The 72,089-nt window shown below is 36.6% G+C and overlaps 5 protein-coding genes across 8 annotated transcripts; 2 read left to right on the forward strand and 3 right to left on the reverse strand.

Moving 5' to 3' along the window:
* The first annotated feature begins 3,565 nt into the window (after positions 1–3,565).
* On the forward strand, positions 3,566–4,668 carry LOC108944547 (uncharacterized). Its single transcript, XM_018769690.3, has 2 exons — positions 3,566–3,798; positions 4,198–4,668. Exons 1-2 carry the CDS (start codon positions 3,687–3,689, stop codon positions 4,305–4,307), a joined length of 222 nt encoding a protein of 73 aa, XP_018625206.1. The 5' UTR covers positions 3,566–3,686; the 3' UTR covers positions 4,308–4,668.
* A 3,262-nt stretch (positions 4,669–7,930) lies between these two features.
* On the reverse strand, positions 7,931–12,738 carry LOC104092869 (uncharacterized). Its single transcript, XM_009598552.4, has 6 exons — positions 12,578–12,738; positions 12,374–12,482; positions 10,133–10,272; positions 9,684–10,046; positions 8,518–8,580; positions 7,931–8,256 (listed from the first exon to the last, which is right to left on the reverse strand). Exons 1-6 carry the CDS (start codon positions 12,647–12,649, stop codon positions 8,020–8,022), a joined length of 984 nt encoding a protein of 327 aa, XP_009596847.1. The 5' UTR covers positions 12,650–12,738; the 3' UTR covers positions 7,931–8,019.
* Positions 12,739–14,075: 1,337 nt separating this feature from the next.
* On the forward strand, positions 14,076–18,895 carry LOC104092868 (uncharacterized). 3 transcript variants are annotated; one of them, XM_009598550.4, is made up of 4 exons: positions 14,076–14,181; positions 14,856–15,431; positions 16,448–18,319; positions 18,588–18,895. In XM_009598550.4, the coding sequence occupies exons 2-4, from the start codon at positions 15,079–15,081 to the stop codon at positions 18,661–18,663; spliced, it is 2,301 nt and encodes a 766-aa protein (XP_009596845.1). In that variant the 5' UTR covers positions 14,076–14,181; positions 14,856–15,078; the 3' UTR covers positions 18,664–18,895. The 3 variants fall into 3 exon arrangements, with proteins under 3 accessions (XP_009596845.1, XP_018625204.1, XP_070058066.1); XM_018769688.3 differs by lacking the exon at positions 18,588–18,895 and having other exon boundaries at positions 16,448–18,323; XM_070201965.1 differs by lacking the exon at positions 14,076–14,181 and having other exon boundaries at positions 15,290–15,427.
* A 4,232-nt stretch (positions 18,896–23,127) lies between these two features.
* Positions 23,128–28,704, reverse strand: LOC104092870 (CBL-interacting serine/threonine-protein kinase 1-like). 2 transcript variants are annotated; one of them, XM_070201966.1, is made up of 12 exons: positions 28,359–28,704; positions 28,001–28,063; positions 25,763–25,834; positions 25,552–25,659; positions 25,304–25,384; positions 24,958–25,137; positions 24,623–24,847; positions 24,183–24,287; positions 23,980–24,096; positions 23,640–23,702; positions 23,463–23,537; positions 23,128–23,357 (listed from the first exon to the last, which is right to left on the reverse strand). In XM_070201966.1, the coding sequence occupies exons 1-12, from the start codon at positions 28,560–28,562 to the stop codon at positions 23,298–23,300; spliced, it is 1,353 nt and encodes a 450-aa protein (XP_070058067.1). In that variant the 5' UTR covers positions 28,563–28,704; the 3' UTR covers positions 23,128–23,297. The 2 variants fall into 2 exon arrangements, with proteins under 2 accessions (XP_070058067.1, XP_070058068.1); XM_070201967.1 differs by lacking the exons at positions 28,001–28,063; positions 28,359–28,704 and adding an exon at positions 26,474–26,521.
* Positions 28,705–42,840: 14,136 nt separating this feature from the next.
* LOC104115573 (uncharacterized) lies at positions 42,841–49,013 on the reverse strand. Its single transcript, XM_070175572.1, has 6 exons — positions 47,939–49,013; positions 46,567–47,488; positions 45,649–46,437; positions 43,914–45,238; positions 43,331–43,685; positions 42,841–43,183 (listed from the first exon to the last, which is right to left on the reverse strand). The coding sequence occupies exons 1-6, from the start codon at positions 49,011–49,013 to the stop codon at positions 42,841–42,843; spliced, it is 4,809 nt and encodes a 1,602-aa protein (XP_070031673.1).
* Between the last annotated feature and the right edge of the window lie 23,076 nt (positions 49,014–72,089).

Consider the following 72,089-nt stretch of genomic DNA (forward strand, 5'->3'; position numbering starts at 1 on the left):
CACAACAAAATATTTTTTGGCGTATCACATGTACGCGACCAATGACATATTCATGTAACCACACAATAATATTTATTCTCTTTATTTCACTCAAACCTCCCTTAGAGGTGAGTTATGTGGTATTCATCCAATCATGAATTGCATGTCTTTATTCATTACTTTTATCACATATTACAGCATTCACCTTTAGGAATGGGTCTGCATTCTCAACGCTTATCACAAGTCACATTCTCTTCAATGAATGTATCATAATCGGCGGCGTGCTTTATTATTTTGCATACCAATTTGATGGTAAACATTGCCTTCATATTTTGGCAATGTTTACCTCTTGGGTTAATCTATTCATAATGTCATTTGAATATAATTCTCAACAATAGACTTTCGTTTACTCAAATCAGCTAAGTAATTAGTGTCAAACAGATATATGAAAATACAAAATAATATTGAAAATTCACATGTGGTCTTTGTTGCAATAAGCTTACTTCAAGATGAAAGTGATATGACTAGAACATTAAAGAAAAATAATGTATCAAATATAATAATATAGTACTACTAGTTACCACGCACTTTTATGGAAACTAAGTATTATGCTTTCTAGAAAAATAAAGAGATATAGCAGAATCTTTAATTGAAAAACTCATTGACAATATTTTTAACATTAATGAAAAAGTCAATACTGGAATGACTCTACCATCTTGTTGCCTCCCACATCAGTTATAAAATAGGAGTAGTTATATATTTTAAGTCACAAGAAACTAAACCTTTTTTATTTTATTTTAATGGAGTGTACTAAGAATATCGTGTACAAATAATAAAAATTTGGGTTGCAGAGATACAAACTCACTCAATTTTTCAATATACGAGAATTAAAAGTTTTGATCGGCCAATGCCAATTCAAAATATTTTTTCATTTGGATCGTATATTTATTTATCAATAACGTATGCTAGTTGTGCTATTAAGATTACCCGAGAGAAACTTACCTCACATTATCTTTTCAAAAGTCAGAATGACGCATGATGGTCAAGCATATATTTTATAGGAAAACGTTCAGTTAAGGGAAACTTTACATAAGGTTCTTGCTTCTTTTTTTTTTTTTTTTTAACTAAGGAACTAAAGTTCCTCAAATGACTTTGCAAAAGCTCTAGTAGCTCCCCAATTTCTTGTACTTCTTTTGGTCTTTGGTTTAGTACGTAAATCTTGGCTGCATCATTATATACTTCTGATTCTTATAATAAGATCTATATAACCAGGATACGAGATAAAAAAGATCAGACCAAACTTACAACAAATATTAGAAACTCGTTCATTGAAATGGATATTGCTAATGCAACAAAATAAAATAAGTAAAACATGGAGTAGTAATTAGTTTACATTTAAGTATTTTTCTTTATAAAGTAAAACACTTAAGAATATGAATGGATTTGTAAGAAGAAAATACTTAGCATTGGAAACTTTCATAACAAATAAAGAACCTATGAGAAAAACGAATAAGAAAATGAATTAATTAAAAAGGATTAGAAAACGTATCTTAGCATTAGCATTATATGCCTTATCACAGTGTACTGGTCTCCTTAACCTTATTGTTACTTCAGTTATATTTGATACCATTCTTTGAAATTGCTAAATGAGAAAGAAAAGCATATCTCTTCAAGATGAATAATAGGCACGGCAGGAACATGCCTTTTATGATGTAGGACAATTTTGTAGATGTAAGTAACTCAATTGATTAGGGCATCGTGCTGATAACGTGTTATAAAATAAAAGTAACTTAGTAAAACATGAACAAGACATGTTGTTATGAAATAAAAGCAATTTAGTAAAACATGAACAAGAAATTGAGATAGAGAGAAGGAAGAGATTTTCTTCTTCAGTTGTGTGTATTTTCTTATCTATTACAAGGCCTTTATATAGGCATGAAAAGTGAAGAAAAATATGTCATTGAATATGTCATTAAGCATAGAAATATATCATTGAATATGTCATTAAGTATTTGAGAAGATTATAAAGAAAGAGTAGACATCCACCATAATTTGATTTTTGTTATAACAAAACCTACTTTATAAACTAGCGTCTTGTGCTAATAATAAGATAATGCAGTAATTAATTTTATCCTCTAATAAAAAGTATAAGAGTTGACATCAAACTCATACATTCTCCAAATAAACCCTTATAAATCATAGAAGTGTACTTTTTTAGGAACCTAAGTAAAAGGTCAGAGCCATCAACAATTTGCATAAAGCTAAGGGAAATCAACAAAGAACGTTGTGGAATGATAAATACTCATTTATCATTAATCAAAGGTCTCGACTCTCGAGCAAGGTCGAAGTTCGGGCAGGAACGAAACTAGCCCTTCAAATATCGGTTCAGCTAAACTCAATAACTTTTGTCCAAACCCTGTATTTGTCATAAAAAATTATTAAGTTCTGCATAAATTTTCAATTTAGAACTCAGTAACTCAGAAGATTTAAAATACTAAACCCATAAATTTTAAATCTTGGCTCCGCCTCTGATCTCGGGTTCAAGTCTTGATTATGGAGTCACCTTTATTAAAAAATACTTTATACCACGACGTGAGACTTTCCGTTACGAATCCGAATTTATTCGTAACGGTTCAATAATCAATACCAAGGGTACCACCAGCATGTGGTTTTCAAATGATTTCATAAGAGAATGTCAAGTCAAAATACAAAGTACACAAGTTGTACACACAAGGCGTTACTTCGCTATCATATCATTTTTTGGGCTCATAAATCATTTTTACGTCACATTCAAGAAGATAATATGTCTTCACGTGGAAGGGTTCCGTAGCCATGTGGTTGTGAAGGGCAGTCGGCAGCACAAAACTTGGAAGTGCAGAGATAAGAAAAATAATTAAAGAAGAGAGAGAAAAACCATTTACTCAACGAATGCGGTAAAATGATTGAGATCTCTTCCGTTTAATCAGATATCTCGAGATCGATCTATGTGAATAAGTAGAAAACTTTTTGACGGTAGGTTTTTTACTCTCATATCTGGTTTACATTGCGTGCATAAATTCAAATTAGTCGGATCAGTAAGTTTCGAATATCGACAAGCTAAAAAGAAATAAAGAAGAGACAGAGAAAGACCACGATTCAAAGAGTGTAGTGAAATGGTTGAGATCTCTTTAGTTTAATCAGATATCTCGGGATCGATCTATGTGAATAAGTAGAAAACTTCTTGACGGTAGGTGTTTTACTCTTATATAGGGCCTATATTGCATGCATAAATTCGAATTAGTCGAATTACTGAGTTTCGAATATCGAAAAACTAAAAAGAAATAAAGGAGAGAGAGAGAAAGACCACGATTCAAAGGGTGCGGTGAAATGGTTGAGATTTCTTCAGTTTAATTAGATATCTCGGAATCGATTTATGTGAATAGTAAAAAACTTCATGACGTTGGGTGCTTAACTCTCATATCGGGCTTATATTACATGCATAAATTCGAATTAGTCGGATCAGTGAAACAAACTAAAAAAAATAAAGAAGAGAGAGATGTGAGGATACATAAAAGCTTATCTATCGGATCTTGCCTGCCCTATTATGGCTCCCACACTATCCTTTTAAAATAGTGTAGTCTAGGTGAGATGTACATTCTATATAAACCCTTTTGTGTTCTTAGTAAATAGAGAGTTTGGACATATAACTCTTTTGTCAAAACAGAAAAATGACTTCGTGGGTCAAAACAATTACCACTCCTTTTAGAAAAGCTCGTACTTTTTTCAATAATCAACAATCACCAAGAGATTCACCAAGGGAAAAGAAGTCACAAGAAGAAGGTATGTACATACAATATTTGTGTATAATAATGCAATCTATATTGTGTTAATTCATAAGCGAGTCAAGAACGGATTCATACGTTCGACTAAACTCACTATTTTATGCTCGAAAAGAAATTTTAAAGTGTAAATATATGTATAATAGATCACATATGTTCTTACTCTAGATTTTGAATTCGCCTTAGTGTGTTGTATGATCTAGAGCGGATTAAGTAGGTTCTACTGAATCCACTATTTTTAGTTCGAATCCCTTATACATAGGCCAAAAAAGTTTAAAGAGAAAACATACAATCCATTACATTTAGTCTGAATTCGTCGATTTTAAATCTTGAATTCGCCTTTGTGTCGATTTCTTGGCCTTGTTGTTTGATTTGTGCACATATTCTTTTGTGTTTGTAGGTTCAGAGAACCATGTAGTAGATTTGCAGGGTGAAGTAATGGCTTGTGCATATGAAGATGTTCAGGTGATGTGGTCAATTTTAGACAAGTCCAAAGCAATCAGAACCTGAATCTTTGTTTTTTCAAGCTAAATCAAGAACATATTGTACATATTTTCTCATTATCTTGTTGATGTGGTGGCTAAACTGACGCCCAAAAAAACAAGATTTTGAAATTTTTGATGCTATTCTATAGTTTGTAGTCTAGTCCCCCCAATTCCACCGCCCCCCCACCCCCACCCCCCCACCCCGAAAAAAAACCAAAAATATATTGAAGGAAAAAAAAGAAGCACATAACAAGAACGAACAAGCTCTTCTGACCCCAATTTTTCTTTTTCTTTTTTGTTATTCCCTCCCCATGATCAATGAAAATCATGGATATATTCACTGTACTGGGTTTGTAATTATCTCGATGCAGTAACAATTAATTATTTATTCATTTCATCTAGTCTGATACGTGTCTGAAAAGAATTTACCACATCCGATAATGTTTTTTAAAAAAATCGTTGACAAGTATCATGCATAACGACATTAGATGTCCAAAAGATACCAACGTGATAAGTATTTCTTTCATTCTTTGCTCTCCAAAATAGAATTTTGTGGGACTCCAAAATACCAACGTGATAAGTATTAAGGTATGTCAAAATATATAAAAGTAAATATATAAAAAAAAATTATCTACTTGTATAGTGTATTTTTTTAATGAAGGAGTGTATCAGTTGACACCCCTCGTTATAAGGTGGCTCTGTTACTAGTCCTAATGCGGATACCAGACACCGAATGATGCTGCAACATTTGCGATGCCACTTGGGTAAATAGAATCCAATTAACCCTGTCCGAAAGAGAAATTGAAAACTTTGCTAAAGTATGAGTTACAAGGTTTCAAGTCCTAGTAATATATATTATATACAATGTTGAAAAGGGTCAGAAATGCCCATAACATATTAGAAATAGCTCAAAAATGCCCTCCTTTCACCTATGGGTTCAAATGTGCCCTTAATGTTATTTTTAGGCTTAAAAATGCCCCTCTCTTAACGAAAAGATGACATGGCATTGATGGACATTTTAACATTAAGGGCAAATTTGAACACATAGGTGGAAGGAAGGTATTTTTGAGCTATTTCTAATAGGTTAAGGGCATTTCTGACCCTTTTCTGTTTTAATTAAACATGTAGCATTTATTTAGTCTGGAAAAAAGTAAAATTTTTTTTACTAAAAACTGAAAAAATGAAAATATTTTTTTTTTCTATTTTTTACAAAAAAACTGCTTTAAAAAAAGCTGAAAAATATTTTCTAAAATAATATTTTTGTAAAAACTGAAAAGAAAAACTAAAAAATAATTTTCTAAAATAATGTTTTTGTAAAAGCTGAAAAAAATACGTCCTCTTCTTTCCTTGTTTGTCAATATGCTTTATGAGTTTATTTTTTTTATATATATTTTAGTTCTTCTAATGAGTCAGTATATCAAACCTGAAATATTTTCAGTTTTTAGTAAAACAAAATTCATTAGTCTCGAAAAATATAGCATTTATTTAGTTAAACGTATAGCATTTATTTAGGAATAGATTGACTTTCTGAGTTCTGGGAAAATGGCATTTTAATTAAACATGTAGCATTTATTTAGTCTGAAAAAAGTGATTTTGTTTACTAAAAACTGGAAAAAAAAATGAAAATATTTCAGTTTTGATGTACTAACTCATTAGAAGACCTAAAATATATAAAAAATGAACTCAGAAAGCATATGGACAAACAAGGAAGGAAGAAGAGGAAATGTTTTTTTTTTCAGTTTTTACAAAAATATTGTTTTAGAAAATATTTTTCAGCTTTTTAAAAGCAACTTTTATGTAAAAACTGGAAAAATAAATATTTTCATTTTTTTCAGTTTTTAGTTAAAAACAATTCATATTTTCCTGACTAAATAAATTCTACATGTTTAATTAAAACGGAAAAGGGTCAGAAATGCCCTTAACGTATTAGAAATGGCTCAAAAATGCCCTCCTTCCACCTATGTGTTCAAATTTGCCCTTAATGTTAAAATATCCATCAATGCTATATCATCTTTTTGTTAAGAGAGGGGCATTTTTAAGCCCAAAAATAATATTAAGGACAAATTTGGATACATAGGTGGAATGATGGCATTTTTGAGCCATTTCTAATATGCTAAGGGCATATTTCTAATATGTTAAGGGCATTTCTGACCCTTTTCCGTATTATCAAAGGAACTCATCGGCATCCAATGTCTTCACGTGTAGCATCTTATCTCCCATGAAACTTCCTTTTTTGGTTTTTTTATTTATCATTTGCACAATATTTTTTGAAGTATAAAAAGAATCAATATTCTGATCTTAAGAAAGAAGTTCCAAATGTCAAAGGCTTTACAAATCATAAATTTCAACTCCAATTCCTATATCTACTTCAATCATTAGTTTAACAACCAGAAAAAACTAAAGACACTAAAGAATAGAGGCAATCCACTTGAGAGGTTCAACTTTTAAGGCGATCAATTGAAGTTTTGAAATTACAGAGTCAGAATTTAATATTTGTTAAAATGTTAGTAGTAATTTTTTATATATGTATCTGTTTACCCAAAAAATCGAATAACGTTAAATTTAGATATGGTTCTAAGGGTATGCGAATCCCTTTGATACAAAATGACAATACAGGTATTTTTGCTATAAAATGGGAATGATGGACAGGAAGACTGAAATGAATTAGAAAAACAAGCACAATGAAATCTTAATGTATCTTGGAGAACTTGCCTCTATTGCAGTCTATCCCTTTTTATAGTAGAGGATAACTGCTTTATCTATAACAACATAATAAAATAATACATATAGTGGAGGACCCATGATGATTTGTCTCTTCCTTGATTCTCGCCAAGATTCTCTCCCTCGGTGCGGTTGTAACGGCTCTTGTCTGCGAGCTTGGCACTCGCTCGAGCTCGATGTTAGGTCGAACCCCCAGTCTTGGTTCTGCCTTGGGGCATTGATATTCGGGGCCCGTATCGATCGGTGTTGCCCCGTAGTTCGATTCGAACACGGGCTCGATAATGATATCGAGTTTTGCCGTTTATAGCGCGAAGCTCGACGTCCCTACTTCGGAATTCGTCTGAGCTTGTCATATGGATACCCTTCGATTGAAACGTCATTGTCTCGACCGGCCATTATGACTGAGAATCGGTTTTGACCGTACACAGTATCTTTGCTCTACGTCAAAAATATAGTTCAGTTCAACCTATATTTAGCTATAACTTCTAACACTTTACTTACCACATCCGTGAAAAGCTTGTTAGGATGAGCCTTTTACAGCAATTCAAGCAACAAAACTCTGATACAAGAGTGGCCATGACTCAAGAGAATTACAACCCCATCAAATTACAATACTCTCCTCTGCAAAACTATATCCTTTTCAGCATGGGATTTAACTACTTCTGTCTGGAGGGAAGGGCACTAGTCTCCCAAAAGAAGGTCCAGAATTCAACCAATTTGAACCCCGAAACAGGAAATCACACCAGATCCTAATGAAATCTTCACTCAATGCAGCAAATGACAATCACACAGATATGCTTATGGAATAATAACTACCATAAATCACACGATCCTAAGCACGGGCAAGACCTCCACCACGAACATAGCAAGACACATGCAAAGCGAGATAGTATGAGTGATTATCACTCTTGCCATGCATTCAAACAATGGCTACCAAGACAGCAAATGCTTTTTATGAATGTGTTAAAAAGGGCAGAATTCATTCTACATGCTTTCGTTTTTAAATTATCAACTAGTCATATGAATGGCACCTTACAATAGCTTATACTATGGTGCCTACCAAAACTACTTGCAGGGGAATCTGTTGGAAGTCTGAGATGTTCTTCATTATAGTTGATAGTCTCGAGACAAAGGCCATGAGGTGGAACTTGCAAGGCATACTTCGCAAGTTCCTTCCTATCACGAGATTCCAAAATCCTAACAACAATATCAGGTGGAACTGCTTGTCTTCCAACTTGAAGCAGCAAGGCAACCTGCCAATGATTTTGAAAGAAAACACTATGTGTTATCTTCAGCGGCATTGCCCAAAAGCCTTTTTATTCAATTGAGATTTAATCATGAAACCATGACAAGTAACTGGAGTTTTATAAGCATTTGCCTATCACTCAAAAATCCTATTTTACATAGATAAATCATTAAAAAAGCAGAGGAAGTTTTATGAAACTCTGTCGCCAAAGTTATATCGACTATCACTTAATTTCAATTACCAAGGTAAGAATAGGCAAGTAACATACCATGTTCCGAACTTGTCTATATAGGAAACCAGATCCTTCAACTTCAAGCCGTAAAAGAGGTCCCTAAAAGCAAAGCATGGCAAAATTCAACTTAAAACTTCATTGATGGATGTATGACCCAAACTTTGGTTTCCCTCAAATGTTTCCTTATTTATGTCTTTGCTTTCCTTTTATGCCTTTTCTCGGCTCTGTGTGAGAAGAGAATCAAAATTGAATTACAGAAAACTGAAATAATAAAATCAATTTTGTTGGGATAAATTTGTGAGTTTGGAGGGCGAATGGAGGTTGGCTGATTTTGATGTCAGAAGCAGTGCTGGACAGTAAGCTTTTCCCTTCATTTTCACTTTAATATTTTGTTTCTCTAGCCCTTTGGTAAACTATCAGTGAAATTTGCAAAGTGCAGCCTGAGACATTTTTGTTAATCAGCACAGGAGTTATAATGTTATATTGAAAACTGAAAATACTACAATTTGGTTCAGAAAATATGCACAGCAAAGAAACAAGTATGAATTGCAGTAAAGTGAATAAACAGTAAAGACGAAGACTGAGAAAGGTTGACCCTTCTCCTATCTTCTTTGATAAGTAGAAAAGAGTGTTTATTAGGCACCAAATATGTGCCAACTCTTTACACAACATAAAGTACAAAACTAAAGCAATGTATACAACCCGTAACTCCTGTAAGAAGTCAGCATTTATCAATGACTGTTAGGACTTTCACATTAGTGCCAACAAGATAAAGGAACAAAAATTCAAAACCTAAATGAGAGGTACTGAACTCTATCCCTTTAATGCCTTCTGTATCAAGAGCCAGTTTTCTATTCCTACTCATGATAACAATTGAATTAAATACTTAAATCTCCATAACTAGTCAAAATATACTAAATGAAATGGGATAGATGTGAGAATGTCATAAAGTTCCGTATTCCTTCAGTCTTGGAAATTGGTAGCATGAACTTAAAGAATAGATATATTCATTGAGCTTCTAAGCTCGAAGTAGTCCTCATGCACCTAATGACTGGAACTTAACATGAAAGCCACATGCATGTAACCTTGAGCAGTGAGCCAGCTCAAGTGTATTTTGTGTAGGCAAAGTGAAACCCACCCTCACTGCAAGCCATGTAAGCTAATTAATAATCTTATATTCACTAAAGGAATGAATATAGTACCTTTTCAACAACATCAAATCGAAAAATTGTCTTCACTGGATTTGGCACTCGGTCATTTCGTGATGTATTGGCAAAGGCAGAAAAGTCATGTTTCCCCAAAAAATGCCCTGCAGCCACTCTCATGACAGCAGCGTCGAGTTTATATGTGCTATGGTAAGCATAGTGCCTCGTAAATGGGTCCATGATAGTGGAATTATACACTTGGTAGCAATAAATCTTGCTTGTGACAGAGAAACGAGCATGAAATTCAGGCACCGCAGGGCTGATTTCTCTAACTCGGATATCAGAAGGAAGAAGACCATTTAAAGCTTGGTGAACGCCTTCTAGCGTTTCATAGTTGAAAGGCGTAATGAAGTGTCCCACCTGAAAGCCAAAGTTGGCTCTAAGTCTATTTTTTTTTTAAAATCATTTCCTTTGGTTAGTAGAATCCATTAGCAGGGAAAGCAGACCTGACCCAATGCATGAACGCCTGCATCTGTTCGACTTGCACCAACTGAGCAAAGATCTTTGCGGTTTAATTTTGTTATTGTAGTCAGAGCTTCTTCCAGAATGCACTGTATAGTAGGTGTTGACTGCTGATACTGCCATCCTACAGGATATTCATCATTCAGTATTGTGGACACATAACAACCGCATCACAACATACACTCCCCAAATAATAAAAGAGGAGTAAAAATATTTAGCAGGTAAGCTCAACATCTTATTATCTAGCAATCATTGTGGCTGATAAAGAACAAAAAAAAAGGACGATCTTAAAGAAATACAAACTCATATTACCTATGCACACACGCTAGAAAGAAATCCAGGAAAGGAGAATAAAAGATAAGGTGTTCCGATAACTAGTTTGTTCAAAATCTTACTACCACCGTCTGACTTGCCTTGTTCGCTTCATCAGGGTTGACTTGATTGATTTTCAGTCTAACATCGTACAATGATTTGTCAACTTTTCAAAAATATAGGTATATATTTAGATACAACATCAAAAACACTACTAATTCCCAAGTTCTAAACTTCAAATTGATTGAAAAGATAATTATAAAAGTCAAGACCAAAGAGTGTTAGACTCTTTGAATAGTAAAAGAGCAGCCCAGTGCACTAAGCTCCCACTATGTGCGGGGTTCGCAAAAGGACCAGACTACATTGGGTCTATTTGCGCAACCTTACCTTGCATTTCTGTAAGAAGTTATTTCCATAGCTTGAATGCGTGGCGACAACTCTTACCGTCGCGCCAAACTCTGCTTCAAAATGGGATGGACGGAGTACAATCAAAGCAACCCACCCCCCCCCCCCCCCAAAAAAAAAAAAACCTTCAAAGATTACATGAAAGAACAATGTCCAGAAAAGAGTCAAACGCAGAAGTGCACATGATTTTGCAACGAATGTGAAGCCGAAAATGACATCTTAGACCACCAAACTAACTCTAAGCCATTAGTAATTGCTACAAATATCTAACATAAGAAGGCAAGGATAATATATTGTGGTGACTTGTGATTACAGAGGCGGACCCAGGATTTGAGCGCAGCGGGGGTACCGCTATCTTTGACATAGATATGTCAGCTAATAACGACAAAATTTGGCGCACTAACTCCTTGAAAACTTAATGAATATGAGTCAGTGACCGAAAGGATGTTCAAAAATATAAAAAAACTTAGTCAAATAAGATCAAGATTAAAGGTCTATTAAGCAATCTAAGCAGAGTCTCAGTCACTGTCGTTGAATCGATAAATATTTGCTACTTTGCCGTAAGTGATCCTTGAAAGCAGAAGGGTTTTTGGAGAAATTTTTGGTGAATTACTTAATTTTATACATGTCAAGAAAGTGATAATGCTTATAAACTTAGATATAAGGATAAAGAAGGTGATTGGCTTTTTGTTAATGGAATATTTTATCTCCTTCTATGTACTAGTTCTAAATTATTGTTCATTTGCTCAGAAAAGATAAAGAAAAAAAAAAAAGTTGACCACTAAATACAGGATACTACACTGTGTTGAATTCAAAGAGAAAAATAAATAAAATGAAAAAACACTAAATACAAGAAATTACACTGTGTTGAATTCAAAGAGAAAATAAATAAAATGAAAAAAGAGAATTGGTGTTGGGTCTCGAACCCAGGTCTTATCATCAGGGAGGACATAATGTAACTTATTAAACCAACGGAGCAGTTTAGCTTTTCTGCTTGAGGGGGCACATCAAAATTATTTGAGGGGTCCTTGATGTATATACAAATATATATACACAGTTTTTGCCGAGACTAGCGGGTTCCGGTGACCCCTCTCATCTCCATGTAGGTCCGCCTCTGCTTGTTAATACAACAACAACAAACTCAGTATATTTTTCAAGGTGTAGTTTGGGGAGGATAGTGTGTACGCAAATCATACTTCTACCTAGCGAAGGTAAAGAGGTCGACCGTGGTGACTTGTGAATATACCAACAAAATTAGCTGTTTAGAGTAACAATGAGAGAAGTAACCACCTCAACGTTATAGCATACTCCCTCCAACCCAACTTACGTGACACTATTTCCTTTAGTCTTTTCCTAACAAATTTCTATATTTACAAACAATTTAAATTTAAACTTTTCATCTATCCGTAACGAGAATCTTTTATAGACAATAACAAGTTTCAAAATCCATTATTTCTTTCTTATATATTCACGTTACATAAATTAAAAACGAAGGAGAAAAACGAAACCTGAAAATCTGGTACCGTCGTAAGCAATAACAAAGCGCCATTTATAAGCTGGTAATGACAATTTCACCGCTTGACTCTTATTTGGATCTTCGTCCTTTCCACTCCAATTCTGTTGGTATATTACAATTAAGCATCAATTTCGAAACACAAAAAAAAAAAAAAAAAAAAACAGTAGAGTAAAGTGACAATAGAATAGCAACATACAGAGGTAGAATTGGAAGAAGAAAGCTCGAGATTGGGAATTGATGGAAGTGCCAAAGCTGCTGAAAAACACATTTTTCATTCACATATATCAATCTACGAATTGAATTTTGCCAGGTTCTAATCAGAGTTCAGCTGCTTTGACTGTTAAATCCCAAAATGTCATTTCATTTATCTCTAGACTAGACTCTTTGTTTAAAAATTTGGGAAAAAATGACAAAACTGGTGTCTTATGTTTAGTGTTGGTTTAAAATAGTCCCTTAAATATACTCTTGTGTAATTTTAGTACATTAAGTTTATTAAAAGTGAGATTGATCTATGTTAAATGATTAACAAGCTCTTGCTGTTGGATTTAACGGGAACTATAAAAAAAGATTTGACCAAAAATACTATCACTTCAAATCTTAGAAAATACATCAACAACTGCAAAAGACACTAGAAATAAACCAATTATAGTAGAAATTGCGCCTTAAAAATTGCTCAAGACACTAGAAATAGATTTTAAAAAATAGCTTAAATTGTAAAATTTGCACCTACAAATGTGTCTCATAATTTCTTTTCACATTTTTTGTTAAATCTTACAACTAAATTTTGTTAAATATTGAATTCATTTTGACAAACTTAAAAAAGCAAAAATACTCTGAATATATTTAAAGGACTATCTTAAACCTATCTCCAAGCATGAGGGACCATTTTTCTCATTTTCTCTCTAATTTCCTTTGACGTTTGGAGCGAAAATTCGTCTATCTGTTAGTTAGATATTTGCACCTTTAATCCCTTAATTATTAGTAAATCTAAAATTTGGTCCTTGAAATAATTGACTACTCACGTTTAACTTACAACTAACTAAAATGTGTATTTTTGGGTTCCTGAGTGACTGAGCAAAGCAAAGCTATTAAAGTGTTAATCAAGCAAAAATGATGGAACATTAGCGAGTTGAGAAGAGTTAATTATAGATAAGATATTCGATTTTCCATTTCCCTTAAGGATGATGTTTATCTTCTGAAGCTAATGAGGTGATAGAACATCAAAATTGTCGAGGCTTGATTTGGTCTATAAAGGGCAGCTTGATGCATTAAGCTCTCGTTATGTGCGAGGTTCGAGGAAGGATCGGAATCATAAGGCTCTATTATACGCAGTCTTATCTTGAATTTCTGCAATATGTTGTTTTCATGATTTCAACCCGTAACCTTCTGAAAGCATTACAATAACTTTTAAGTCATGACTCAAACTCGTGATTTGGTCGATGATGTGATCAATCAAAGCAAGATGGTGCGTCCCGCCACACTGGTGTTTGGCATTGGATTGTTATTGGCCTTTGGTCCAAAGTCCAAATTAATTTTGACATGTTATTATCAATTTCAAAAACTGGGGTGAAAATTACGTATCACGAAATAGTAAAGGAAGATTGACAATTATTTGCAAAATTTAGGGTGCAAAATGTCATAAAATCAAGTAGCTCAAATTGCATTCACCTCCCATGGTATTTGGAAAGGGCCACAATTGCAGATTACCCTTCTCTCTTTTCTCTCTGTGCCGTGAGAGAACAGATTTTATACTTAAAAAGAAGCAAAAGAGAAATTAAAAGAATACCCCATCTTTAACAGGTAATTCCATTTTCTTCCCCTCTAAAAAGAGGAATCTAGAAACGCGATTTTGCACTTTGTTCCCACAAATTTCTCCGAATTATATTTCCTGTCTAAAACTGAGCTGATGAACCCTTTCGTTAGTTCGCCTTCTACAAATCTGCATGTGTTTTCTGTTCTTTCTAATTTTGTCTCTGTTTTTCTCATATTAATTTCTAATTTTTATGTACTTGATTAGTTTTTTTTCTTGGTAGCTTTTACATTTCGTGCTTCTTTTTTAATTATACCTAGCATTATTTACTTGTTATTTCTTATGTTAGTATGTTCCAAAAAGAATAGAGTACAAGTATTGGTGAAGGGCCGCATCATCCCTAGGATGCAATGTAGATAACTTAGCAAGCATTAGTGACTGCTTCTACAGCTCGAAATCACATGGAGTCAACTTTACCGTTGCTCCAATGACCCTTTAATTTGTTTCTTTATTTAGAATTAATTTAACTTTAAACTTTTCATTTTACGTCTAATGAGATTATTTATAGCTTCATTGAATTCACATACTCTTATCACTAAATCATAGTAGTTGTTAATTCAGAAGTCTTTCGTTACTTCTTAAACTTCGTGCCTAATCAGACGCTATACATAAATTGGAGTTGTTATTAATATTCTAAAGATTTCAACTATGATCTTTTGTGCAGGTTGATATTTTTGTCACGCAATTAGTTCTTAGCTAGTATACTAGTATAGGATTGTAACATCAGGGGCTCGTGTCAACACGATTGGTTCAGCACAATTTGTTAGACATTTTATGTCGCACTTATGATGGTGTAAATAAAGCAGTGAGGATTCATACAGCCGACTCAAAAATTTATTTGAGACTGAGGCATAGTTGTTGTTGTTGTTGTTTATGTCGCCCTCGTGATGGAAGCAAAGAAAATCATTGCAATATGCCAATCTGGTGGTGAATTTGTGACCAATGAGGAAAATGGGACGTTGAGTTACACAGGAGGTGATGCATATGCTGTAGATATTGATGAGAAAATGAATGTGAATGCTTTTAAGCAAGAATTAGCTGACACATTTCAGTTTAGTACTGAGGAGATTACTATAAAGTATTTTCTACCTGGGAATAAAAAGACACTGATCACAGTATCCAAAGATAAGGACGTAAAACGTATGGTCAACTTTTTTAAGGATTCTGAGCAAGTGGAAGTCTTTGTTGTTGCTGAGGAAGTTGTTGTTGCACCAAATGTGTCCACGTTGCCTGCCAGTAGGTATTTTCTTTTCTTGACGTCGAGTGTAGTTTCTTTCTTTTGTACTCTTACTTGCACTGTTGCATACATAAATATGAGATTAAAAGTTATATACACTGTTAGTATGACAAAATTTTACACTGTCAGATCACCTTATGTGGTATAGCAGGTAACTTGTCTTATTTTCAAGATTGGAAATTCACATTTTAAGGAAGCTTACTTGTTTATATCATTTTAGTGACCTGATAGTGTAAAGACGGTGTATATAACTTAAAGTCTAAATAGATATTCCCTCTGTCCTATTTTACGTAGTACTTTTTCCTTTTTAGTCTGTTACAAGAAGAATGACATTACTATATTTAGAAATAGTTTAACTTTAAACTTTCCATTTTACCCCTAATGAGATGATTTATTGTCATGCAAATGTTTATGATTTAATTTATACAAGTTTTAAAAGTCTTTCTTTCTTAAACTCCGTGCTTAATCAAAGAACGACACATAAATTGGGACAGATGGAGTAATAGTGCTCTCTCTCTAACCGTTTAAGATTTTAAGATTAGCGGATGGGGGTTCTCAAGCTTAGAAGAGGAGATAGTTTCAGTGTCACTAGATTGTGTGGCAAAGTAAGCAAGCAGTGCTAACTGCTAAAGCAAAGCACAAGGTTTGAATTATAAAAAGATAGAAGGGTTAATGATATTAGAACAGATAGCAATTTTGAGTTCAATTATCATTGTTATCCATTGGCCAAAAAAGAATCAAGCCTGCACGTGAGGAGGCATGTTGTAAACATAAATAAATAAAAGTGTTCCAATCTAACAACTTAAGCTTTCATATGAGGTAATTAGACATTTCAACACATGTATCTTGATTATGATTTTTTTACTTTTCCTTTTCTTTTTTCTTTAAATAGTTATTATTCCAAAAGTTTCAGTTCAATGCTGGTGTTATTGGTTTCTTGAACTCAACATGTGACAACCAGGACTTATCTTTACTGCACTCTGATTGCTAATGCATCTATGGCCTGCTGAATTATTCAGGTCCAGCAAGACAACTATGTCCGAGACAGCACTTTCTCCTACTACCCCTGTGGATATGACACATCCCGACGATCGACTTATGGTTGATACGCCCATGGATACGACACCGTTAGGTACTTTTCCGAGTAGCAATGACGACAAGCACCGTAGGGCAGCTACACAGTGGGAAAACTCCATTACTGGTGTGGACCAAAGATTCAGTAGTTTTACTGAATTTCGTGAAGCCTTACACAAGTACTCGATTGCGCATGGATTTACATATAAATATAAGAAGAATGATAGTCACAGAGTAACGGTTAAATGCAAGTCTGAGGGTTGTCCTTGGCGTATATATGCGTCAAGGTTGGCTACTACCCAGCTGATATGTGTTAAGAAAATGAATAAAAACCATACATGTGAAGGAGCTGCCGTGAAAGCCGGATATCGAGCAACAAGGGGATGGGTGGGAAGTATAATTAAGGAAAAGTTGAAGTCTTCTCCTAATTACAAGCCAAAGGATATCGCCACTGACATCAAACGTGAATATGGCATTCAGTTGAACTATTCTCAAGCATGGCGTGCAAAAGAGATTGCAAGAGAGCAACTTCAGGGTTCTTATGAAGAAGCATACAGCCAAGTACCTTTATTCTGTGAGAGTATCATGGAAACTAATGCCGGTAGTCTTGCTACATTTGCCACAAAGGAGGACTTGAGTTTCCACCGGCTATTTGTCTCGTTTCATGCTTCAATATATGGCTTTCAACAAGGCTGCCGCCCTCTTCTTTTCCTTGATAGCACTGTTCTCTATGCAAAATATCAAGGAACCCTATTGGCTGCCGTGGGTGCAGATGGGAATGATGGTGTCTTTCCAGTAGCCTTTGCAGTTGTAGATGAGGAGACAGACGACAACTGGCATTGGTTTCTTTCTGAACTTAAATCTGCTGTCTCAACTTCTCGACCAATAACATTTGTTTCTGATTTCCAAAATGGTATAAAAGAGTCATTATGTGATATATTCAGCAAAGATTGCTACCATGGTTATTGTCTTCGGTACCTTGGTGAGAAATTAAATAAGGATCTGCATGGGAGGTTTTCACATGAAGCAAGGCGTCTTATGATCCAAGATTTATATGCTGCTGCTTATGCTCCAAAGCTGGATGATTTTGAGCACTGCGTTGAGAACATAAAGGCCATCTCACCCGATGCTTACAGTTGGGTCGTACGAAGTGAGCCTGATCACTGGGCAAATGCCTTTTTCGGAGGGGCGAGGTATAACCACATGACTTCTAACTTTGGACAACTTTTTCGTGATTGGGTATCCGATGTGAGTGAGCTTCCAATTACTCAGATGGTCGATGCCTTACGTGGAAAGATGATGGAACTGATTTATACAAGGCGTGTTGATTCTAGTCAGTGGCTTACAAGATTGACGCCTTCTATGGAAGAAAAGCTTCAGAATGAGACGTTAAAGGCAAGATCACTTCAAGTATTACACTCACATGGGAGCACATTTGAAGTTCGTGGCGAAGCTGTTGATATAGTTGATATTGACAATTGGGATTGTAGTTGCAAAGCATGGCAGCTTAGTGGTTTGCCTTGCTGCCATGCTATTGCTATTCTCGAATGTCTGGGAAGGAGCCCGTATGATTATTGCTCCAGATATTTCACAACTGAGAGCTACTGTTTGACATACTCAGAATCAATCAACCCAGTACCCCTTCTGGAAAAGCCCGTAAAAGGTGAAGTAGACATGGCAATCGTTGTCAGTCCTCCTCCAACAAAACGTCCACCTGGCCGACCAAAGATGAAACAACCGGACTCTGTTGAGATAATTAAACGTCAACTTCAGTGTAGCAAATGCAAGGGCCTCGGCCACAATAAGAAGACATGCGAGTAGGTGCCTCTGACACTTCTCTTAATTAAATAGAAAATGATGTACATTCTATGGCTGTTATTTCATGAAATCATCTGTTTCTTGTGTCATTACACTTTTGATCCTAAAGTAGAATTTTTGTGGTGTGATTGTAGAGTTGCAAAAAGTGTAAGTATATGTTGATAAATCTTTTTCAGCTTTGATTTGTATATTCACCTGCTAACATATAAATACGGCAGTCTATGACCCAATCTCGTTGTTTTTGTTTTTATATTTTTCGGGAAGCAGGAAGGCAAATAAGATTTATGGATCTGATCCTCTACTTATCGCCATGGCAACTGAAGAACCTGAAGTCACTGCATGAGATTTGGTATCTTCTTCTCCTATGTATATAAGAAAGTCATTTCTAAAGTCTCTAGATACTAGTCTTAGACATCCCTTCGGGACAATAGCTGATTTAGGTAGACTTCTATTTATTAGTTTTTTGTAGTGACAATTTTATATTCAGAAGTTTTGCTGTAAGATTCATTATGAGAATCAACCTTGCCACCCTTTCTGCCCCTATGGAAATGGATACAAAATTTGGGTTTTTTTTTTTTTTTTTGTGTGTGTGTGTGTGTGTGTGTGTGTGTGTGGGGGGGGGGGGGGGGGGGGGGGGGGGTTCGCATATCTGTTTTACTTTACCCCAAAAGGAAAAACATCGTCGACATCTTTCACCAAGATCTGCTATTGTATGTACAAAGTTAACCTTAAATTCACTTCCTATGAAATATCATTCCTTATATGATGTTTGTTAGAGCAACTTTAATTCAAAGCTTGCGGCCCGTGGAGCAGCTATTCATCCCTATGTCCGGTGCACTAAGCTCCCGCTGTGTGCGGGGTCCTGAGAAGGGCCGGACCACAAGGGTCTATTATATGCAACTTTACCCTGCATTTCTGCAAGAGGCTGTTTCCACGGCTCGAACTTGTGACCTCCTGGTCACATGGAAGCAGCTTTACCAGTCACAAGACTCCCCTTTATTCATCCCTATGGAGTGTCTTTATTTAACTAGTCATGTCATTGTAGTAATTGACTTTGTCAAGTTGTATATGTGATTATATTAGAATTAGGAGACTCATGCTCTAGGTGAAGTTGAGATGAATAGTGGACACGAGATATGATAGTTCTGCCGGTTCAAGTTCAAGAATGACTTGTGGTCCAACCCCTTATAAAAGCAGTGGAAGCTCCTCCATCTTGATTGCTGCTTAGCCCCTCTGTATTTGGAAGGTGGAGAAATAGGGTAAAGATTAATAAATAATGATTGGATTTCAGAATCTTTAGACAACAGTGGGTTGCTCTAGTGGTAAGCACCCTCCACTTCCAAACCCCAAGAGCAAGGTGGGGAGCCGAGGGTCTATCGGAAACAGCATCTCTACCCCAGGGTAGGGGTAAAGTCTGCGTACACACTACCCTTCCCAGACTTCACTAGTTGGGATTATACTGTTGTTGTTGTTGTTGTTGTTGATTGGATTTCAGAATCTGAGATGGGTTTAAATGGAGCGACATTGACAGTTTGAATTCATATAGCCGACCCTAGCTTACTTTGAGTATCTACCTTTGCATCGGGGCAAGCAGGAGAGCTTATTTGCGCGCATATTTTCTTGTTCTATGCTGTAACTCATGCATTCAGGACAGACAACAGATTGCCATAAACGTATTGAATGTTGTCTATATTACATTATTACTACCCCTGTATTTCCCCTGTATTTTACTATCACATAACCAAGTGTGAGTAACTTAACTTTGAATGTTGTCAATATTATGCAGGTGAGATTGTGATAGGTAGAATAGAAACAGAGGATAATTGTATTTCTGGCTAAGCCTATTTGCTTTAAAATTAATAGAATTGTGCTTCTTTATTTTTTAAAATTGTGGGTTTGATAATGATAATTTACTCAAGTCTACAATTAGTGTTAGAAGCTGTAATATACAACTTCAATACCAAGGAAAAACAGTGGCGGAGCCAAAATTTTTACTAAGGGATGTCAAAATATAAAAAATTAGATACACCGAAAAGTTAAGGGAGTCAACATATAGTAAATATACATAAATCAAAAAAAATTATCTAGCAATACTAAGTAATTTTCCGATGAAGGGGTGTCGGGTTGAATTGGCTCCGCCACTAGGAAAGAAGTACACGCTGTCAATAATTAGCGAGCCTTTTGTTTTGCTAATGGTAGGTAACTTACAATTGAATGAATATTAGTCCAAAGTAAAACTTACAATGTATGTTTACATATTTGTGCAAGAATAGTAAAATCAATGTTGTGATTGAATAATAAAATAGTCGTTCAACTTGAGATGAACATTTTGGTAAATTCAACTTTGTACATTGGAACTTCCTACTTCTCGAATAGAATAGATGATACAGTTTCTATCAAACATCAAAGTAAAGAAAAGCTGTCGTGACCTCTAAGCTTTTACAAACTCATACATTTATTTTATGTTTATTAGGTGGTAGAAAATAAAAGCTGATGAAGGGTGTGTTTGGTACAAGGAAAATATTTTTTAATTTTTCCATGTTTGATTTGCTTAAATGTTTTGAAAAATAAAAAATATGGAGATTTGGGAGAAGGGGGTGAGGAGAGTAGCATAGAAAATTATTTTTAAAAAAAATATTTTCTACTCTCTAAATAAACGCTAGAATGTATTTTCCGGAAAAGTTTTTCACTCACCAACCAAACAAGGAAAAATAAGTGATAAAATCACTCATTTTTCAAGAAAATATTTTATAGGAAAACATTTTCCTTCAAACCAAACACACCCGAAGTTTCTATTATATCTATCAATAAATCCAAAATCTTTGTAACCTTGGGGTTAGCTCAATTGGCAAAGGTTGGATTTGGGTCTCGGGTTATAGATTCGAGTCCCACAACAAGCGAACTGACTTTAATATTTAAGTGCAGAAGGATAGAGGTGCGTATCCATTATCCTTTGAGTTTCGAAGGTTGCAATTGACCTAAAGGATCCACTCCAAACGGATTTAGTAAAAAGTTTAGCTTAATATAATTTTGTTTATCGTGAAGGGTTAGAAGTAATTAACAATCCACTGAACCATAATACGTTACTTTTATAAATTTAATAAGTTTAATTCAATTGACAAGATTGACTAACACATCAACAATCTAAAAAGCTATATAGGTTTTGAGTTCAACTCTTCTATGTGATTGGAGTAACTTTTTCTAATCGTTCCCCATATTCTACTTATAATAGCTGATGTTACTAAACCTAATTACAATTTGACGTAATTATGGGTGAAAAAATGGTTAAAAGAAGACAGTTATCCACTCATATTATTCATTAAAAAATGGGTTGGATAATGAACTTTTTAAAAACGGGTCAAACATAGATAAGAACCATATTATCCACATAGAAAATGGATAACTAATGAGTTTAACTTTTATATTTGTAAAGTCTCAAATTAGGGGTTCCTCATGTTCGGGAGACTAGGAATTCTCCCCAAAGTGATCATACTCAAGAAGCCATGGATAATATGGATATCCATATTATACGACGGTTAACCCGTTTTTATCCGTATTAAATATGGATCGGGTCAAATAATTTATCCGTTTTGCATTATCCGTTTTTAACCCGCCATATCCGACCTGACTCGCCCGTTTGTCACTCCTAGACGATAGTTGTTTCAATTATATTTCACCTTTAACTTAAATAAAGAAAGGTAAGAATTAGAACGATAATATAACTAAATTACCCTCATTTATTCTTTGATTTTAATTTAATACTACTCTTCCTTCCACCACATTAATTTCTCCAAAATTTATTAGGGTAAGGGTTAAGGTGGAAAAAATAAATAATTCTATCTTAAATTTTAAAATGACAACTATTTTGAATTAAGTATTTTTAGTAACCACGACAATTAAAATGGACAGGAAGGAGATCAGTTGCGCCTCCCAATATAAGCATCTAAAAGAAATGAATTTAATATTTTCTAAATATAGATGTCATTTGATCTTCCTATTGTAGTTGAACAAAATAGATTTGAATTTTTTTTCTCCGTGATCTTCTCACGATATGATCTCAACTATAATGCAACTATCTTTATTTTGGTAATTCTCATGTTAGGTAGGTATGTCATATCTTGGATATGGTTTGAGAGTTAAGAGAGTTCCTTATTATTAAATTCAAAGAATTTCCTTTTTCTTGTCGCTTTCTTCATAATGGTTCGACCAGTTCGTGATGAGATGGATAGAACCCCTCTATCTTAATAAGAGCTCTCGAGATCGAGCCTTGAGAATATATAAACAAACATTCGAATAAAAAGTGTTTTCCCCTTTAATGAACGCTACGCAATGTGAATTCGAATTACTCGAGATTCCAAAACGAATAACGGGCCTTTTCTTGATTTATTTTTATTAATCATATATATCCAAATTGTAAATGAGAAAATGAAAAAGTGGTAGGAACATGGAACATGGAACATGGGAAGTAGTGGCTAAGGTTTTCGGTCGTTTACATTGACTTCAACTTCTATTACTCACTTCTCAACGTCGCTATTGTAGTTTATTGATAAATCTTATGTGATGCATTAATTATATCTATTTAAACAATTTGAAAAGAAAATGTAATGTTGATTTCTGAAACATTAATTATCAATGTTGTTTTGTATGTTGCCATGTCAATTTCTTTATTTTGGCAAGAGAAGGGAAATTTGTCAAACTCGAGTCTTGTATTATTTTCAGGATTATAAATCTCACATTTTAATTAGGAAACTTATCTGTTGATTATAAACGATTCGATAGTATAGAAAAGTTACTTATGTACTGACTCTTATATAACTTAAACTCTTCCAATAATTGCTCACGCAAAGTAAACATTTAAACAACCAAACTACAGCACTGTGTGGTTACTGCTCACAACTCTTCAAAAAAAATGTAGAAGAGGAGGAAATTAAAAGAACAAAAGCATTAAAGTTTCTAAATTTCACAACAAATAAATAGCTAAATTAAGATCTCCCGAGTCCGTTGTACACCCAAATCACTCGATATCCTATTACACAACTGCATTAAAAAACAAAACTAGTTAGTTTCATATGTTTAATTTGAATGCATTACAACTTTGTTTCAACAAGGTATACGTATACGAGGATGTCGAGGTATATATACCTGTCTATATACTGTAGAATCCCCTGAAGACTTTTGTATCTCTACGACATACAAAGACGGGCTAATCTCGAATACCTGCAAATCGTGCATCAAGAAAAAATTATTAAATATTTTTTTATAATGTTAGTGTACAAAAATTAAACTACGTACTACGTATAGTACATGTCACCTACGTACCTGTGCGACTACCGAGAGAGTAGTTGGGCATTTTTGTCCTTTGTACTCTTGCAACACTTTCAACTGCAATATATGTGAATAAAAAACATAAGACATATGTGTATTATCAGTTGTATGTCTGAAAATATAATTAGAGTACATGAAAATTAATTCAATGTACAGATTTTCTGGTATAATCGCCCTCCAAAATAATAGCCGGCAAATGTATACTTCTATATATTAATATACGAAAAATATATATATTTTATACATTATCAGTGTATATTTTGTATATATTTGGCTAGCAGTTGTAATTATTATTAAAAAGCCCATGCAAATATAGACTTCATTATATACTAACCCTTCCATGTCTTTTCTGGACTTGAAATCCCATTTGTGTCACTGTATTCTCAATTCTGTCCAGCAACTGTTTTGGTAAGAGATTTGATGTAAATCTGATTTTCCTCTCAGAAATGTCCTAAAATAATTCAAAATAAAATATAAGTCTAGGTTTTCTTATTTTTTCATTGCATAATATGGTAAGTAATTAAAATTAGAAGTTACCTCTTTCTCGAAAAATCCAGAAAGATCCAAACATGATGACATCCCTATTAGTTGAAAGGCATTGATAAGGGAATGTGATTCCGGATCTCTTTGCGTGTCAACTGGCTGTAAAACAAGTCATAAATATTTGTGCCGTTATAAATCATCTTATTAGAAGGAGAGTCTCGACGTAATCGGTAAAGTTATTGTCAGAAGGTCACGGATTCGAGCCGTAGAAACAATCTCTTGCAAAAATGTAGGGTGTGATGTGGGCAGCCTACCTTGATGCATCTCGCGTTCGGGAAAGAGCCGCACCCCAAGGGGATGTGATGTAGGCAGCCTACCTTGATACAAGTATCAGTGGCTGATTCTATGGCTCGAACCCATGACCCTTATATAAAATGCAAAATACATACTGCTGCTAAAAAGGAAAGTGCGTCACATAAAATGAAAGTACGTACTGCTGATTCTTGTACTGTTAAGACTTGATTATCTGTTGATATATGATCACATTCCAAATCTTCTTCATAAGGATTTGCTGGATCATAATCTTGTTTGAACCATTCGTTTATTTTGATTTCTGCCATTGTTATACGAGTACGTGGATTGGGATCAAGAATCCTCTTTAAAAGGTTTTTTGCTCCTAAGGATAGCCACTTCGGTATATGAACATCCCCCTTAAATATCTGATTTCATATAAAAAAGATATATAGTTATAAACTATTTTATCTCTAGAGGGCATATAGAGCATGGAATATCATACACAAAGGGAAAAAGTACAAGAAATTTCTTTTACCTTTTTATAAAGTATTGCTAAATTTTTATCATCAAAGGGTAATTGACCGGTGAGAATTACATATAAGATGACACCACATGACCAAGTATCTGATGTCGCGCCATCATATCCTTTGTTAGATAGAATTTCAGGAGCAACATAGTTGGGACTACCGCACGTTGTATGCAATAAACCATCAGACTATAAATAAGCAAAGAAATCTCATTAAGCTTGACGAATAAAATTAGTGATTAAAATATATAATTAAATAAATAAAAGTGTGTTTCTTTAACAGTTTATAAAATAGCCACACATTTCAATATAGTATCAGAGCAGACAGATGTTCTGGATGAAGCTTCATACGTACCCAAAATTGTTGAGGTAAAGCACTAAGCCCAAAGTCCGTTATTTTTATGTTCCCTTTTGAATCAATGAGGACGTTCTCTAGCTGCATTTCAAAATAACACACGTGTAAAAAATACTTATACAATCAAGTCATATAAAATGAAATTACAAGTAACTCTATAACAGATTATTTTACACTGATTGATATATATATATATATATATATATATATATATATATATATATATATATTAAATCCTCAATAGTTACCTTGAGGTCTCTGTGGAAGACACCTTTATCGTGACAGTAACTAACGCCATCAATCAATTGTTGAAAGAGTTTCCTACCCTGTGCCTCTTTGAGTTTTCCTTTGGAAGCCTATTAATTAATTATTTAATTAATTAGGATTATAGTCAAGTTAGAATTCAAGATTTGAGATGGTAATATGCAAAAACACAAGTTTATTACCAAAGTTACTTACAATTCTGTCAAATAATTCACCACCATTCACGTATTCCAGCACCATGTAAATCTTGCTTTTGCTTGCTAATACCTGTTTAATTATTAATGTCAGTAATTCATCATTAGTAAAAATACCAGACTTTAACCAAAGATATATATATAAACCTATTTATTATTATAATATTTATAACTTGAGATGTTGCATATAAGAATTCATAAACTTCAAATTCGATCCTAGAAGTTTCCAAGAGGCCAAAATGCAAGACAATGTTCTTTTTTGGCTCACGAATTTGCCGATTGGGGGGGGGGGGGGGGGGGGGATGGAGGGAGGAAACTCGGCAGAAAATTATATAGTGGAATAAATGACAGAACATAACGTACTATAATACAAAGAACTATTCAGATGAAATTATATTGTAATTAAATTAATAATTACAAACACACTACGTGACATTTTTGGTAATATATAAACGTTTAGTGGAGATGTCATGATATAAATTCAAATTTAAAATAGCTGCAAATCATGTGGAACTTATTATTACTATACTACTTGCTTGCCAGCTTGAGTTAAAAGTCATCACAGACATTAATTACATCCTTTCCTAACTTTAGGAAGAAAAAGCAGTGGCGGAGCCAGAATTTATATTAAGGGGTGTTAAAATATATAAAAATAAATATATCAAGAGGAGTCAACACATAATATATATACATATAAATATTTTTTACCTACCTATACAATGTATTTTTCCCGCAAAGGAGTATCATTTGACACCCCTTCCTATAAGGTGGTTTCGCCACTGAGAAAAAGAAAAATTTTTTGTGAGGAACCTAATTAAATTTAGATTGAAGTAAGTAGTTTTTATTGGGATAATATTAAAACTTTAGATGAAGATTATCATATCAAATTAATAAGAAAAAAAAACTACGGCGAATGGCCAAATATACCCCTTTACTTTTGAAAATGGTCTAAAAATACCTATCGTTATACTATTGGGCTATATATACCCTTCCTGTCATACTTTGGTACAAATATACCCTTATTTTGGATGGAGTGTCACGTGTCAGCACCAGATGAAAACGATCAATTTCTTTTTTTTACCCAATCCGTTTTAAAAAATCCATCACCCAACCCGTTTTAAAATTCAGTTTTTTTAAAGCATATATTTTGTAAAAAATGGAATTTTTTTTTGTAAAAACTGAAAAAAAAAAAAAAAGAAAAAAATTTTGCATAATATATATTTTTAAGTCTTTTCAGTTTTTTAAGGTATTTTTTTGTAAAAACTGAAAAAAAAAAAAAAATTTAAAAATGCTTTAAAAACTGAAAAATATATATTCTGTAAAAACTGAAAAAAAAAAGAAATTTACAAAATATATATTTTTCAGTTTTTTAAAGTATTTGTTTTTTTGTAAAAACTAAATAGTGATTGTACTTGAATAGTGAATAGTGATTGTACTTGAATTTATGAGTGCCACAAATATTCTTCAGTCTTGCAGCTATCGGTCTACCAAACCAAGAGGCGAGCTGCGTGACAAAATTAACTTAGCAAGAGGATTATTTAATTTAGTAATGAAGCACTTAATGTCTAATGTAAAACCAAAACAATCTTGTCAACTACTAAGTTTTACGTAGGGGCAGAGTTAGAGTATTAGGTACGAGTTCAGACGCAATCGTAACGTTGGCTTAAATATTGTATTTGTATTAGAAAAATATATTAAATATATATAAATAATAAATTTCGAACCCAATAATTAAGACGAGCAACGAATTCAATGGCAAATCCAAAATTCATAAATTTTAAATCCCGACTCGACGTTTTCGGGTCATTGGCTGAACCCATCTCTCCTACTCCGTGGTCCTGCAAACAAGCTAAGGTCCCATCTCCATTTCATACTCCCAAAAATCATTGATTTTGACTCTTATGGTTATGGAGTAGTCCATCATGTGGTAACGTCGAGAAAAATCTCATAATATGGCTTCAAGTTATTATTTTCCACCAACTAAAATTAACTATCACAATCCCCTCAACTTATATATATATATATATATATATATATATATATATATATATATATATATATATATATATATATATAAAAATTATAATCCCTTGACTTTATATCCTTAATTATTGCGATACATCTTACATTTATACAACGGACAGAATTTACGTTAAGAAAACTGACTTTGGGTACGTATATTAATTCCAAATATTAGAAAACAATGCAAAGAAGATACACAAAGAGAAAATCTACGTACCTCATACAATCTTACAACGTTAGGATGTTTGAGGAGTTTTGAACTTCCAATCTCCCTCTTAATCTGCAATACAAACATGAAAACACATTATAAGCTTATTATCTCACAATATTTCAATTTTCAACTTTACAAGTCGTATTACTATATAGCGTCGAGTTCAATGGACAGAACGATCGATGTGAGGCCTAGATCAAGGCATGAAGTTAAAGTGTGACTTTTCCCATAGTTAGGAGTGGGGTTAAGCGTCCGATATAAAAGATGCAAATCAGTTTTCTCTAATTTCATCACTGAATCTTCCATTTTCGTTAGAAAAATCGTTAGTTTGAATTATATACAATCCAGTATAATGGAAACAAACCTGATTGATAAACTTGAGGTCCACGATTCGAGCCTTCTCCAAAATCTTAATGGCGAAAGATTGGCCAGAGTCAACATGCCTCGCGTACTTCACTTTGCCAAAATTGCCCTCACCAAGAGTCCTTCCAATTTCGTATTTCCCTACTCGCATTCCTTTCTTCTTTTCACCTAGCATTATTTCGTCCTCTTGTTGTACCAATACCATACCGAAATAAATTAATTCCAAGTTTAAATCCCCTATACAAATTGAAAAAAAGAGACAAATGAAAGATTGTTAAACTCTCAGTTCTTGACTTTTTGATGTAATATGTTGGGTACAAATGTAGAAGAGAAGATCATGAGCAGGTTTCGAGTTTCTTTGATTTCTCATCTATAATTTGGTGGGTATATATATAGGAAATAGACATGATTAAATAATAAAGTGGGGCCTATAACTTTCTTTATCTATAGTCTAGATCTCCCTATTTATCCAATATTTTAATCCTCGTTTTTTATTCACCTAATAAATAAATGAAACTTCATTGTTGCGCCGAGTAATTTAATTTTAATTAATAAGTTGGTCAAATGGGAACCGAGGATTGGTTTCACCTTCTCGGGAACCCCAACACACACGGAAACTAATAATTACACCAAAATAATAAATATAATTTATGTGTTTTATTACTTTCTCATTTAACCATGATAAGTAATTATAGGGGTGACAAACGGACATGTGAGATTGGGTATGGGCGAGTTGAAAACGATTAATATAAAAACAAATAAAAAATCTGAACCGTCTATATTTAAAGATAGGAAATGAGCTAACCCGATGGATGATATGAATATTCATATTATCTATGACTTTTTGAATGTTAGGAGAATGTTTAGTCTCTCAGATATAAATAACCCTAATTTGAGTCGTTTCAAATATAAAAGTTAAACTCATTGATTGCTCATCAAGTATCCATTTTTAACTGGTTAATATTTATCCACCTATTTTTAAAAAGTTTATTATCCAACCCATTTTTAGTGGATAATATACATGAATAATTTTTTTAATCTTTTTTTCCATCACTAAATAATTATATATTAAATATTTTTTAATATTAAAGAAAATACCATTTTATTCTTAACTGTTACTCCCTTCATTTTTTACTAGTCCACTATTAAGTTTGCACTCCCCTTAAAAAATTATTTATTAAAAGTTTGTTTTATTAAATTAGCTTATTAATAGTAATTAAAATCTTATATTACGACAACAATGATTAGGAAGTATATGTACTTAATAATACGGATAACCTAAGAAGAAAATAATAAATTTCTCTTTATTTATATTGAACTAGTAAAAAAGAACGGAGGAAATGAAACAATATTACATCCCATTATTGGAATTTGGCCAATATATGAACGCAATAAGCAGAAAAAGCAATATGGACACATTTACGATGTCATCATTTTACAACTCTTCTTTTGATTTTTTTTCTCTTTTATTGGTCGGTTTTTCTCAAATTTACGTGTGTAATGACTACTCACAAATTAATCTTTCATGTTTAAAATGTGTAACCAAAAAGTAAGAAAAGCACAAATATGAAAGGATTTTTTATGAAAATGAAGCCCAACATAAACAAAGGGTTTTGACTTTTGATTTACTTTTTGAAGAAATGTATGTCAGAAAATAATTTTGACAAAATATTTTTCAATTAGTTTTTGAGAAAATGCTTTATCACATAACGACATATATATTTGAGTTACGTTGTTTTTTTTAAAATTATCTTAATATGATCGTTGCAAATCTTGTTGAAAAAGTTGCTTGATGTACATATAGATTTTATTTTCGTAGTGTTAGAACTATTTTATCTATTTAAATATAATTTATAAGAATTTAACGTAACTAATTAGATAGTGATCATGCTAAACAAAAGAATAAATAATTATGTAATAACAACATAATTATATAAGATACTTTCTTGATCAAGCCATCAAGATAAAGCAACATGAAAAGATAAAATATCAAAACCTACTAGAAAGTTCATTATAGAAGAAATAACCTAAATAGTTGTCCTAAGTATTCTCTTCGCATGTAAAAATATACTGGGTATGTTATTGTTGTTGTCGCTCACCTAACCTATTAACTTAAAACAATATGTGGATATATAATATACGTATACGCTGTGTATAATATGAATATATTCATGTATAGTTAGTATATAATTTATATATATATATATATATCGACTACAAAAATAAACAATGGTCGATTTTTGTGTATAGTTATATGTTTTTAGAATATGAATTGACACAATGGCGCACCTATATTACGGAATTATCTGATACTCAAAATCATGTTATGATACTAAGCTGTAACATCAAAGAAATGGTCATAACAATGCAGGCGGAGCCGCCATTACACATGTTCGGCAAAATTCAATAACTTTGACTAAATTTTATATTAGTGTTAAAAATTTATTTAATATATATATATATATATATATATATATATATATAAATTATTCAGAAATCAGTAAGCAGAAATAATTATGATCCAAAATCCATAAATATTTTTTTTAACTCTTCCTCCGTAATAATTTTACAACAATAAAGAGACAGAAGGGGAGCCGTGGAGCTACGGTAAAATTATTTTCGTGTGACATATAGATCACATGTTCGAGCCGTATGTATTATAAAAGTTTATCTACATCACACCTTTTAGGATGCGACTTTTTCCGGACTCTACAAAAATGCGGAGGAGAGGCACATGGGCGGATGGTTTATATTTGAAGATTGAGAATAGGTGACAGAACACGAAGCATGTGGGATGATTGCTGCTTAGAAATTTTTCCTTAATTCCTGGGTCAATCTTTTGCTTAATTTGGAATTAGCAAGAGTTTCTGCTTCTTTTGCTATTTTGTAAGCATTCGTATTCGGAATCTATTAGTTCGATTAATTTGATCCCGTACATAATACGCTATTAATTAGTACTTTTAACATACATTTAAAAGTATTAATGATTAAAATTTTTAGTTAAGGATGAAGAAATTCCAAGGATCTCACGGCACTGTTCGGTGATAGTATTTAGATTCAAACTCCATGCCTCCTCTAATATCATCTTTTCATGCCGCCTATTATTATATATTATAATTTTATTTATGTTATCTTATGCTAACTCTTTTACCCTTAGTCATAGGTATGTTCACTGGAAATGGCATAATATACTAATAATTATAACATTTCAAAATTATTTTTATAAGTCATAAAAATAAAAAAAAACTATCTCGAGGGGGGTGTCAAATGGAACAAATAGGAGTATTAGTTACCCACTTACCCTACCCAAACCACGAGCATCATGAGCCTAACGTTTGGTCCAAGGCTGCCCCTTTTTTCTGCGTAATACTTTTATAAAAGTTATAATATTTTAAATATATTTTTAAAAATTATAAATATATTTGTTTTATTTCGAGGCGGGGATATCAAAACGAAACAAAAAAAAAAAAGTATCAATTATCCTACCCAAACAACGAGCATCACGAGCCTAAGATTTGTCCAAGGCTAGCCCTTTATTGCGTAATACTTTAATAAAAATAGTATAACATTTCAAAAATATTTTTATAAGTTATTTGTATATGGTCGAAATCGAGCTCGCCTACGATACGTCAGATTAGGAACATGACAACCAAAGACTGAAGATCGATCCCGAAGCCCACCGAGCTAGAACCTAGGGTCATAACGCCTACCTTCGAGAACATTGAGTCCGTAGTCCCAGCGTCGACCTTAGCCCCGATCGAGCTCGAAGAAACGTTGTTAGCATAACCAACAGAAAATTAAAATATATGTGACCGGTCGAATATTAAGGCGGAAATCTCGGCACGTATCAATAAGGAACCGAGAATCAACAAATCAAGAGATTTTTTACCTTTTATAGAATTGTACCTAAAGTAGGACTCCTCTACTATATAAAGGGGGTCATATAATTTATTGAACACATTGTAACACGCATCCCAAAATAATATTTCATTATTATTTTTCTTTAAACTCTTGTTCTTCTGTATCCTCACATCGATCGAAACGTACCTGGCTCGAGGGTGATTAACCTTCCAAAGCTAAGACTGTTTAATTCGTGGGGTTTGCATTTACTTTTTTATTATTTATTTAAATTGCAATCTGATTTATCATTTTGTGTCAAGTTAATCCACATATCCTTAAAATCACTTACAAATTCAATTGTTATCCGATTTTGGAGGTAAACAGTTTGGCGCCCACCGTGGGGCAAAGAATAATAGTGGTTATTTGATACAAATCTCCATAACACACTACTTTACACTAGTTCTTTGAAGTGTCTCTAATTTCAGATTAAAACTCGAAATGTCAAACTCTCAATCAGCACCCCTACATGTTGACAACGAGTCCGGTCATCATGGGAAAAATAACAATATAGCTCCCGGTGAAGAAGTACCGCCTGATGATCCCATCGGAATTTCGGTCGCAGACCCAATTGACGCTAATTCACATGTGGCTATCGAAGTAAACTTGCCTACCGACCCCGAGAATAACGTCCGTGGTGGACCCCGATCGGCAACTCAAAATACACAAAAAAAATTGGAGGAGACGGGATCAGTTTACAGGTGATCTTTGGAATGCTGCAGGCTCAACATGCGGAGATAGCTCAGTTACAGAACTAAAGCCGTGCACCGAGCAGGGTTGAACCCAATCCACCTCGGGAAGTCACCGACAAGGATGAACCGGTCACAGAAAGGTCAAATGAACATGAATCAGGGGCTAACCACGAGATCATAAAGATGCTCGAAGAGCTCACAAAACGGATAGAATCAGGGAAGAAGAAAATCAAAGCTAATGACAAAAAGGTGAAAACCTACAACTCCAGGGTAGACTAAATCCCAGGAGCACCGCCAATATTGAAAGGCCTGGATGACAAGAAGTTCGTGTAAAAACCTTTTCCTTCGAGCGCGGCTCCGAAGCCGATCCCTAAGAAATTCCGTATGCACGAGATTGCTAAATATAACAGAACGACCGACCCAAATGAGCATGTAACCTCTTACACATATTCCATCAAAGGGTACGACTTGGAGTATGATGAGATCGAGTATGTCCTGTTGAAGAAGTTCGGAGAGACCCTATCGAAAGGGGCTATGATATGGTATCACAACTTACCTCATAATTCTATTTACTATGATTGCATATTCCTTCGTGAAAGCACACACGGGGGTCATCAAGGCCGAAACCAGGAAATCAGACCTTATCAAAGTAAAACAAAAGGATAACGAGATGCTCAGAGAATTCATATCCCGGATTCAAATGGAACGAATGGACCTTCCACCGGTCACTGATGATTGGGTTGTTCAGGATTTCACCCAAGGTCTGAATGTTCGAAGCTTGGTGGTCTCACAGTAGTTAAAACAAAACCTGATAGAATATTCGGCTGTTACTTGGGCCGACGTGCATAATCGGTACCAATCGAAGATCATAGTGGAAGATGATCAACTCGGGGGCCCTCCGGGGTCTGTTTATCTCGCCAGAACCATCGACAAAGTCAAGAGAGACATCGATCGTGAACCGAGACCAAACAGGGATCAATATCATCCGTATAATGGAGATCGAAGAAGTAGTGGGTCCGAGCGGAACTCTATGAGAAACAAAAAGAGAAGTGACCGAGGTTAGAGCAACCGGGGACTCATGAGCAAAAATATCTTCGACATGACTATCGGGCCTAAAGAAGCACCGAGGTTATCGAAATACAACTTTAATGTCGATGTTGCCGCCACCGTATCAGCTATCACACACGTCAAAGATACCAAATGGACTCAACCTCTACAATCTGATCCAACCCAAAGGGATCCTAACCAGACATGTCAATATCACGGCACTCACGACCACATAACGGAGGATTGCCTACAGTTGAGAGAGGAAGTATCCCGACTATTCAACAGCGGGCATCTTCAAGAATTTCCTGAGCTATCAAGCCAAGAATCATTACAGGAATAAGGATTTTAACAAACATACCGAACAAGAAGAACCTCAGCCCGTCATTAACGTAATCATTGGTGGGTTCGATGTCCCTCAAGGGCCGATATTGAAGCGCACCAAAGTGTCCATCACGAGGGAGAAACGAACTCGAGATTACATATCGGAAGGGATCGTGCAACCACATAATGATGCACTAGTAATATCTATACTCGTAAATAAATTCTGAGTTAAATGTGTGTTAATTGATCCAAGTAGCTCGATCGAGGGTCGTGGAGCAGCTCGGTCTACAAGATCAAATCGTGCCTTAAGTCCGAGTTCTAAACGAATTCAACATGATATGTGAAACCACTAAGGGTGTGATAACATTACCGGTAAACACCACCGGGATAATACAAGAAGCTAAGTTTTATGTAATAGAAGGAGACATGAGGTACAACGCTTTGTTCGGAAAGTCATGGATCCACAACATGAGGGCAATACCCTCAACTCTGCACCAAGTGTTAAAATTCTCAACACTAGGCGGAATTAAAACAATCAACGGAGAACAGCCAGCCGCAAAAGAGATGTTTGTGGTCGTAGAGGCGATTCCGATATCCGCACTTCCAACGACAAAGTGGTCGAGTTCGATCACAAAGCCAGATTCTAAATAGCAATTACCGACCCCAGCTTCGACCCAACCAGAGAAACAGGGGACTGATAAAGACGATGATTATGGGGTACCCAGGTCTTTTAAAGCCACCGATGATTCCGACGTAACTAAATCGACGTCGTGGAGCTGGAACAACTCATATTGGTCGAGCATATACCCGATCGAAAGGTATACCTGTGCACAGGGTTAAATCCCGAGCTCAGAATAAAACTCATTCAGTTTCTTATGACTAACATAGATTATTTTGCTTAGTCCCACCTTTGTCATACCTCCTTTTTCCCGAACGGGGAGAGGGAGTTTATCTAATTTAAGTGTCATTAATCAAAATGAGATTATTTATTTATTTCAGAGTCGCCACTTGGGATAATTTATGGTGTCCCAAGTCACCGGTTTATTTTAAATCCCAAATCGAGGAAATTTGACTCTATTTATGGTCCGCGAACACAGAAGACCGGGTAAGAAATTCCGTTAACCCGGGAGAAGGTGTGAGGCACTCCCGAATTCCGTGGTTTTAGCACGGTCGCTCAACTATCAATAATCGGCCTAATTATCTGATTTAATACATGTTTAAAGCCTATTGTGCATTTTTACTTTTTAACCGCTTTTAATTATTTATGGAATTATTTCTGGAATAAGTCACGATGTCGTACACTTGTCATTTTGGTACACACCGCAAACCGTGCCACATGAAATGCACCCGCGATTTACAGCATGTTAAATTTTATTATTATTTGAAGTTATGGTCGAGTCGCGTGAAACGCGCACTCGAATTGGGGATTACGTATCATGACTATGCCATGGGAACCATGCCCATAGTCACGATGCTCTATTATTAATCGCGCCTAAAGCAAGCTACGATGTTCAAAATTGCTTAATTTTCTGATGCTTGAGATCATGTGGCAAGTCCAGAGTTATGGAAGATGGGTTACAAGACTTCTTAAACATTACCACAGAATCAATCAAATTTCGAAATTGTGACAGATTCATTGCAATAAAAATAAGAAATCATAATTCAACATACTTTGGATTTCCATTCGAACTAGAAAGCCCGACCTTCGTTTTCAACATTACTAAGATAACTACAAAACAGACACTTACGACCATGTGTTCAACAGAGAAGCAAAGTAAGCAGGTCTGGTGGTTGGATCACAATTTAACTTTTGAGGATTTTTGTGTATAGCCGAAAACGAATTAATGGCCACTTTGGACATTCCAGTGATGGCCATTTTGAGTAACAGTCAATTTTAACCTTCATTTTTCGGCCAATCGATCAACTCAAATGCCAAGACTTACAATAACAGACATACACGACGAATCTGAAAACTAGAACAGACATACTGATTTCAGATCCTAACAAAACTCAACAATAGAATCATATTCATATTATAGCTACTAACTTTCATATACCAAACGTTTACAGGTTCTGCCACGAAGGGGAATCTAGTCTTAGTTCGAAGAGCGATCCAAACAACAGCAATTGAAAGTAACCATGTCTCAAATCTGAAAACATATATGATGTTATATTGAAAGGTGATATTCAATCAGTACTATGAACATTACATGGAGATTTAGGTACCAACTTCATAACTGGATTTGCTAATAAATAAGAAAGCGTGATACTAAAAAAAACAATTCACAAGAAAGAGAACTAGATAATTCCAACAGAGCACAAGAAATACAGGTAGAAAATGACTGATTCCATTAATTTCAAAGCATGCATATCTCTTCCACGTAGGCATATTTCATATCCGATTTACAGTCCAAGGTTCAAAAGAGGTACCTGGCCAACAAGATCAACAAAATAAGATAAGTCTCTGAAGTTGCAGCGAAACAATAGCAGTAAGAATAGCAGCAGCAGAAAACAGCGGAGCAGAGGAGATAAACCCAACTCCAAAAGAAACCCAGAACCAAATGAAGACCCAAGAACAGCACAGTCAAGCCAATTTTCTGTATTCTCCCTTTTAACTCGGGAGAGAACCCCAAAAAAATCTCCCTTTATGAAGAAAAGAATGCGTCCCTTTATAGAAGGTAAGCATGTGTTGTGTGTGAAGAATAGGGGGCCGGGAATCTTTTGCCAGCTCCTTGAAAATCAGGGAAATAGCATCTTTTGCAACTGAATATGGACAGCTGTCCGCTTCCAGAAGCAAACTATCTGCTTAAACTTGGGCTAGAGGCCATGACCTAGATGGCCCAAGGCCAAGCCCGGAAAACAGCCCAAAAAAAATGAAACAAACAAGTGTCATATTTCAAATAAAATCAGAGATTTGACTAAGTGCTTAAACTTCAATTAATCTAAATCAATCCATTAGCTGAACTAGTTGAGCATGCGATTAACGACTAAGTTTAATTAACTGACTGAAAGAAAAGAAAAAGAAGGAAAAACAACAAAACAAAAACAAACAAAAAAACCAACCAGAAAAGCACAGAGCCGGAACAAATGAGGAGAAAAGAAAAGAGAAAAAGAAAGAACAGGAAAGAGAACAACAAAACAAGAAAAGAAAACAAAAATACTAATCTAAATGCTAAAGAAGAGAGTAAACGAAACAACCCGATGAGCAGTGAAAACGATGGATTCTAGCCGCGAATCGACGAAAGGACCCAAAATCTCCGGTAACTTCGAAATGGGTCGAGACCAGCCTAGAACAAATACTTTCAACGGGATTACTACATGCATGTGGGTATTGAACTAGAAATAAACAGAAACGAATAAGTAATTCCGAAATAAACCAGACTAGGGTTTTCTGGAATTTTTAGATCTAAGGTTCGCTAATTTTGGTAGGGTTTGTGATGAAACTGATAAGGGATTAGGGATTAGGAGGGTATGAGAGAATTTGGAGTGAGCCGTCGGCGTGGGGATTCTGGGCGGTTAGGGTTTGGAGTGAGTTTGAGAGAGAGAGACGAAGGGTTTGGGGGCGGCTAGGGTTTGGTGAGTGAAGGAGAGGGAGAGGAAAATGAGGGAGTCTCTGGGGTTTGGGGGTGGATCCGACAGATATAAGGGTTAGGGAGGGGAGTTACGGGCCGCTAGATCAAAGGAGATCAACGGCCGAGATCGCCTGTTAACGAAACGACGTCGTTTCGGTTAAGTGACGAGGCTGGGCCGGGTGAGGGGTTGGGCTTAGCGGACTTGGGGCGATCGTTTGGGCCAGACATTGTTTTGGCCCAAATTCAGAACCAAACAGGTTTTTTCTTTCTTTTTTCTTTTTCTTGATTTTAAATCCTAATAAAAATTAATTAATTAAAAACCTAAATTAAGTGCTAAGTCAATCTAATTTGTTGAAATAAACCTAGCTATCTATTTTACCATTAATTAATTTAGACTAATGAAGGAAGAATTACTTAATTTGCGATTAAAAGTTAAAAATACAAAAATGACCCATATTTTGTGATTTTCTGTTTAATAATGCAATTAACTTATGTAATTAAATACTAAATGCAACTAAACCTAAAGTGTTATGCATGAAATACTTTTAGACATTTTGGTGTTTTTCTTATAATTTTTAGAATGTTAAATATGCAAATAAATGCAAGAAACAATTAACCGAAAATCCCTACAAATTCTGTAAAACCTAAAACAATTAAGAAAAAAAAATCTATTTGTGAATTTTGTAGGAATATTTTAGTCGGGCAAAAATCACGTGCTCACAGCTGCCCCTCTTTGCTTGGAAACACGAAGAGTTTTCGGGCAAAGATACATTGAGCAAATACGAGCGATTTTTGACCGTTTACATACTCCATGGAAGCATTTTGAAAACGTTTGACCGAACCGTGCTTCAGAGGTTGCCTACATATCCTTGGCTTTAAAGGAATCAGGTCAGTGTAGTTCTGGAAATTTTGGTAGCTGGAACTACCGAGAAGCTGTGATTTCACTGTTGTTGTTGCTGCTGCTGCTCTTTCTTGCTGAGCTCCTTATTACACCAAAGTCAAAAATGAAAAAGAAACTAACTAAGCCTATCAGCTACGAGTTACAAGATTCCTATCTATGAGTCTTCTGAAGCTTGATCTTGAGTCTTGAATGGTTCTTCACGCGGACTTTTGACTTGAACCTTGATGTTTGCTAGCTGCAGGTGCTAGTTCTTTCTTCTTCAGCTTTTCGGATCAAGACGGGACATGCAAAGCTTGTGACTTCAGCCATGTCTTGAGCAGTTCACATCTTTCATCGGCATTTGCATTTTGGATTCACCTTTTTTTCTTTTATTCTGGATTGAGACTTCTTCCTTTGGTTATCTCGGACTGTCAGCTCGCATTCTCGAGGCGAACTTTTGCTACTTCTAACTTGAATTGAATTCTTAAGTGACTTCCCTCGTTCTCCAGGTGGGCGCCTGATGACTTTAAACTTAAATGAATTCCCTCGTTCTCCAGGTGGGCGTCTGATGACCTAAAAACTTTGAAATATATTCCCTCATTCTCCAGGTGGGCGCCTGATGACTTAAAAACTTGAAATAAATTCCCTCATTCTCCAGGTGGGCGCCTGATGACTTAAAAACTTGAAATAAATTCCCTCATTCTCCAGGTGGGCGCCTGATGACTTAAAAACTCGAAATAAATTCTCTCATTCTCCAGGTGGGCGCCTGATGACTTAAAAACTCGAAATAAATTCCCTCATTCTCCAGGTGGGCGCCTGATGACTTAAAAACTTAAAATAAATTCCCTCATTCTCCAGGTGGGCGCCTGATGACTTAAAAACTTGAAATAAATTCCCTCATTCTCCAGGTGGGCGCCTGATGACTTAAAAACTTGAAATAAATTCCCTCATTCTCCAGGTGGGCGCCTGATGACTTAAAAACTCGAAATAAATTCCCTCATTCTCCAGGTGGGCGCCTGATGACTTAAAAACTTAAAATAAATTCCCTCATTCTCCAGATGGGCGCCTGATGTCTTAAAACTGAAATAAATTCCCTCGTTCTCCAGGTGGGCGCCTGTGCTGACTTAAAACAGAAATGAATTCCCTTCTTTTTCAGGTGGGCGCCTGCTGACTTAAAACTGAAATCAATTCCCTCGTTCTCCAGTGGGCGCCTGCAATCATGACAACACAGACAAAACAGAGAAAAGTTTTTGCCCCAGTTTGTACCAGGAACATTCATTGATTGTTAGTTGCATCCCATTATTCAGGAGGGTCCTAAAAATTCGAAATTAAATCCCATTATCCAGGAGGGTCCTGAAAAGTTGAAATTAACTCCCATTATCCAGGAGGGTCCCGGAAACTTAAAACTGAACTTATCTGGAACATGCTTTTTCATGGAGTATTCTTGGCAAAGCAAACAAGATTTCTTGCCCCTGCTTGAAACAAAGAAAATTTTGTCAGTTTGAAACTGTGGCGGTTAGTTTGTGGCATCCTTGCTGAAGGTGTCTGCTTCTGTCACTATCCTGCTTCATTCTGATTAGCTGCTTCGGGCTACAAAGAATTGTTTGACCTTTCAATCGGACCTCGAACACAAAACCTCTGAATGACTTGAATCCCTTACACTCAACTCGTCGTATGACACTTTCATTCTAACAACTGTTGAACCTTTGCATTTCCTATAAATTCACGAATCACTTGACCGCATGAACTTCAGTTATCACCGCATTGCTCATTCTAAATCATGTCCCTTGTGATGTGCCTGGCCGAATTTCGCTTGGTGCAAATAAAAAGCTGGTAATGAGCTTTGAAATCCTTTCTTGCTTGCTTAACAAAAGACTAATTTGACAGAGACTTAGAAAAATAGACCCAAAAGAAACGAAGCGAAGTGACTTCGAGAATTAGGAATAAAAAAGAAAAACTGAGATGACTATTTGAAGAAAAATGGAAAAGAGACTTATTTGAATGAATCAGCTGGCTCTAATGATCATGACATGCATCTCGGATTGATCAGCCTAATCCATCCAACTAATCATATTTCTGTTCATGTCATGTCTTCATACTTCAAAAAACGGGCTTTCAACGATCCAACTTTTCTATAAAGTCACCAACCTCTTTCGACTTGTAGTGCCCCGAAGGGTTTTCACCGACAAGCCTCTCTCATTTGTTCATCTCTCAACTCACCACTGCCTTACGGTGCTCGTGAGGGTTTTCACCAATAAGACTCTCTCATTTTAAATTTTCCTCAGCTCACCATCGCCTTACGGTGCCCGTGAGGGTTTTCACCAATAAGACTCTCTCATTTTATTTATTTTCCTTGTACCCAATGAACAAAGTGTTACCCATGATGGAAATCATACCTCTATCTCACTTGACTTGGCATCCTCAAAGATTGATCGGAAGGTCTTTCTTTGGACCGTAGTGTAGGCTTTTGGAAAGGGTTAGAAAGAAAAGGTGGTATAAGGCTCAACATGACTTAAGATGAAAGGGTTCAAAATTACAACTTTTGGAATCAGACCTATTGCAAAACTAAAACTTCTGCCCCAGTTCTTTTTTGAATGTGGGAAATTTTGAATTTTATTTGATGGGACTGAACCTCAGAGTAAGGCTGCCTACGTATCCTTAAAAGGAATCAAGTCTAACGTAGTTCCAAAATAAGAGTTTTGTTTTTGTTACTTTGTTTTTCTTTTTCTCCTTTCTTTTCTTTTTCTTTCTTTGCTTTTCTCTTTTCCTTCTTTTTTTTTCTCTTTTTTTTTTTTTTTGTTCTTTTCTCTTTTTTATTCTTTTATATTTCTAACACTGCTTCTGATTCCAAAAGAGGAGTATGAAAGAAAATAAATAAGGCTCAAAAAGGGGTAACAAATGATAAAAGTGTTTGGGATAGCAGAATAAAATGCCTTCGTCATTCTAACTTTGAACGTGTCTAGTACAAAATGCGATTGAAGATAAGCAAAGAAATCATACATAATATCTCTTGACTGCATCAGAATTGATAGCCATATCCACACATTTACCTTCTATGTCTGTTAAATACAAAGCACCATTGGGCAACACCTTTGTCACAATGAACGGCCCCTTCCAGTTTGGGCGAACTTGCCTTTAGCTTCAGCCTGATGTGGAAGGATGCATTTCAATACCAGCTGACCCACCTCAAATTTTCGAGGACGCACCTTCTTGTTGTATGCTCTTGCCATTCTTCTCTGATACAGTTGACCATGGCATACTGCTGCCAATCTTTTTTCATCAATCAAACTCAATTGCTCTAGCCGGGTTTTGACCCACTCATCATTATCAATTTCAGTTTCAACAATGACCCGCAGGGATGGAATCTCAACTTCCGCAGGTATCACTGCCTCGGTTCCATATACCAGCAAATAGGGGGTTGCACCTATTGAAGTGCGGACAGTAGTGCGATAACCTAGCAAAGCAAACGGTAACTTTTCATGCCATTGCCTCGAACCTTGCACCATTTTACGAAGTATCTTCTTTATGTTCTTGTTAGCAGCCTCAACAGCTCCGTTTGCCTTAGGACGATATGGAGTGGAGTTTCGATGCATAATCTTGAACTGTTGGCATACCTCTTTCATCAAATGACTGTTGAGGTTAGCAGCATTATCTGTGATGATTATCTTGGGAATTCCGAACCGGCAAATGATGTTTGAATGAACAAAATCTACCACTGCCTTCTTGGTCACGGACTTGAATGTTACAGCTTCGACCCACTTGGTAAAGTAATCAATGGCCACCAGAATAAACCTATGCCCGTTTGACGCTGCCGGCTCAATCGGTCCAATGACATCCATGCCCCAAGCAACAAAGGGCCAAGGCACCGACATTGTGTGTAGCTCAGATGGCGGGGAATGAATCAAATCACCGTGCACCTGGCATTGATGACATTTGCGAACAAAGCTGATGCAATCACGTTCCATGGTGAGCCAATAATAACCTGCTCGAAGAATCTTCTTCGTCAAGACATACCCACTCATATGTGGCCCGCAAACCCCGGAATGCACTTCAGCCATGATAGTCGAGGCTTGTTTAGCATCTATTACACCTTAGTAAACCTAGATCTGGAGTTCTCTTATACAATATTCCCCCACTTAAGAAAAATCCGCTAGCCAGACGTCGAATGGTTCTCTTTTGATCGCCTGTGGCATGTGCCGGATATACCCCTGATTTGATGTATTCCTCAACGTCGTGGAACCAAGGCTCGCCATCGATTTCCTCCTCGACCACATTGCAATAGGCATGCTGATCACGGATTTGGATATGCAGAGGGTCGACATAAATTTTATCCGGATGGTGTAACATTGACGCCAGAGTGGCCAAGGCGTCGGCAATCTCATTATGAATCCTGGGAATATGCCTGAATTCTACCGACCTGAATCGTTGACAAAGATCATGCAGACATTGTCGATACGGTATGAGCTTCAAATCAAGGGTCTCCCATTCTCCCTGAATCTGGTGAACCAACAAATCTGAGTCTCCCAAAACCAATATTTCTTGAACTCCCATGTCTATAGCTAACCTCAAACCCAGGATGCATGCCTCGTATTCAGCCATGTTGTTAGTGCAATAAAATTGAAGTCGAGCTGTTACGGGATAGTGATGCCTTGTTTCAGAAATGAGTACAGCCCCTATTCCGACACCTTTCATATTGGCAGCTCCATCAAAGAAAAGTTTCCAACCTGGCTTTTCATCATGATCAGCCTCGTCAACATACATCGCTTCCTCATCAGGAAAATAAGTCTTCAATGGCTCATATGCTTCATCCACCGGATTTTCGGCCAAGTGATCGGCTAGGGCTTGGGCTTTCATCACGGTTCGAGTCACATAGATGATGTCAAATTCTGTGAGTAAAATCTGCCACTTTGCCAACCTCCCTGTGGGCATAGGCTTCTGAAAGATATACCTTAGAGGATCCATGCGAGAAATGAGGTAAGTAGTGTAGGATGACAGATAATGCTTCAACTTTTGCGCCACCCAAGTCAGGGCGCAACATGTCCTTTCAAGAAGAGTATACTTAACCTCATAAGGAGTGAACTTCTTGCTGAGGTAATAAATGGCTTGCTCTTTCTTGCCCGTGATGTCGTGTTGACCCAACACACAACCAAAAGAATTATCCGTGACTGTAAAATAGAGGATTAAAGGTCTCCTAGGTTCTGGCAGGACCAACTCAGGGGGGTTCAGCAGGTAATTCTTGATCTTATCAAATGCTTCCTGACACTCATCGGTCCACTTAACCGCATCATTCTTCTTTAGTAACTTAAAGATGGGCTCACAAGTTGTCGTGAGTTGAGCAATAAACCTGCTGATGTAGTTTAACCTCCCGAGCAGGCTCATCACCTCAGTTTTATTCTTTGGTGGTGGTAGTTCTTGGATGGCCTTAATCTTTGACGGATCCAACTCGATGCCGCGTCGACTAACTATGAATCCCAACAGTTTCCCCGACGGGACACCAAATGCACATTTCACCGGATTGAGCTTGAGGTTATACCTGCGGAGCCTTTGGAAAAACTTTCTCAAATCCCCAACATGGTTGGACTGCTTCTTTGACTTTGTGATCACATCATCTACATAAACCTCAATCTCCTTGTGTATCATGTCATGAAATATAGTAGTCATTGCCCTCATGTAAGTTGCCCCAGCATTCTTTAAACCGAATGGCATTACCCGGTAGCAATACGTCCCCCATGGCATGATGAATGCTGTCTTTTCTGCGTCTTCCTCGTCCATCAGGATCTGATGATATCCCGCATAACAATCCACGAAAGACCCGATCTCGTGCTTGGCACAATTATCAATCAGAATGTGGATATTCGGCAATGGAAAGTTATCCTTTGGACTTGCCTTGTTGAGATCACGATAATCAACACACACCCTCGTCTTACCATCCTTCTTTGGTACTGGTACCACATTAGCTAACCAAGTGGGATACTGAGTGACCCAAATGACCTTTGCCTCCAGTTGCTTTGTGATTTCTTCTTTAATCTTCACACTCATATCAGTCTTGAACTTTCTTAACTTTTGCTTGACAGGAGGGAATGTAGGGTCGGTTGGCAATTTATAAGCTACCAAATTAGTACTCAAGCCCGGCATGTCGTCATACGACCATGCAAAGACATCTTTGTATGCAAATAGTGTTTTGATTATTTCTTCCTTGATTTGCGGTTCCAGATGCACACTTATCTTGGTTTCTCTGACATTATTTTGATCCCCTAAATTGATTGCTTCGGTTTCATTCAAATTAGGCTTGGGTTTTTCTTCGAAGTGTTTTAGTTCTCTACTGACTTCCTCAAATGCCGCCTCTTCATCGTATTCTGTTTCATCATCACCCTCTACTTCTTGGATCGTTATTTCAGAATTAGATTGGCTTTTAAGATTTGGCTGAAAATTCCTCATGCATGTCATGTTATTGAAACCAACATAAAAGGAACTGTACAGAAAGAAAAGCAAAAACAAAAATGAAACGCTATCAGGATTAATGGAAAACGGGAAATTGTATTTCATTGAAAATAAAAAGGATAGGAGGGTTTGTACATCAAAACAAGCAAAAATAAAAAATCTGGATTACAACCCTGGAATAACCCAGATAGCAGAAAGGAAAACAAAGCAAACTACCAAAAATCCTTCCGGGCGGGGAGAGGAGTAGCTTTCCAATTGCTAAGCTTCGCATTTGGCCCAACGAGCTGCACATCGGCATTACTGGAACCTTCCCCGATTTCTACCATATTAACCTCATCAAACAAACTCTGGAACCTTTTGATCAACTCTTCATCAAAGTCGACCACAGGTTTTGGGACCGCTGATATTGGGCGTTTTGCGACCCCTGGCTTGACAAAAGACTTGGAGATATGTGGAACAGGCTTAGGAAGTGACCATGCCTTTCCTTTCAAACTTTTAGCCTTTTTCACGTCCTTCCCTGTAAGTGTGAATCCCAAACCAAATGTACCAAAACTTTCACGTGGACACACCGGATGCACAATACCCTGCAGAGATGAACCCAGACCTTTGCCCGGCAGAAACCCATTCTTCAACATTTCATTTGCTATCATGACAGATGCGGATGGTATCTTCGAACCTAGGATGCATTCTCCTTCGGGAATTTTCCCGACAGACACTGTTTCGAACATTTGGTAAACCCAAGGCCCTTTATCATCTTCAACTTCAATAAATGGAACGATTGTGTCATTGTAAGCATATAAGTTCTCATCACCGTGCACAACTATTTCATGTCTGTCCCATTCGAACTTTACCATTTGATGCAGAGAGGACCGGATTGCCTTGGCAGTATGGATCCAGGGCCTGCCCAACAACAAGTTATAAGAGGCAGCCACATCTAGCACTTGGAACTCCATAGTGAACTCAACCGGCCCTATTGACAAATTTAGCATTATATCACCGACAAAATCTTTCCCTCCTCCATCGAAGCCTCGAACGCATACATTATTAATGTGGATCCTTTCGGTGCCAATCTTCAACTTTTGCAAAGTGGACAGAGGGCAAATATTCACACTAGAACCATTATCCACCAGTACCCTTGAGACAGCAAAATCCTCGCACTTCACTGTGAGATAAAGAGCTCGATTGTGTTCTGTACCCTCTATAGGGAGTTCATCATCTGAGAAAGTGATCCTGTTCGCTTCGAAAATCTTGTTAGCAATCTTTTCCAAGTGGTTCACCGTGATCTTATCAGGAACATGGGCCTCGTTTAAAATCTTCATCAGGGCTTTGCGGTGTTCATCTGAATGTATCAGCAAAGACAGAAGAGAGATCTGAGCCGGTGTTTTCCTCAGCTGTTCTACAATGGAATAGTCTTGCATTTTCATCTTTTTCAGGAATTCCTCAGCCTCTTCTTCGGTGACCGGCTTTTTTACTGGGATGTGGCCGTCCTTGAATGGCTTGGTTTTCCTCAGTTCTTCTGGGGTAAAACATCTCCCAGAACGAGTCAGTCCTCCGGTTTCATTGACTTCTTCCTCTACTTCTTTCCCTTTGTATGTTACTATCACTTGTTTGTAATTCCATGGGACGGCCTTTGTGTCAACCATCGGTAACTGGGTTACTGGCTTAATGATAACGGGGGTAACACGAACCCCTTCCACGATTATGACCGGCTTGCCCGGGACCCCTGGCACGATCACTTTTTGCCTTTCCTGGTTCGCTTCAACATCAACCAGAGGCCCTTTCACAACCAATACAGAAGGCTTCACATTGAGTGTGCTTGGCTTCTCCGACACCCCTTTAATCGTCAAGGATATTGCTTTTGCAGAATCTAGAGCTTTGATTGGATTACTCTCGCTAGCCTGGATCATCATGACAGACTTGGAAGAGTTTTTGGGCTCCCCATCCTTATGAACTATCTCGATCATGTGTGTCTCTGCATGGGCCGGCAAAGGATTTTGGTTGATGTTTGGCGCCTCCGGGCTCTGGACCACAATTTGATTTGTATCAATGAGCTCTTGGATCGCCCTCTTCAAATGCCAGCACTTCTCTGTGTCGTGCCCCGGGGCATCAGAACAATATGCGCATCTGAGGGAATAGTCAAGGTTCCTTGGAGGCGGATTTGGTATCTTGGGCTCAATCGGCCTCAAAACGTCCAACTGCCTCAACCTCTGAAACAAACTGGTATAGGACTCTCCAAGAGGGGTGAAGGTTTCTTTTCGTTGTTGCCTCTCTTTTCTGTAATCTGGCTTTGGTCGAAAACTTGGACCAGTAGGGTTTTGGTATGGTTGTGGGGGTGTATAAAGATTTTGTGGAGTTGGAGCACGCCATTGCGGGTAAGGAGGGGGTTGAGCATATGACTGTGCGTGGTGAACATGGTATTGGGGTAGCTCGACAGAATATCGAGGGTCCTGTGGCGGGAGATAGTGCTGAGATGGATTATATGGAGCTTGGGTGTAGGCTTGAGGTTGGGGTCGAGTTTGGGTGTACTGGTGAGGCGGACCCCTTGGGCCACGCCATGATCCAGAGACAAACATAGCGACATCTTCTTTCTTCTTTTTGCCTAACAGGCTTCCGGTGCCACTTTGAATTGCCTGTGTGGTCGCTTTTATGGCAGAGTAGCTCATGATCTTGCTTGACTTGAGTCCCTCTTCCACCATTCCTCCCATCTTTACCACATCGTTGAAGGACTTACCTATGGCTGAGATCAAATGGCCAAAGTAAGTGGGCTCTAGGGCTTGAAGAAAGTACTCGACCATCTCATCTTCCTCCATTGGAGGGTAGACTCGTGCAGCTTGTTCTCTCCATCTGAAACCATATTCCCTAAAGCTTTCATTGGGCCTCTTCTCTACCTTGGTCAAATATAGGCGATCCGGTACGATGTCTATATTGTACTGAAAGTGCCGAGCAAAGGCCTGAGCCAAGTCATCCCATGTGTACCACCTGCTAGTGTCTTGGCGGGTGTACCACTCTAAAGCTACCCTACTCAGACTCTGACTGAAATATGCCATTAATAATTCATCTTTCCCACCGGCGCCTCTCATATTGCTGCAGAAGCCTCTCAAATGGGCCACGGGATCTCCATGTCCATCGTACGGGTCAAACTTGGGCATCTTGAACCCAGCGGGCAGTTGAACATCCGAAAATAAGCATAAATCCTTGTAAGCCACACTTACTTGGCTTCCTATCCCTTGCATGTTCTTCAAAGATTGCTCTAGGCTCTTCACTTTCCTGAACATCTCGTCCTGCTCCACATTCCGGGATGGTTTCTCAGTTTCGACACGAGGTTCAAAGTGAGGGGCATGGGAATAAGGATCCGCGACTTTGAAAGTTGGTTCCGGGACATAATATTGGGTATCTGGAGCTTGGAACGCGGGTTCACTAGAAGATCTGTGAAGGGTAGCTCGCGGAGGGGCTACGAAAATAGGAGCGGATATCGGAGCAGGGTATGCAGTTGTTTTGGCTGGTGGAGCATGAAAGGTTTGGGACGAGGTGCCAGGGTAGTGGCGATAAGGGGTAAAGCTTGGTGCGTGCTGAGGGGAAAGATCAATGGTAACGGGATCTTGGGCTTGTGACAGTGGTGGGATGAAAGCGGGATTTTCTGGGTAGTTAGCGGGGAATGAAGGTGGAGGATGCCCCCTGACCCAGGCTTGATATATTTCTGCCATTTGATGCTTCAACCTGTAGACCTCCTCTTTCAATTCAGACTCCGATTCTACAATCTCCCTTGGCGGGTCGACAACACCCGTGTCCAATTCTTTGCTAGTCATGACTGCCTTGCACTTTGATCTAGTGTTATAAGGGTGACTTGCCAGGATGCCAACAAACTAACCACCTAAAATAAAACCTGTCTATGTGCACACAAAAACTTGGTCAGTTTTAAAAGCAATTTATAGATAGTTAATCGCACATTGGGTATACAATGCACCTGAGCAGTTAACGTTCCTAAATGCTTTGCGACGGCTCGTATGTTTCATCCCGGCTTTTCCAAATTCTCCAATCCTGATTTTCCCTCTCTCCTTTGCTATGTTTCGCTCTTTTAATACTTATTCTTTCCTCTTTTCTTTAGTTCGACCCTTCTTTTCTTTCTTCCCTCATTTTCTCTCTTTTTCTCTCTCTTCTTTTCTATTTTCTTTTCTATTTTCTTTTAAGAATATGATCGAATCCTATGGGGATTGCCTACGTATCATGACGCCGCATGAATCAGATCATTACGTAGTTTAGAGAAATAGATACGAAATAATTTATTTCATCAATAAAAGACATCTTTTTGGATTTTCTATTACAAGGACTAAAAGTAGCGATGACTGCAAAAGGAAAATCTACAGACTCGAAATAAAGTAATAGAGAACCTTGACAAAGACAAACAAGACTCGGAGAAAGTAAAATACAGACTACTAAAGGAAATCAAAAATACATAAGAGCCTCCACTGGTACTCCAGAGGCTTGCGGGACATCAGCCGGTCTCCGCACGGGCCTGCGGGCAATATCTTCTTGAAGGCGGTCTAGGTCAACCATCACCTGTCAGACAAATGTCATTACAGAAGCAAAATACATAGACTTGGTCATGTCTTCACATTCATGGCATTTCATTACAACATAATCAGCTATCTCTTTAATCCTCATTTTGATGACACCCTTTTCTTAAAGCAAACGTCCAATCTGCTGGGCCCGAGCCTCTAACACTTGTGTATCTATGTTGCTTTGGTCTTGTAACTGCTTCAGGCTTTCTTGTAGTTGGTAAATCAGTGCATAGCAATGTTCTCTTTCTGTCTTGAAATCCTTTGTTTGCTTGATCATTTCATTTTCCAGGGCAACCAGCTTTTTCTGTAAAATTGCTACTTCTTTGTCATATTTCTGCTTCAACTGGTGGGCTAATCTAGCGTGTTCTTCCGCACCTTTCGCCAGCCTTGCCTGAGCATTGAACAAGTCCCTTTCGGCCTTTGTCAAGTCAAAACTGTAATCATGCACTTTCCGCCTCAGGTTGGTTATAATTTTCTCATCTCTCTCACTTCTTGCTGGTGTCTCGGCGGCTATTTTCATTCTCTGGATCTGGGCTCGAAGGGCTTCATTTTCCTTGGCCAACCTCTTCTTTTCCCCTTCATCTTCAGCTGCCTGCAAACTACTATCAAATTTGATTTTTTCAATTTGTTCTTCTAGCTTGTTTATAGTAGTTCGGTATTCCTTTTCTTTAGCCAACCAAACCCATTGCTCTCGTGCTCCATCGGTGAATTGTTGGACATGGGGCCTTTTGGCGGGCTGTTCTGGCTCTTGACCGACCCAACTTCTTTTCCTGTACCACGTGGCGTAGTTGGATCCTACTTCACCTATGGACAAATCTCGTACTTGAGTCTGTGGTTCCAGGAACCTGCATTGGTGCCAAATCTGGCGAACCCTTTCTTCTGGAAACGTGGCTTTCGGGCATATTTCAATAACATGTAGACTCAAATCTTCGTCATAGGGGATTGTTTGGTATCTGCCCAACTGGCGTAGGACCCGATGTGGGGCATATGGCTGAATACTCCGAAGACCCATTAATAAAAGAAAGCACACTCCGGCGGACATGTAGATAACTTCGTCGACCGGGAGCCAACCGAAAGCCCACTCAATTCGATTTGCGTTTAGAGAACCCAAATACGCGAACCATGCCTCAGTACCTTCTGGAAACTCATGACCGTTTACTTGATTTTCATATTCTTCGATGCAATTGAGTCCGGTCAGACCGTAGTTCATGTAACCTGGGCGATCACAAAGATGTTCTACCAACCACATTTGTAAAAGTAAGTTGCAACCCTCAAAAAACTTTGTCCCGGCTCGACAAGCGGTTAAAGCTCGGTAAATTTTTGCGAGAATCATCGGTATGATAGTGCCATTGGCCCTTTTTACCATAAAGTCGGCCACTCCTGCGAGCCCCAATTCTATATGTTTGTCACTCCTTGGGCATATCAGAGTACCTAAAAATGCCACCACAAAGGCCAGACCCCTACGTGCTTCCCATTTGTCTTTATTCCCCTGATGATTCAAACCAGTGTCCGGAGCCTCAAATCCGTGGGGGTCCCCATACCGGCTGTATAAGAAACGGAATGTGCAGAATCCTCCGGCTAAATTTTCATCTTTAACCTGCCGGCTAATACTGAGGAGGTCCAAAAACTTATGAGGGGTTACAGTTCTTGGTGCTACTGGATATTGATGCCTTAACTTCCCTTCGAAACCAGCATAACCTGCTACCTCCTCTAGTGTAGGGGTCAACTCGAAATCGGAGAAGTGGAAAACATTGTGTGTCGGGTCCCAAAACGGTATCAAAGCTTCGATTATATCAACCCTTGGTTTAATTTTCAGAAGACCAGTGAGCCCACCTAAAGCCTTTGTTACAGAACGCTTGCCGACCTCCCCCAGGTCGTTCCACCACATATGGAGTCCTAGCGGAATTTCATCTACGACTCGAAAAGGTATATTCTCAATAGTGCTCATCCTGCACATTTTAAGACGACTGGTGAAAAACAAGTGACTTTTTTTTTTTATATATGTTTTTATTTTATTTTATTTTGACCCCAAAAGAAAGATTATTTGTGCGAAATAAAACTCAAACAACTCAAAAACCACCTTTGCAAATACGGCCCTTCAGCCCTTCAGAAATGAAAATTTTAAAACTGTGCTTGCTAAGTGGTCAGAATTAAGAAAAGAGCCATAGGTGGCTATTTTTGCAAAACAAGCCTTTCGGCGTCCCGTCGAGACGCTTCTGGCTATTTGGACAGAAAGTGACATCCCCTAAATTTATTTATGACAAAATGACGCATTTTCATATTTTTTGGTTATTTTTGCAAAAAATGGGGCCGGACCCGATGCAGGTTGCCTATGTATCTCACATCCGGTGAGAATCAAACCCGCGTAGTTCGGTCAATTTTGATGCACAGAAAGATATGATTTGTTTTGAAATGATTTTCCTTTTTTTTTTTGTCTTTTTTTTTTTTTTGAGTAACGGGATTTTTTGAATATCGGGATTATCAAAACCGGGCATTTTTCTATCCTACCTCACTCTTGGTTTTTCTTTTTTTTTTTTCTTAATTTTCTTTCCTTACTCTAGAAACCGGTCAACATACAAGCCAAGCAAATTAATGCACAAGTAGCACGCAAAGGATGCATCATGATGGTCTTTTAATTTTCGGGTGCACCTATCCTAGACGGACCCAACCCCTGTGTTGAGTCCCCTAAGTCAAATGCACGTGACGCAAGCAAACGTACCTACTAGGGATCCGGCATGAGGCTGTGTTATTCTAAGTTTAAATCTTGGGTTACCCGAGCGGACAACTCGAGCCGAGGGGGGCAGCGTACCGGGAATACAGAAGCTTCACCGGCTTTGCAACTTGTCCGAACCTCGTTCTAAAATTAGGATATGACTCTAACAGAAAAGAAGTCACGCGAAGCGCACGCTCCCCAGAAGATTTAGAAGACTCAGAGAGAAGGAGGGTTTCGTAGCAGTTTATATACAGTTCAAACAATATCAAAGCGGTAAAAAGCGGCATTTAGCACATTAGGTTCAAACACGTAAAAATCAGATAATAGACAAAAGCCAAGTATAACAGTTATTCTAAGCTCGAATTCTGAACCCTGAACCAGAGATTCTGGGTTCGTTCCCCAGCAGAGTCGCCAGAGCTGTCACACCTCCTTTTTTCCGAACGGGGAGAGGGAGTTTATCCAATTTAAGTGACATTAATCGAAATGAGATTATTTATTTATTTCAGAGTCGCCACTTGGGATAATTTATGGTGTCCCAAGTCACCGGTTTATTTTAAATCCCAAATCGAGGAAATTTGACTCTATTTATGGTCCGCGAACACAGAAGACCGGGTAAGGAATTCCGTTAACCCGTGAGAAGGTGTGAGGCACTCCCGAATTCCGTGGTTTTAGCACGGTCGCTCAACTATCAATAATCGGCCTAATTATCTTATTTAATACATGTTTAAAGCCTATTGTGCATTTTTACTTTTTAACCGCTTTTAATTATTTATGGAATTATTTCTGAAACAAGTCACGATGTCGTACACTTGTCATTTTGGTACACATCGCAAACCGCGCCACATGAAATGCACCCGCGATTTACAGCATGTTAAATTTTATTATTATTTGAAGTTATGGTCGAGTCGCGTGAAACGCGCACTCGAATTGGGGATTATGTATCATGACTATGCCATGGGAACCATACCCATAGTCATGATGCTCTATTATTAATCGCGCCTAAAGCAAGCTACGATGTTCAAAATTGCTTAATTTTCTGATGCTTGAGATCATGTGGCAAGTCCAGAGTTATGGAAGATGGGTTACAAGACTTCTTAAACATTACCACAGAATCAATCAAATTTCGAAATTGTGACAGATTCATTGCAATAAAAATAAGAAATCATAATTCAACATACTTTGGATTTCCCTTCGAACTAGAAAGCCCGACCTTCGTTTTCAACATTACTAAGATAACTACAAAACAGACACTTACGACCATGTGTTCAACAGAGAAGCAAAGTAAGCAGGTCTGGTGGTTGGATCACAATTTAACTTTTGAGGATTTTTGTGTATAGCCGGAAACGAATTAATGGCCACTTTGGACATTGCAGTGATGGCCATTTTGAGTAACAGTCAATTTTAACCTTCATTTTTCGGCCAATCGATCAACTCAAATGCCAAGACTTACAATAACAGACATACACGACGAATCTGAAAACTAGAACAGACATACTGATTTCAGATCCTAACAAAACTCAACAATAGAATCATATTCATATTATAGCTACTAACTTTCATATACCAAACGTTTACAGGTTCTGCCACGAAGGGGAATCTAGTCTTAGTTCGAAGAGCGATCCAAACAACAGCAATTAAAAGTAACCATGTCTCAAATCTGAAAACATATATGATGTTATATTGAAAGGTGATATTCAATCAGTACTATGAACATTACATGGAGATTTAGGTACCAACTTCATAACTGGATTTGCTAATAAATAAGAAAACGTGATACTAAAAAAAACAATTCACAAGAAAGAGAACTAGATAACTCCAACAGAGCACAAGAAATACAGGTAGAAAATGACTAATTCCATTAATTTCAAAGCACGCATATCTCTTCCACGTAGGCATATTTCATATCCGATTTACAGTCCAAGGTTCAAAAGAGGTACCTGGCCAACAAGATCAACAAAATAAGATAAGTCTCTGAAGTTGCAGCAAAACAATAGCAGTAAGAATAGCAGCAGCAGAAAACAGCGGAGCAGAGGAGATAAACCCAACTCCAAAAGAAACCCAGAACCAAATGAAGACCCAAGAACAGCACAGTCAAGCCAATTTTCTGTATTCTCCCTTTTAACTCGGGAGAGAACCCCAAAAAAATCTCCCTTTATGAAGAAAAGAATGCGTCCCTTTATAGAAGGTAAGCATGTGTTGTGTGTGAAGAATAGGGGGCCGGGAATCTTTTGCCAGCTCCCTGAAAATCAGGGAAATAGCATCTTTTGTAACTGAATATGGACAGCTGTCCGCTTCCAGAAGCAAACTATCTGCTTAAACTTGGGCTAGAGGCCATGACCTAGATGGCCCAAGGCCAAGCCCGGAAAACAGCCCAAAAAAAAAAACGAAACAAACAAGTGTCATATTTCAAATAAAATCAGAGATTTGACTAAGTGCTTAAACTTCAATTAATCTAAATCAATCCATTAGCTGAACTAGTTGAGCATGCGATTAACGACTAAGTTTAATTAACTGACTGAAAGAAAAGAAAAAGAAGGAAAAACAACAAAACAAAAACAACAAAAAAACCAACCAGAAAAGCACAGAGCCGGAACAAATGAGGAGAAAAGAAAAGAGAAAAAGAAAGAACAGGAAAGAGAACAACAAAACAAGAAAAGAAAACAAAAATACTAATCTAAATGCTAAAGAAGAGAGTAAACGAAACAACCCGATGAGCAGTGAAAACGATGGATTCTAGCCGCGAATCGACGAAAGGACCCAAAATCTCCGGTAACTTCGAAACGGGTCGAGACCAGCCCAGAACAAATACTTTCAACGGGATTACTCCATGCATGTGGGTATTGAACTAGAAATAAACAGAAACGAACAAGTAATTCCGAAATAAACCAGACTAGGGTTTTCTGGAATTTTTAGATCTAAGGTTCGCTAATTTTGGTGGGGTTTGTGATGAAACTGATGAGGGATTAGGGATTAGGAGGGTATGAGAGAATTTGGAGCGAGCCGTCGGCGTGGGGATTCTGGACGGTTAGGGTTTGGAGTGAGTTTGAGAGAGAGAGACGAAGGGTTTAGGGGCGGCTAGGGTTTGGTGAGTGAAGGAGAGGGAGAGGAAAATGAGGGGGTCTCTGGGGTTTGGGGGGTGGATCCGACAGATATAAGGGTTAGGGAGGGGAGTTACGGGCCGTTAGATCAAAGGAGATCAACGGCCGAGATCGCCTGTTAACGAAACGACGTCGTTTCGGTTAAGTGACGAGGCTGGGCCGGGTGAGGGGTTGGGCTTAGGGGACTTGGGGCAATCGTTTGGGCCAGAGATTGTTTTGGCCCAAATTCAGAACCAAACAGGTTTTTTCTTTCTTTTCTTTTTCTTGATTTTAAATCCTAATAAAAATTAATTAATTAAAAACCTAAATTAAGTGCTAAGTCAATCTAATTTGTTGAAATAAACCTAGCTATCTATTTTACCATTAATTAATTTAGACTAATGAAGGAAGAATTACTTAATTTGCGATTAAAAGCTAAAAATACAAAAATGACCCATATTTTGTGATTTTCTGTTTAATAATGCAATTAACTTATGTAATTAAATCCTAAATGCAACTAAACCTAAAGTGTTATGCATGAAATACTTTTAGACATTTTGGTGTTTTTCTTATGATTTTTAGAATGTTAAATATGCAAATAAATGCAAGAAACAATTAACCGAAAATCCCTACAAATTCTGTAAAACCTAAAACAATTAAGAAAAAAAAAAATCTATTTGTGAATTTTGTAGGAATATTTTAGTCGGGCAAAAATTACGTGATCACAACCTTGACATGACAGGGTGTCTAAGGCAAGGCATGTTCGAACCTACGAACATAACCTAACTATTTTATGCTAAGGCATTTTGATCTTTTGCTAATATAAAAAATAAAGCAAAGGAAAGCAAAGTTCTTAAACAGTCTAAGGAAAAACATGCCTTATATATTATATACAGTTTTTACGAAGGCCAAATGGCCTTAAACAAAAATATAAAAGTACACGTGTACAAATAAACAAAAAAGCAAAAATTTCTAAGGCGTCTAAATAGCCTGGTCTTCTCCACCCCCGGGTCCATCGGAACCCTCAGAGTCTTCTTCTTTGGGTAGGCCAACTTCTTGGCCGAGGTCTCGAAACCCTTAGTTGTTTCGATCTCGACCGATAGACCAAAACCACGAGCATGAATCTCCTCGAGGGCCTCTCTTTGTGACTACCGCTTCTCATATTCTACAATGTCTTCCAGGCGGTCCTGGGCCGCCTCGGCATTGTCCTTATATTGGGCCACCATCTCGTCGGCGTCAGCTTTAACCACCACGGCCACTGACTTGGCCATTTCAAGTTCCTTGGCCATATTTTCTTGATCATAGGCAGCCAAACTTAGCCGAAACTCGAGCTCTTCAACCTTTTTGGCCCGCACCTCGGCCTTTTTCTTTGATGCTCGAAGCTGGACCTCAACCGAAGTCAGTTGCGCCCGAGCAACATCTTTTTCCGAGGTCAGGCGGTCCATCCTGCCTCTCCATTAGTCGGTCTCGGCTTGACAGCGTCCATCACAACTCGAAGTTGGGCGACCTGGTAAATTTTTTGTTGGACCTGCGAATTCCGATTATTAGTTACCGAGCATAGCTCGTCGTCACTAACCTCAAATATTTTTACATGCTCGACCAAGTCGGCATGCTCCTTTCGTGCCACCTCCAACTCAGCTCGAAGGCTCTTAACCTCCCTCTCGTATTGCTCACTGAGAAGTTTGTACGTATCTTTATTCTCAGTAATCAAATATTAAAATCATTAAGTAATCAAAGCTGGAAAATGAAAAGGTTTGGTAACACCTTACCTGATTCAATACTTGTTGTGCTTCGTTGAACAGGCATGGAGATTCCACCTCGTTCATCTTTGGATGTTCTTCTTCAGTCACCAGGCACCGGAGGTAACTAGCTACCCCAACAGGCATGGAAAGGACCTGAGCATCCTCCGGAATAGAGATAACGATCGACTGCTTCTGACCGGGATTGACAGTCGGGGCAGGGAATCGATTGACCAATCTTGGGCTCGAGCTAGACCCACCTGTCCCCGAGGGCGTACTTCTTCTTGGTACTTCTAAATCATCCAAACCGGTGATATCCTCCATGGCAATAGAGTCCACGCCATCAAAAAATCTTTGGAGTGGATCATTCGCTTCTTGGACAATCTCATTTGAACGCTCCTTCGCCGCTTGAGCTTCACCGAACATTGAGTCCTGAACGAAGGCGACCCCGTTATATCGATGACATCGGGTGGAGCAGAACCGGTGTCTTGAGGGTTCTCGATCCTCACTGATGCATCGACCTCTTGAGTTTGGGAGGGATTGGCTTCTATCGTCCCCCCTTCGGTTGATGCCCATTCTTTAGGGACCAACGGTTCCCGGGTCACTAAACTTTCATTTCTTTTGGCTTGTGGATAAGCCTCCTCTTTGGTTTCTTTTTCTCCGAGCTCGGAGAACTCGGAGCCCTTTTTCTCTTTTTCTCTTCACCCTCTTTCGGAGCAGGGGACTTAGTGGGAAAATCGTCACTACCAGATGGGCGCCTCATTTGGACATCCTTGGGTAAACCTCAAAAAATAAATAAAACAAGTAAGGAATTAATCATGCAAATGGGAAATCAAATATCACTTATGAAAGAGATCTCACCGTGCGAACGGGCCTACCATCGGCCCTTTGAAAGCTCGTGCCATGAGAGCTCAGAAGAAGGCATTTGCGATATGATTCCCTCGACCCACTGCTTGAGTCGAGGAACTGTGTTCGGGATATGAGCAACAACTACACCATCACACAAACACCAATAAGAAGGAAGAAAAAAGGGCGATAAATAAAATCTTAGAAGCAAAATTATATACTTATGTTTCATGTTCCACTTCTCAGGGAACGACATGTGCTCGGTCGGGATCAAATCTGAGGTCTTCACTCTGACGAAACAGCCTAGACAACCTCGGTCCCTATCTTCGTTGATACTCAAGAATGCGACTTTACTGTCCCGATGAGCGAGCTTTATCAGTCCCCCCGGTAGGGTCGTGGACTATATAAGCGCATAAGGTGGTCGATCGTGAAATGGCACCCTTCGATCTTGCTTACAAAGAAACGGAGGAGGATTACGATCCTCCAGAAATAAGGGTGAATTTGACCAAGGGTTACCTCGTATCATTTGCAAAAGTCGACGATAACCGGGTCCAAGGGGCCCAACATGAAGGGATAAGTGTAAACACTTAAAAATCCCTCGACGTAGGTAGTGATGGCTTCGTGAGGTTCGGGAACCACCACATGTTTGCCAGACCAGTTACAATCCCTCTTGACTTTGGAAAGAATATCCTCGGTGATCGAGCAGATGTACCTCGAGACCTCCTCACACCTGCCTGGTACGGAGGAGGGCTTTTCAATTTTAAAATCAACATTGACCGAGCATTCCCGCTGGGATGAATATCTTTAGAGGAGGTTCCTGTGTTGGTTTCTCGACAGCTGTACGTGAAGCGGTCTCTTCGGTAGCCGGCCGCGAAGTAGAAGGATTTTCTTTTGGGGGGAACGGTTTTGGAAGTTTTTGCCATTTCTTTATAGAGAGGAAATAAGGAAAAAGATGAAGTTAAAAGAGTACACTAAGTGATTTGAGAAAAATACGAGTGAGAGTTCTTATAAAAGATCTCAAAATAACTAGAATATAAGTGCTCGAAAGTATTTAAATTTCTTAGGAACGAGGGCAGAAGGTTTGAATGTAAAGTTTGAATGAACAAATGAGGGGGTATTTATAGTTTTCCAGCGACGGTTCACATCTAGTAGTGACCGGCCAGCAACGAACAAGCATTTAATGCCATTAAGACTTGACTCACGAGACGCTTCGACTGTTTTGTCATTTCTGTCGTGTGATATCGAAGAAAGAATCGGAAGCTCATGTAGAAAAACGAGGGGACTATCTGTGTACGGTCGAAATCGAGCTCGCCTACGACATTGTAGATTAGGAACATGACAACCAAAGACTGAAGATCGACCCCGAATCCCACCGAGCTAGAACCCGGGGTCATAATGCATGCCTTTGAGAACAATTAGTCTGTAATCCCGGAGTCGACCTTAGCCCCGATCGAGCTCGAAGAAGCGTGGTTAGCATAGCCAACAGAAAACCAAAATATATGTGACCGCTCGAATATTACAGCGGGAATCTCGACAAGTATCAATAAGGAACCGGCAATCAGCAAATCAATAGATTTTTTTTACCTTTTATAGAATTTTACATAAAGTATGAATTCTCTACTATATAAATGGGGTCTGATAATTCATTGAACACATTGTAACACGCATCCCGAAGATATATTTCATTATTATTTTTCTTTAAAATCTTAATCTTCTTTATCCTGACACCGATTGAAGCGTAAACAATTCGTGTCGTTTGCATTTACTTTTTCATTATTTATTTCAATTGCAATCTGATTTATCATTTTGTGGCAAGTTAATCCACATATCCTTAAAACCACTTAAAAATTCAATTATTATCCGATTTTAGAGTAAATATTATTAATATATATATTTTTTTATTTCGAGGGTGGAATGTCAAAACGGAATAAATAAGAGTATCAATTACCCTACCAAAACCACGAGCTTCACGAGCCTAACATTTGGTCCAAAGCTTAGCCCTTTTTTTCTTCATAAAAGTTATTTGCTGTCGCATTCTACCTTTACTTCAACTACTCTCTCCTTTAAGTCGATTATTACGTCTCTTCATATTTATTTGGAGAAAATGATTTGCAAGAGAATTTTTTTTAAATATTTGCTGATATTGACAGATATTATTATCTATAAATATTTTTAGTTTTCATAAAACATCCCAGAAAGAATTTAAAAAAAGAATCGATTGAAACATTTTCAAAGTAGTTTTAATTTTGTTTGTCGATAGTGATAAAATAAATACATGAGTATATAACTTAAAGATTTACTTACATGTAAATATCTATAGTCCGAACAATAAAATTACATTGTCCGACTATATATATATATATATAATATATATATAAACATACTTGAATAAAATTTATATTCCTCTGAAACGTTATCCAAGTAACACTTTTAATCTTGGTGACTTAACCTTGATTATAAAGAGATTAATTGTATTTTGTGCATTATGCTTAGTAAAATTAGAATGATCTCACTTGTTTATTCATTATCTACTATTAAAGTCCAGGAAATAATTAATTTAAAAGGAAATTAAACCGTGAGAACGACAACAGATATTCACAAGACCGGCCGCGTCGTGCTCCTGGGTATACACACTAAAGTTATATTAAAACTTGCATAATAATATACTTCAGACGTCAAACTATATGTAAAAGAGTTTAATTTATACACATTAACAACGTAAAGAAATATGATGGAAAGCTTTAGAGCAAGGAAAAAGTTATTTGTGTATGACTTATATGTCACGCGTTTCGAGCCGTGTAATCAGATATTAATGCTTGCATAAGCATCAGATTAGGCTGTTTATATCACACACTAGAGGGGTACGAGCGTTCTTCGGGCCATGCATAAACGCAGGATGTTTCGTGCATCGAGCTGCTCCAACATGAGGGGAGTCTTTGAGCAACAGTAAAATTGATTCTGTATGACCTATAGGTTATGCTTCGAGCCGTGGAATCAACCATTAACGCGCTTGCATCAGGCAGAGGTGGATTCAGGATTTAAACTATATGGGTTCAAACTTTAAGGCTCTTAGTATTGAAACCGTTATATCTTTAAACTTATGAGTTCAGACATACCATTTGTTGCAATTCAATTCCTTTTTTCACATAAATTTATGTTCCGCGTCGAAAATTATGGATTCAGATGAACTCATAGCCGCTACTCAACATCCGCCCTTGGCATCATGGTAGGCTGCCAATATAGTACTCCTTTGAGGTACGATTCTTTTTCGGACCCTGGATAAACACATAATATTTTATTTATCGAGTTGTTCCACCAAAGTAAAGAAATATGAAAAGGCATGAAATAGTTAAACTCTATGCGAAAAAACATGTCAAAAAACATGAAAAAGTCATGTCTTCGTGTGTAATCATTCTCCTCTTAGTGTATCTCTTTTTCGGATTGCTTTTTTCTAAAGTCTTCTTTCTCATCTTATTTAAAGCGACTCTATCTTCCCAGATTTTACATGCATTTACTTACCTTAGAGAGAGCAATAATGATGTAATTAAAATAACTACTATATCTTCCAAGATTTTACACGCATTTACTCCACTTAAACTTCTGGTCAAAATGTAACGACAAAATAAAGTCAAATGCAGTTGGAGATAGTAATAAATGAAGAATTAAAATAACTAGGAAAGAGTCAAAGAGTCTTCGTCTGTAATCAAACAAAGTAGATAATCAAGGTGGCCGAAATAAATTTTCTTTTTAGTTTCCCATCTGGTATTCGATACCACTTTCCGACCCTAATTAATTCGGATGTGCCAAGTAATGCCCATTAAATCTTTTACCAAGATTTTTTTATTCCCGAGGCTCGAACGCAATATCTCTCGTTAAGGGTTGACGAATTTTATCCATTCCACCATAACTCTTGATGGTTACCGAAATATATTCAATAATTTGGCCAAAAAAAATGAAAATGCAGCGATAGCGAAATTTGCAGCAAGATGTATAAGTTAAGTTTTATCTGCCACTCTCAAATCATTTAATTTGCAGTAACAACCACCTTCCCAGTTGTTGTAGGATTGGATCGTCGTTCTAATTAAGTTCTAAATTTGTGTCCTTGAATTTTTCTAACAAAATATTCAAGCATACTAACGCAGAGAAACATGAACCACACACCAAAAGAGGAAACAAATTCTTTCCGAACATAGGCAAATTCAGAATTTAAAGATAGCGGGGCGGGAGCGGGGGCATATGAACGGATTGCTCAATCAATGCGTCAGACGGACTTTTGATCTTAAGGGTTCCAAGCAAAGTATATGACTGTTTTTAATATATATATACACATAATATATCTAGAATTTTGCCAAGGTTAATGAGTCCTATGACCCCTCTATTCAAAACATAGGTCCGCCTCTGTTTCGATGACAACTCCGTGTGCATGTTCTTTCCTTGTCTTATGCCCTCTCTCGTCTAAAAATGATTAGAATGGTAAATAATGATGTAAAATTGGGTTTCCCCTCATTATGTTTCAGAGACGTATCCAATATCTCGGTCATTTACTTCACAATATCTCGGATTTTTTAATCTCATAAAGATGATTAATCTTTGACATGTAAGTTTAACAACAACAACAACTCAGTAAAATCCTATTAATTAAGTGGGGTCTGGGAGGGTAGAGTGTACGCATACCTTATCCCTACCCCGAAGGAGTAAAGAGGCTCCGGAATACCCTCGGCTCAAAAGGCGAACATAAACAATAGATCCTCACCAGCAACAGCAACCTGAGAAATAACAACAACATTGTAAGAAACAGAAAATAGGTGGAAAAGCAATAACGAAAACCGGTTACTAGTTACACAATATGTCACGCCCTGAACCTGGGCCAGGACGTAACACGACACCCGGCGCCTGACTACATGTGACCGAGTGAACCAACTGGCTGGTTGAATCAACATGTGACAACATACCATACTGAATGCGGAAGATAAACTTACACATGTTGATATACTGAAAGTCTAAATGATATAAATCAAAGCTCGAAAATACTGATATATAATTCCGAAACATATTTGTAGCCAACATAGCTTAACATGAAAAGCCTACGACTCTGTCTAACTGTTACTCTTGTCTATGAAGCCTCTAATGAAGTACTGAAAGACTGTAAAGTAATGGTAATGCCCCGAAAGAACTAGGGCTCACCAAATAGTTGGTACGAGAATCCTAGCGCTCTAAATCGTCAACCTGTAAATCATTACCTGCATCGTGAGATGCAGACCCCGGGCAAAAGGAACGTCGGTACATTTGAATTGCACTAGTATGTAAAGCAACTGAAAGAAAGAACTGTAAATGCTGAAACTGAAACTGAAATGATAACTGATAACTAATATTTGATAACTGAACAAAACAAAAAAAGTAAGGATATGAATACTCCATCTTCTCAATGATGAACCACATGTATATCTGAATATTAAACTGCGGCCTCATGCCCATTTTATATGTGCACAAACTGCGGCCTTGGGCCCAAGTATACGTATACATAACTGCGGCCTGAGGCCCAAAGATACATAAAATATAAACTACGGCCTCAAGCCCAAAGATGCATAAAACATTAACTGCGGCCTCAGGCCCAAATACAGGAGTTCAACATTCTGGAATTTAAAATCAAGAACTGAGAATCATACTCTAATACATGATACTGAAATAATGAATCATATTGAGCTACATGATACCAGAATGCTGAATAGAACTAGACTAAAACATGTATTCATGAACTAATTATGAGAACTTATGTTTCAACTATTTATGACATGCTGGTAATCTAAAATAAGACTCATGGGAATTAAACACAAGTCTGTATTGATTATGCACTAAGCTCACAACGTTCGAAATGAAAGTTATGAACGAATTACGAAACTAGAGAATAGAAGTTCTGCAACTATTCAGGGAGCTAGGCTTAACTATATCTCTGAGGCAATTAGTAACGTCGTAAAAGAAACGTAGTGTAGAGAGAATCATTAACATTCCCAAACATAGAGAGTTAGTCTCACATACCTTAACTTCCGGCTCTTGAACGTAATACAACATTCGCCAACCCTTTCAACTTTAATCTTTATCAATACAAATCAAAGGGATTCCATATTAGCAATAATACTCATGTTTTGGTCACTTTGGCATTTTATCAAATACCTTATGGGCGTAAAGCCTCATAGCCCTCATTAATAGAGTTTCTATACCCAATAACCCATTCTCTTGCTCCTAGATAAATTCTAAAATCTCAAATTTCTTATATTCAATATCATTTTTCTTCACCCATAAGATAAACAATACCCTTAACTAATAATCAATAATCAATAACCCAAACATATAATAATTCATGATTTTCTTTCAAATCATATCTCATGAACATAGAGTCTATAATCATCAATCCAATGTTATAATCAATTAGAGGGTGAAGACATTACCTTTTTGAAGTTCAATCTTCTTGAATTCTAGTTCTAGGGTTTCTTTTCTCAACCATGATGGCCCAATTGAATATCTAATAATTTGGAGGGTTTACCCGTATTAATAAGGTGTTGGAAAAATTGAAATCAACTTAGAATCATCATAATAACTTTCCTTGGATGGGGAGAGACCTTGGAGCAAGTTAGTTTCTTAAGAGCTCCCCTTTCTAGAGCAAGTTTTTATATTTTGGGTGTAGGGGAAGAAGTAGGGATTTTAAAATGACCCCCGGGTGCGCTCCCGTGCACCTGAAAGCCCAACCACGCACCTGGACGTGCAGCAGGGCAGTAGCACTGCCACAAGTGCGCACGGGACCATAAACATTTTAATCAGAAATATGTTCGAGCTCCATAATATATCATTGGAAACATAATTCAAAGGGCTACAACTTTCATGTTTTATGTTTTCCCAAATTCCCAATAGATTTTATGAAATCCGTTTAGAAGAGAGACCTTTCATAAACTTAGTCAATTTTATAGAATCTTATGCACCTCACTCTCCATCTTGATTACAAAACAACTATTTTTACCTATACTCATCCCGTTAGGACTTCTTATGTCTAAGATGTCATATTAATACTCATTTAATATGTTCATACCTAGTTCAAATTTACGGAGTGTTACACAATACTATAAAAATGTAAAAACAATGTGAACACAATATACGCCACAAGCAGTCCAAGACAAAACACTATCAGACTAGCCCCACGCCGGGAATAAAGAGAAAAAATGCTCGACTACCCTTACTCTTCAACCCTAATGCTCGACCTCCATACCTTCCTATTAAGAGTCATGTTCTCGGAGATCTGAAGTCGCGACATGTCCTGCCTGATCACCTCGCCCCGATACTTCTTAGGCCGCCCTCTACCTCTTCTCACGCCTGCCAAAGCTAACCGCTCACACCTCCTAACGGGGACATCTAGGCTTCTCCTCCGCATGTGTCCAAATCATTTGAGTCTCGCTTCCCTCATCTTGACGTCCATGGGAGCCACGCCCACCTTCTTCCGAATAATCGCATTCTTAATCCTATCCAGCCTAGTGTGCTCGCACATCCATTTCAACACCCTCATGTTTGCTACTTCCAACCTCTAGATGTGTAACTTCTTGACTGGCCAACACTCAGTCCCTTACAACATGGCCGTCTAACCATCGCTCTATAGAACTTACCTTTAATTTTTGGTGGAACATTCTTGTCATCTATGACTCCAGATACTAACCTCCATTTTATCCACCCCACCCCTACTTGGTGCGTGACATCCTCGTCGATCTCTCTATCCCTCTGGATAATTGACCCAAGGTACATGAAACTTTCTTTTTTGGGAATGATTTGTGAGTCAAGCCTCATATCCATGTCGGTTTTCCCTGTAACGTCACTGAACTTGCACTCTAGGTATTCTGTCGTAGTCAACCTTGACCTGTAAGTTCAATGAGCGAATATTATCTCCCCATAATTTTTAATCGGATCATTCATATCATGAATAATAATATCTAAACTATCAAATCAATTCGTATGGAGAACTTGATTGGTTCATTGGTTTTATTTATTTTTGATAAGACAGTTGTCACTTTCTGTACTTGAAGGAAGGAGAACCATTGTTTCAGACAGGATAACAAAAGTTGCCTTGTCAACCTTCCAAAAAATAAAATAAAATTAAGAGCCATTACCTTCATATACATTGGATATAATTACAATGAAACTCTCAATTGTAGGGACAAATACGCATGTTAATGTTTCAAAAAGCGAAGCAAACAAATACAAATTATTCTAGTTTGTATGATATAACGAATATAAATTATTCTAGTTTGTATGATCCTAAATTCGCCTCTAAATTTGCCCACACCCACAAGTTAAGGATATAAGAAAAAAAAAGAAGTAGAATTAACGTAAATAGTCATCCACCAACCGCTTAAACGAAAACTAACAGGCGAACATATATATTTATATATTGAAGTATAATATATGTATAATTATGTATAATCAGTATATAATCTATATATATCAATTAGGAAAAGTAATCAATGAATCGGCTATTTATGTAAAGATCATGAAAAAAGAGGTTACATGCATTCTATCATATCCATTAACGAGAGAAGTTTCAACAAATCTAGAGAATATAAGTAATACTTCGTAATAATATAGTGTTGATTTGATGTTGTAGCCATGGCCTACAAGTTGGGGGCAAAGCCAAGTGTAGAACTCAGAAAGAAAAATGCCTAATATTTAAGCTTTGAGTTCTTTTATTTGGTTAGTATTGGTAACTATTAAAAAGTTATAAAAATAATTGGGTTATATATTTCAACGACTTTAGCCTATTAGCAACCTCAAATCTCAACTACTTGTTAAGAAAATCTTTCAAAACCCTTAGAAATCCAATGTTAGATCGAGCTAATATCAAGAAGTCATATATGTTGGCTAACCACTAAAAGTTACTTGTTGCCAACTTAATAGCTATGAACAAGTTGTAAATTGAAAATAAATTAAGAAATTATTATAGTACAACGACTTGGAGCTTAAAATATATTCTTTTTATTGCATGTTAATTAAGCAAGTATTGTAGCTTCTAACTAGTACCTAACTAGTTATGAACCAACCCCATTAAAAAAAAATAGTAATGAACCAACGACATGTTACTATCCTTGTATATTTATGCACTCTTTAGCTTTAATTTAAATTAGACATTATTTAGTCCTTCTTGAACATTTCTGATCTTAAGGTCAAATTAGTATCAAAAAATTCTTTGGTGGAAAAAGATTTAGTAATTGCTTGTAAAAATTCTGAGTAAGCGATTTTGCGGACATGACTAAGGGTGTAATTGGTATGGGAAAAAGTATTTTCTAAAAAATATTTTTCATGTTTGGTTGGTTAAAGGCATTTTTCGATAGGAAAACAAGTTTCTTAAAAATAAGAAAAATGACTTCCCTAGTCGGACTATGGAAAACAAGTTTGGTAATACAGACTAATAAGAGATAAGTTCAAGGACTAGATGACTAATTTGAAGCTAACGAAAGCTACAAAGGGCAATCAAATTTCGTTGCATTATTACATATTTAGAAGCAACACCACTTGCTTTCTTGAAATTGACGTGCAAATAAATGAATTAAGCAACAAAGTCTGGGTGTAATTAATACTACAATAGCAACTTATAATTTATTTACATGTGCAATCAAGTTGGTCTATGGCAAGTTGGAAACAACTACTTTTTAGTGTTTAACTAATAGCACTTCTTGACTACATACATACTTCAAACTAAGAATATTTGATTGATAGGCTTCTACATGTAGAGACTAATAGAATTTAAATTTGTTGATTTAAAGATCTATACATACATACATACATATATACATACATACATAACCAGCTATGCTAGTGTTAACCCTATCAGATTAGAATGAATCCGCAGCCTAAAAAATGTATCGTCACTATCTATAAGATGTCTATGCTAATATGTCGCTGAATTGTCTGTAGCTAACAGAATTTCTTGATAACTTGTCGCTAGTCTGTCGCTAATCTTATTTAGTGATGGATTTTTCTGTTTAGCTACTGCCTAAGAAATGTATCATCACTATATGCGAGATGTTTACGCCAAATGGTTGAGATCTGCAGGTAACAATAGACTTTGTCGTTGAAATGTAAAACTGCCCCATCATTTCCATACCTTATACTTACCAAATAAAGGGACTCAAAACTTAAAAATTAGCCTCTCTTTTTTTTTTTTTTTCTAACTTACCTTCGCATTTGGCTGTGGCCCAATATGTACTAAATGATGAGGAAGTTAATAAATATTCTTTCATGCTTTGGATATAAAATCTTTTTTATTAAAGATCGTTTTATCTTAATATAAGTCTTTTCGTCGCGAATATCGATATAGTCGGACTCCAATATAGATATGGATACGGATGAGAAACAAAAATTAAAGAAAAATCACTATCTAATGATTATATTAGTTTGTCTTCATTTTAAACTTTAATTACTAGTTTTCTCTTCACTTTTTGCACTTTACTAATTAATTAATTGTTTTCTCTTTACTTCTTGAACTTTATTCATTAACGGATAAGAAAAATGCTGATGTAACATGTTTCTTTTTTTACTTAATCTTTTTTCTGTTTTGTGTGTCTTGTCGTATGCATGGAATAACTGCTGATTGCTAAACCCGGATGCATTGTCGTTCCCTGAATTCAATATTTCTAATGATATATATAAATTTATGTAAAAAGTTATTAAAAATTATAATAAATAAAATATCAAAATTTATACTTTTAATAATATAATAAATTTAATGTTACAAACTTTAAAAAATTCATAAAATTTAAATTTCAGATCCGCTTTTATTTATTGATTGCCGATTCCTAAGGTATGTTACCAAACATATTTCGACTAATAAATTAGAAATATAAAACTCCCACCTTTTGGTTGGATTGAGAAGCCGTCTTAAATAGAAGTCGTCATATATTAAATATTGAAGGATAAAGATGTATATATAAAACAAACTAGTTGAAGTACAATATCTTTTTGGTCATTAGGTACAAAAATTAAGATGCTTTTGCTTCACTTTTTGCATACATTTGTATTTAATTTGTCTTTAGTAGAGAGTTTTATGATAATTATATACAAGGATTATTCAAACAGACGTAGCTGACGCTTCAATAGTTTTTTCTCTTCTTTTCTTTTATAGAATAAAGAAGATTGGCCTTAGTTGTGTTAAATCCGCCCTGTCGTGGCAAGGTCTAGTAGATTGGCTGAGTTTAATTGCTATTTCTTCCATTTTATTTTATACGGTATTTATCTATAAAACGGTACAATTGAATTTGTAACGTAATTTATAGATACGTGAATTGATTTGATCCAAGAATATAAAATAACTAAGAACAGAAATAAATTAATTAAAAAATTTGAAGAAAATACAAGTCTAACTGTGAAATGAACTTCTCCGAAAGCAAGAATAAGAACAATGTATAGAGCAGAAAGAAAGAATGTTGTTAATAGAATAATTGTTTAGCCTTTTTTGCGTACAAATATTTCGTGTCTACAATTAGTACAACTTTTTCTATTTATAACTCAGTTCAGGAAAACAAGATCCCCAAATCAAACTCTCCTTTAATATGAATAAAAAAACCCTCTTGATGGTTGTATAGTGATTGAATATAAATGCAAAGATTCTTTGTAACGGTTGTTCATTGAATGCAGTCTTTCTCAAAGGATATCTTCCTTTCAAACTTTCGTCGCCGGTTTCATCGTCTTCGGAACTCACTCAGCACCTGTCACATATTCGTAATCGATGCCAGCTATTTGTTGACTCATATCTTATTTGCCTTCACTGTCACATGTCAACTCAACGAGCAGCCACCTGTCATTCATCAATTTTACCCCATTACATATAGTACTTTTTTTTTATTAGTCTTTTTTACAAAGAATGATACTTTTATATATTTAAAAATAATTTAGCTTTATATTACTTCTTATTTTTTTCCCTTTAATAACATGTATGGATGAGACTCCTCTCCATTTCTCATTCCCTCCTTTTCCCCAAGTTTCTATTTGGTTTTGTGACACTTGTCCTAGTTAAATATAAAAAGGCCATATTTATTTAATCAAATAATAGTTTTAACTATAGTTAAGAGGTTTGATTTACCCATTAATCTAGGAAAGTACTCTGTAACTTTGGTAAAAGATCTTCACCTTACAAATTTTACCAATCATTTAAAACTTATCCATTTATACTTCCAATTATATTTTAAAATGAGGAATTCATATTATATTTTATGATAAAATCACAAACTAAGCAAATAAAAGTAATTGAATGAATACTTCTTTTAACTTTTGTGCATATATTCAATATATTTGTACTAAAGCTTATTTTTGACATCTATGGTTCTTAAGGTTTTGTATCTTGTTATTTAATCATTTGAATAAAGTTTCTCCGCCTATACTAAAAAAATTACTGCAATGTGTATCCAAGCATTTATCGCCTAAAATGATCGATAACGAAATGATAATTGTCATACCCCAACCTTTTTCAAGAAATAAAATTTTATTAATATAAAATATTGGTTTTAAAATAAAAATACTTTATTTAAAAGAAGACGAGCGTACTCCTTTCCTAAAATAATGGTAATATCTGCTGCTTTATTTTTTTGGTAGTTACCTACTACTTTATTTTTTGGTAATTATCTGCTACTTTATTAATCATGGTTAAAGCTCTTGTTCAATTAAGTCAATATGGACCTTTGATATTACAATTAAACAAGTGTCACAAATCTAAGGAGGAACTTGGAAAATAGAGAGAGTAAGAAATAAAGATGGACCTTTGATATTTCAATTAAACAAGTGTCACAAATCTAAGGAGGAACTTGGAAAATGGAGAGAGAAAGAAATAAAGAGGAGTTTGTCCCAACATGTATCTATAGCCACATTATTATTATTATTATTATTATTATTATTATTATATGCATATTTTAGACCATAAATTTTAAAAATATATATTTCTTTGCTAAACTTCAAGTAGTATTAGGGTAGTCTTGTATTTTCTTACTCATACATTTCTATTATGGCCGGATGTTTCTTTTGCTTTGATTTTTTACTATCTTGTGTTGTTATTGCTTACTGTTACTGTTATTTTTTTCATCTTTTTTGAGTGAGGGTCTATCGGAAACATGCTCTTTATTTTCTTAAGATAAGGGTAAGGTTTGCGTACATACTACCCTCCACATACCACAATTGTAGGATTACACTAGATTTCTTGTTGTTGTTATTATTAAACTCCGAGCTCAGTCAATATCATTATGTAAATCTAATTAAAACAGAGATTAATATATAGCGAAAGATATGGCTTGCCAGTTTCCTTTGGCCTTTTATTTATATAATTCCATGCATAACAGTGCATTAATTTTTTAGTGTACTTGAGTATGTAATATCTATTACTATCTAATATATATGATTGCGACGAGAAGAAATCGTATATCTGAGCAGACAGTTCGTTTGTTAGGTGTCTCCAATCGTTGAAAATTTTGAATTCTTATCCTAAAGTATAATATGTACGGAGAGATCATAAAATATATATTTATTTGTACAATTAGTATTAATTATTAGCATTTGTAGCTTGGACCAGTACTAAAAATATTCCCTACACTTCGCCTACATATGGACAACGCTGATTCCCTGGGTTGGGTGAGATTAAAAAGATAAAGAGGAAAGGAAATCTCTCGAAACACCAAAAGAAAATTTTAAAAAAAAAACATTAAGTTAGCGAAAAGTAAGAATGGATGTGTATACAAATTGACCAGTTAATATTATTATAAAAACAAAAAGAAAATGAAAACCATAATTGGGGACGTTAACCAACACATCATTTCTTAAAAGTTGCTAAATTTTTGTAGTTTCTCTATTTTCAACAGCATTTTCACTTGTTAATTTTACTTATAATGCAGGAACGTTCGTCTAAAGTCAAATGCGAAATCAAGATTTGTAG

The sequence above is a fragment of the Nicotiana tomentosiformis genome, chromosome 5 (genome assembly GCF_000390325.3).
Source record: "Nicotiana tomentosiformis chromosome 5, ASM39032v3, whole genome shotgun sequence".
Classification (NCBI taxonomy): domain Eukaryota; kingdom Viridiplantae; phylum Streptophyta; class Magnoliopsida; order Solanales; family Solanaceae; genus Nicotiana; species Nicotiana tomentosiformis.

Coding starts and splice junctions, on each gene's coding strand:
- LOC108944547 (XM_018769690.3), top strand. CDS start 3,687: ATGACTTCGTGGGTCAAAACAATTACCACTCCTTTTAGAAAAGCTCGT. Junction 3,799..4,197: donor AAAGAAGTCACAAGAAGAAG/GTATGTACATAC, acceptor TTGTGTTTGTAG/GTTCAGAGAACCATGTAGTA.
- LOC104092869 (XM_009598552.4), bottom strand. CDS start 12,649: ATGTGTTTTTCAGCAGCTTTGGCACTTCCATCAATTCCCAATCTCGAG. Junction 10,047..10,132: donor GCGTTCATGCATTGGGTCAG/GTCTGCTTTCCC, acceptor TTTGGCTTTCAG/GTGGGACACTTCATTACGCC. Junction 8,257..8,517: donor ATAGACAAGTTCGGAACATG/GTATGTTACTTG, acceptor AATCATTGGCAG/GTTGCCTTGCTGCTTCAAGT.
- LOC104092868 (XM_009598550.4), top strand. CDS start 15,079: ATGGAAGCAAAGAAAATCATTGCAATATGCCAATCTGGTGGTGAATTT. Junction 15,432..16,447: donor TCCACGTTGCCTGCCAGTAG/GTATTTTCTTTT, acceptor TGAATTATTCAG/GTCCAGCAAGACAACTATGT. Junction 18,320..18,587: donor CACAATAAGAAGACATGCGA/GTAGGTGCCTCT, acceptor TTCGGGAAGCAG/GAAGGCAAATAAGATTTATG.
- LOC104092870 (XM_070201966.1), bottom strand. CDS start 28,562: ATGGTATTGGTACAACAAGAGGACGAAATAATGCTAGGTGAAAAGAAG. Junction 28,064..28,358: donor ACCTCAAGTTTATCAATCAG/GTTTGTTTCCAT, acceptor TTTGTATTGCAG/ATTAAGAGGGAGATTGGAAG. Junction 25,385..25,551: donor TCTTCCACAGAGACCTCAAG/GTAACTATTGAG, acceptor TTTGAAATGCAG/CTAGAGAACGTCCTCATTGA.
- LOC104115573 (XM_070175572.1), bottom strand. CDS start 49,013: ATGACTAGCAAAGAATTGGACACGGGTGTTGTCGACCCGCCAAGGGAG. Junction 43,686..43,913: donor AGTCACGGATAATTCTTTTG/GTTGTGTGTTGG, acceptor CTATGCCCACAG/GGAGGTTGGCAAAGTGGCAG. Junction 43,184..43,330: donor GCATGCATCCTGGGTTTGAG/GTTAGCTATAGA, acceptor TCAACGATTCAG/GTCGGTAGAATTCAGGCATA.